This window comes from Haliotis asinina, chromosome 8, assembly GCF_037392515.1.
Source record: "Haliotis asinina isolate JCU_RB_2024 chromosome 8, JCU_Hal_asi_v2, whole genome shotgun sequence".
Lineage (NCBI taxonomy): Eukaryota > Metazoa > Mollusca > Gastropoda > Lepetellida > Haliotidae > Haliotis > Haliotis asinina.
The window spans coordinates 54,807,856-54,868,803 of record NC_090287.1 but is presented as its reverse complement, the minus strand read 5'-3'; the positions used below and the strand labels follow the sequence as shown (position 1 = coordinate 54,868,803).

At 39.4% G+C, this 60,948-nt stretch overlaps 1 protein-coding gene and 1 long non-coding RNA gene across 2 annotated transcripts; one reads left to right on the top strand and one right to left on the bottom strand.

Annotated features, from left to right (window-relative positions):
• Positions 1-775: 775 nt before the first annotated feature.
• LOC137294619 (phospholipase DDHD1-like) lies at positions 776-21,680 on the bottom strand. Its single transcript, XM_067825677.1, has 14 exons — positions 21,088-21,680; positions 19,635-19,796; positions 18,509-18,637; positions 16,394-16,532; positions 15,743-15,858; positions 14,537-14,643; positions 13,681-13,792; positions 12,477-12,553; positions 10,523-10,590; positions 9,942-10,017; positions 8,359-8,508; positions 7,489-7,750; positions 6,363-6,506; positions 776-2,841 (listed from the first exon to the last, which is right to left on the bottom strand). The coding sequence occupies exons 1-14, from the start codon at positions 21,542-21,544 to the stop codon at positions 2,690-2,692; spliced, it is 2,151 nt and encodes a 716-aa protein (XP_067681778.1). The 5' UTR covers positions 21,545-21,680; the 3' UTR covers positions 776-2,689.
• A 252-nt stretch (positions 21,681-21,932) lies between these two features.
• On the top strand, positions 21,933-27,147 carry LOC137294288 (uncharacterized). The gene is made up of 2 exons (XR_010957514.1): positions 21,933-22,069; positions 26,423-27,147. It is a non-coding gene; the product is annotated as an uncharacterized lncRNA (long non-coding RNA).
• Positions 27,148-60,948: the final 33,801 nt, after the last annotated feature.

Below are 60,948 nucleotides of genomic sequence, written 5' to 3'. Positions count from 1 at the left end.
GAATCAAACCAGACCACATTCACACAGATAAATACATACATTCTATCAGGTACCAGATTTGATCAAATAGGACGCGTCATAGGTTTTGTTGAAAACATGTTGTAACAAAATAAGGAATCACAACACATTTACACATATATTTGAATGTAAAATATATGGAATGTCAAACTAAAATGGAAAAACAGCATTTAAAAAAGTAGGGGATACTGGATTTCCAAGAATGATAAAATGCAAATGATGAAGCCTAGGAAGAAGCAGACGAGGAGGAGAAATTGATGGAAAATGTGAAAATTTATTCCATTCCTTTGAAAATGTTCCATCTGTATGGATATATATACTTTTCCTCATATCCATTGGCACTGGCTAGTGGTATGCTTGCAAAATCGAATATCCCCTACTTTTTTTCAGTGGTATACTTTTTTGCACAAAGTCTTTGAAACAGTATTTCCTCATGGATTTCTGACAATGGATCACAGACAAAGAAGCATATCTGTGCCTGTCTGATGTAGTGATCGCTGAGCATGTCAAGGCCTCAGGGTGCTCTCGGAGCTTTCATCAACAAAAGTCCCTATCACAGTGGTGCAGTGTGGAAACAGCTTATAAATAGCATATGCCAGGAAAACTGAAATAACGTATTGATGGGCCATGATGTTAAACTCATATTATTTTTGAATCAATGTCAAAAGAATTGTCCACAAACTGACATTAATAAACACGTTGGTTTTAAATTTGATAAGGCATTATTCTGTGTAATTCTGTGTGATAATTGATTTCATTTGTTGATGTTGAGTAGATTACTGTTGGGATGATTTGGATGGGATTTGATGGGATACTGTGTTGGGACCAGCATGAGAAAATGTAAATTAATGGACATTGTACAGGTTTACCACATTACATAAACCCATGAAAATTGTGATATTGCAGCTCATGACTAGGGTAATTCCTGGGATGTCAAGTCACTTCAAGAAGATCCTGACAGACAAAGGGACACAACTCTGTATTTTGAGAACTTTAGGCCAATAGTTTACCAATTCCTGATCCTGAACTGGTTCTAAACTGACATTTGGCTGGGCTGGTCCATAGAGATTTAAGATGTTCACATACCATTTCAACTAAGTATGACTATGAGGTCGAGAACTACAGCTACCAAGTCTGGCTATAATCAGCCAGGTTAATTACAAGATTGACTAAGGACCAACTTCACATTTCACACACAGGAAGAAACTGTCCCTGCGCTGAACATCACTGTGAACATCAAGAGCACCGTTTTTCTTCAATCGTTTCCCTCATAACTCTCATTCTGTCAACATGCTAACATTTTGCACAGTAATGTAGATCAGCAGCATAACGAATCTGAAACTGAGACAAATGCAATCACAATAGCACCATCATTAGGCATAATACACCATGTAGTCATGAAAGGATAATGACAAACTGTACTTCGTATGACTCTGGTTATGGCAGCAGTTATTTTGTAGGCCAAGGACCTGTACGGATGGCAGTTGTCTCCCCTGAGCGTGATTACCCTAGACTATGACAGAATACTGACCTGTCCAAGGTTTAACAGTTCCCCAATTTCTTCACTCAGCTTTCTAAGTACAAAAGCAGAATGGATGATATGAAGGGATAGAAGGGACAGTAATTCTGTTATATAGTTCCATTGAAGACTGTCATGTTTCAGTTCTGCTGGATGCTGTAAATGATCAATTTTGTTTTGACAAAGAGGTTTGGATGTGAATGTGAGAATAACATTTTCTTTGTTATCTATTACCTTTTCCATTCATAGTATTCAACAACCATTGATCATCTCTGTGTTATGGGATTTCACACAGCATTAGATGAGGATTTTTGACAGAGGTTCGCGTATGATTTACAAATAGAACTAGTGAAACATGCCAACAATTTCACTGTAGAGACAGAGGAAAATAATTGTAGTACTTATACCTGATGTTACAAAGTGTTATTAGCATAGAATTTGTTGGAGATATTAAAGAACACGCCTGTTCTACATAATTTTGGACATGATGTCTTCTATTCATGTAATACTACAACTCTTGGTGTGGAGTCTTGCTTGATGACTGGCGTCAGTGTCGGGTTTCTAAGTGGAGGTATTTGCTGTGCAGACTTCAGCACATCAAGATAAAAAGATCCTGTGATTCTTGCAGGTATGGGTGTATATGTTCATAGATGAAGCTGTTGAACACTTCCTGAGATGTGAAAGAAGATGCTGCCAAATATACCCAAGTTCTGGATGCAGAAGCAGGGTGAGTTAGCCAGCTTACAAGTTCAGTTTTTCATCACTGAAAGGTTCAAAGAAAATGCTGTTACATGGCTCTCGTAGTTCTTGGTGTTGTCCTTGGGTCAAGTATCCTGTGTTTAGATAGTCCTGAAAGAAGTGTCATATGCCCACAGGAGCTGTGTTCAGTAGATGTTCCAGAAAGAAATGCCCCATGCCTCAAGAAGCTGAGTTCAGTAGATGTTCCAGAAAGAAGTGTCCTATGATTCCAAGAGCTGAGTTAGTCAATGTGCCAGAAATAAGTGTCTCATGCCCCCAGGAGCTGAGTTCAGTAGATGTTCCAGAGAGAAGTGTCCTATGCCTCCTGAGTTCAGTGGATATTCCTGGCTTCCTGGAACTTAGTAAGCTTGTGTCTAATTCCTTTCGAGGTTGTGTTTAGATTTGCCAGGAAGCCTATGGCTCCTGTAGCTCTGGATGTAGATGGGTGAGTATGAAGAATGCAGTGTCTTTGTTTGTCCAGTAACAGAAGTGTGAAGTGAGCACTGACATATAGCTGTTCTCTAGACTTCTTTCCCTCAGCTGGTAGTCAAGGCGATACTCAAGTTCTGGGGATAACAACCAGGTACACATAAAAAAGGTGAAACAAGTATATCACAACAGCTTACCATCATACAAACCTTGAGGCCAAAATGTGATTTGAACATTAACACATAAGCTAAACCAAGTGTTATTACAACATGAGCATATATGGCTGACAATAGTCATGATAAAGTAAATCTGTCATTTTAATATTTGATGTACTCTTTAAAAAACAAAAGGGAAATCCTGTGTAAAAGAAGAAATATTATAGACTGTCTTTCAAGGATCAAAGTTTACCATTAGAACCAATAGAAGTGTCTAAGAAAAGAAGTATCAAAAGTAAATACCCCATACTTTGGTCGTTATTTGGAAGTTGCATGAAGTACCCAGTCCCCTTTTTTGGTTGAAAAAGTGGAAAAAGTAGCCACTCCCTCTTTTTGCCCAGAGTATAGCCAAGAAACTATTGCCCAGAATAGGTAACTAATGGACAAAAAAAAAAATCTCCATAAAATTAAAAACATACTGTCACAAAGAAATTCTGACATAACTTTACACGACCCAATGGAATGAATGAGTATGGTTTTACACTACAGCAATATCACAGCAGGGACACTGAAAATGGGCTTCACACATTGTATCCATATGAGGAATCAATTGACATGATGAACAAATGCTTAGGCTACTAGACTAAACCACCTTCCCATCCTTGATATCTCTAGCATACTCGTTCCTATAAATCTTCACTATACCCTGGATGCACTTCGGCTTGATAATTTTATTGCCTCCTTTCACTGGCTCCACATTCTCAATGTAGCCACTCAGCTAAGCATCCATTACAACCGAGCTTGCCAGTGTCAACAAAGATAGGAGTTGTAGCTGTGAAGGTTTGTTCACAGTGCGACTCAGATTTTGGGAAATCTTACAGACAAGTTGAAAGGTCTGAAACTTTAAAAAAATATATGTACAAACTCCTTCTTCCTCTTTCAGAATACCTCTGTATGGTTTGTGTTAAATTGGTTAGATAATTTAAGAAGCAAATGTAAGTTGTGATTGGTTTCCTAAAACTTCCCAGCATAGACACCTGACTGGATAAAAAGCCAGCCAAGGGAGGTAATAAACTCATTGGGCCAAGACGTAGATGCATCAAGGATATAGTATATAGTTTTATCCATAGTGGAAACAGGCCGAGGTGATTCCCAAACATTGCTACACTAACCAATGAGTATTATGAGAAATTAACAGAGAATAATATGACAAGTGATCCATGTTTGCAGACAGCAACACTATTCTTATAAATCTCTCCATGCAAAGCTGCCTGTCTGCTGACACCTATTTTTCAGAAGCATCCACTATGGATCAAATATTGAATAGTTTAAACTCATGGCCAGCATAAATTATAATTAGATAGATAAACGAATTAGATAACCACTAATTTTTCCCCATTAGTCAATAAGAAGGTATATCATAATCTTTTCTTCTAAATTCACTGAAACAGAGATGATGAAAGAAAAGGTTTATGAAGTACCAAACATGTACTAGAGACACAATATAATGTTGTGGATGAGTTCTGGTTTGAGTTCATCAGGAACACATCTAATAAACAATTATACTGGCCTGTGAGTATTTTGAACTATCAGAAATGCTGATTATACATAGTTCCAAACATGTTAAAAATGCCAAATCAGGCATTCTTTAACTTCTTATGAGTGGAATACCGTAACAATGATTCACAAAACCTGGATAAAACCCTCAATACAATTTAATACAGAGAAATAAAACAATTTGATGAAGCGAAGGGATGGGGTATAATGTAAAGAAAATTGAACTGAAAAGCATGTTAGAGTTGTAGTCCAGAGGGCTGCATATCATAGAGACAGAAAATGGGGTTCAATAGTTTATTGTGAAGTAAAGCACCAAATATTTTACCCTCAGCTGATAAACTCACCAAGCTGGTACATTCTAAGCCATCTTTTGAACCCGGCTATAATGTCGTGCAAAGAGTAAACAAGACAGTCAACAGTGAAACCTTGAGCTTATTGTTCAAATCATTCTGATGATTGCCATGTTCATGTTCTTCCTGTCTTGATCATGATGACAAACTAGGAATTCACTGGCCATTCTCAAAGTTCATTTCAAGCAAGCAAACCTGTCATCACTTCAAGCCATAATGTAAAGTATAGAGAAATTATGTAGCAACAACAACATGGTTTGAGTGATGAACTATTGCATAAAAAATTTTGCAGCTATTTGCAGAGGGAAACACATATTTACCCATGGAAACCAATAAAGAATGAAAGTGATGACCAGGATCTTAAAAAGTTTAGTCCATTATCACAGTGAAGTATAAAAACTGACATTCAGAATTTAACATCCGACAAATATTGATCTGATGATCCTGTTAGGAGCACCAACTTCCATCATTGGGGATTCTCGATTCTAATTCCAAAAACAGATTCATATTATTTCTCCATTAGAGAATCTCAGATATGATGTTTAGTAAAATAACAATCTGAAGATCCTATCACTCTTATATCATAAACTCAATGAACTCAGATCAACTCAAATTCTCAGACAATTACAGGCTGTCTTCAAAGATATCCAGAATACTCTAATGCAAAAAGTTGATGATATGGACGAATGTATTTTCAAAAACATATGCTTTGATGGTCTTCTTTGGGAAGCTGTTTCAAGAACAGTTAGCTCTTTAAGTCTTAGCATGGTAACATTTTCACAAGGGACATAACTCGTATGAGACATCTGATCTATGACATTCAAATGTGTCTGTGAATGTAAATAAAAGATAATACAGCATAATATAGAGTAATTTAACCTTAGCTGACAAAATTAGCTGACTGATGTATCAATAACCTATTTGTATGCTTAGTAGCCTTGATTTCCAGCATTGTGAAAACACTTGGAACCTGCTGAGGAAAAACCTGAACCAATACAGTATTACTGATTGATTCCACCTGTCAGGTATTTTTCTGTGTCCATTGTCCACTCCTGACATGTGATAGAAGTCATTGTCCCGTTAATATGGCCAATATCAGTGTTCGAAATAAATGCATGCCCGACTGCCTGGGACGGGTTACTTTCAACAGGAACAGCCAGATTCTCAAATTCACCTGCCTGAGGGTCAGGCTAAAATTTAGACATGTATGTGAAGATATTTTGAGGGTGGGTAAGTTTTGGTCAGGGCTGGCAAGTTTGTCTGAAATGTTTGAAAGTTTCATACCCTGCCATGTACCCTGTATGAGGTGGCGTGGGTGATTTTCCAGAGGTAACTACTGATATGTTTGTGAAATTATTCAAAGCTGACATTCCATAGTTAAGGATGCAAATCATTCTCTCCAAAGTATGAATGGTTCCTTCCTTAGAAGACACTGCACTTTTATCTGCTTCATCAGTGGAAAGGAACTGCATGGCAAAAGTTTGGAGGAGCATCTGTGAACTATTTTCTCCACTTACTTAAAAGTAAGCTCATTAATATGAAGAAATGAAGATGATTTCTAACATTTTTGTAAACTGCTGGAGTTACAATACTCACCAGTTTTGTCAATGTCCTTTGGGTCTAAGTACACTTTGACCTGAAACTTCTCAGCATCATTGTCCATCTTCTGCAGCATTTTCAGTTCTGCTGCCAAAGAGTCCTCACCCTTCTTGTTGGCTCGGAAGTCTGTCAGCCATTTGGCTAAGATACAACATCGAATGTGATAACTGCAGAGATGCCAACAGTAAGGACAACCTACACAAACATGGTATGTGATAACTGCAGAGATCATAGCAGTAAAGACAGCCTACACTGACATGGCATGTGATAACTGTAGAGATGGTAACAGTAAAGACAGCCTACACTGACATGGTATGTGATAACTGCAGAGATGATAACAGTAAGGACAGCCTACTCTAACAAAAGTGTGATAACTGCAGAGAAGACCATAGTAAAGACAGCCTAATCTAACACAAAGGTAGACAACTAAAGAGATGACGACAGTGAAGACAGCCTACTCTGACATGGTATGTGATAACTGCAGAGGTGGTAACAGTAAAGACAGTCTACTCTGTTATGGTATGTGATAACTGCAGAGATGACAACAGTAAAGACAGCCTACTCTAACATGGAGTGTAACAGCTGCAGATATGATAACACTACAAACATCTTACAGTGACTATAGGGAAGGATAAGTACCTTGTCATAATCTTTGAGCCGGTGCTTCTCTTCAAAATGTCTACAATGATGTCACCATAATCTGCGCTAGATATCATTCACTTTTAACCCATCAAACTTATGGTACTTTCATCAATGAGGATACTTCTTAAAATACTGCCTTGACCAATCGTCTTTATTTTCACAATTGTGACCATGTGTAAATATAGCTTTTCATACCCTTTTTACTTGAAAATATAGAAGTTGATCATCCATAAAGGTCTGTCATCTCTATACCACCAACTTCTAAAATGCCACTCTAACAAATCATCCATCATCTTGTGTTGTCTTACTTCCTAGTGGTCTTCACAAGCACCATCTGCCGGACTTATCTCCCTTATGTGAACGAGAACTTGATATGTTTTTCTGTGTCAGATAGGAGCAGATGTGCTTCATCTGTCTCTGTTAAATCTGTTGTCTAAGAATCAGTGATAATAAACTCAGAATTCTGATTTCTTGTGCTTACACAGTGAGAACTTCTGTCCTTTCCCAGTCCCAGACTTCCTGGTGTGTGAGGGACTGTCCTGTTCATCAGGTCCACTCCCCTCTGTGCTTTCATCCAACTTGCTACTCTTGTGATCCGACTCTTCAGATGAGCTCTTGAATGCAGCATAAGCTTTCCTCTTCATCTTCACATAGGGTGTTTTCTTGGAGTTGTCGTAGAAGTGGATAGAGAGGGGTGTGATGGTAGCATAATGTTTAAGACACAAAGGCTCAAGTCTGTAGGCCTGAAATACATAACACAGGTTCTGACACACCATTTACACACCACATGGTCGGACACAGTATACATAACACAGGGTCTGAGACAGAGTTTACACACCACAGGGTCTGACACACTGTATACATATCACAAGGTCTGACACTCAGAATACATAACGCATGATCTGACACACAGTATACATAACCCAGGGTCCAGTATATGCACCACAGGGTCTGACACACAGTGTACACATCACAGGGTCTGACACACAGCATAGATAACACAGGGTTTGACACAGTATACACACTACAGGGTCTGACACACACTATACACACCACAGGATCTGACACAGTTTACACAACACAGGGTCTGACTCACAGTTTACTTCACACAGGTTCTGACACACTGTTTACACAACACAGGGTCTGACTCACAGTTTACTTCACACAGGTTCTGACACACAGTATACACACCACAGGGTCTGACACACAGTTTACATAACAGGGTCTGACAAACTATATACATAGCAGGGTCTGACACACAGTTTACATAACAGGGTCAGACACACAGTATATATAACAGGATCCGACACACCAAATATATAACAAAGGGCCTGATACATATTATACATACCACAGGGTCTGATGGATGGTAGACATTGAAGAGCCTTTTACAGATTGACGTTGGGAGGATGTGGTCATGTGAGCCCTTCCCCTGGGGTCGAACCCCTCTGAGGGCAAGGAAGACAGCTAGTGGAGACCCCAGACAAAACAGGTTTTCCAGCTGCAGTAACATAATGGAGGATGTAAAACACAAAGAAGAATATATTGCGGAATTTGGAGGACCTAAACATATAGCCTGTTGGAAGGGGAGGCTTATCCATTCAAAAGCATGTTGAATATGAGAGTTTGGCTGACACCATGTTACATTTCAGTGTCAGCTTCAGTTGAAGGTAAGCCCAAAGCAACACAGATATTGGAAGGACACCACTTGAAATCCAAAAGCATGAAACATGATCAGTTCTTGTTCTGCTCATGAAGTACTTAATACACAGTTGTCCAAGCCGTTTCACATTTCGTCTGTGACATGATCAATAAACGCTTGGGTTTTGAGTGCATATCCAAGTTTATTCTGTCATAAAATCAGTTAAAGATATTTTGAAGCTGTTTGTGCATGTGTTGTTTCATACCACACTCTGCAATACTTCAACCTTAGCAATCTACCTTAACCCGAATATCCAGTGATAGACACAATGATCATATATCTAAGCGATAAGATATAGACACACATTAATGAATTCACCAACCATGACCACCCAATCCTTGTTGTTACTACAACTTGTATGCCACAAGCTACAAGTCGCATTATGAGAATGCACCTTTAGTCAACAAACAATAAACCTTGTAGCTTTCCACACCATTGCAAAAAATCTTAAGCTTTCAACAGACTGACACAATATACAAGATAATCTCCCAGTTCTTCTTTGACGGGTACATTTCCTGGGATTCCAGTCGGTGATCATGTCATACATCATCACATCATAGGTCTTGCACACAATGACACAGTATACAAGAATAATTTCCTTGGTTACAAATGGAGGTCATACACAGTGGGCAAGTTGGCTAAAGCATCAGGCTAGTGATCCAGTGAGGTTAAGGTGTCAGGATTGAGCCCACCAGTGACAGGGTGTAAAAACCTTGGAGTCAACTTTGAGGGAAGACTCTTTCCGTGTTGTCACAAGCCCAAGTGTGCAGTAAACAACCCTGTGCACTTAAAAGAACCCATCAATTTGGTGGTACATGACAAGATAGTGGCCACATGAATGCGTGCAAACACCTAGTTGTGGGTAAAGCAATATGTAGTAAAGTTGGACAAGGTACTGTGACTGTGCATCCCAGTCCACCTAGCTGTGATGTGGGTATCTCGAGACAATAAACTCGGTACACCTAGTGACTTGTATGCTCCCCAGGTAGCTGAGATTGATAATATGATGTGACACTGAGATTGACATCCAGTGATCGAGGGAAACAAATACCAGCACCTTGAGCAAGGACTACTTGCATGGATGTGTGCACTATATAAATATCCTATAATAATATGACTGACATAATACTTCCTTCCACTGTGATGCATGGGACTTCTGCTTTATTAAGATGAACATTGGTACCAATAACCACAATTCCATATATCTTCGATATGAGAATATTATCACTTACTTTGAATTGGAGAGGCTGTTTTGCTTTTACTTGTCTTTCATGGACACTTTTGAGTGATGCTTCAAGTTCAGAAACCCTGAAAAACGAATGCATTATGGCTCTCAACACAGTGTGAAAACAGCATTGTTGCAGTAACAGATACAAGTCTAAGTAATTTAAGCTAAACACCTGACTCGGCAATATTCCAGCTAATAGAACATAGGATATGTAAAATTGGATGATCTGGTGATTGACGTTGTGAACAATCCATGCCATTGGGATATGTTGACATGCTACCAATGAAATCACCAGGCCTGACTATCCTCCAATGAAGAACCAGTAACATAATCTGGGAAATTCAGCCTTCAACCCACCATATGATCTTGATCAATCTAAGGGAAGCAACTCTACATCTATCTCAAATCTAAGCAAATTCCTGACCACTGACTCCAGTCTACACTTGGTAAGAGGAAGTAGAAACAAGGTTTCATTCAAAGCCATTCATAATACAATCCTAACTGATATGAATAATAAGCGCACATGAAGTACATGTGAAATACATTAGGCACTACTACTACAAAAATGTAGCAGGGGATTCAAACCTTTTCCTTGCCTGCTCCAGCTCCTCCTGCAACTTGTTGGAGCCCTCTGCATCCTCAACTTCTTCATCCTGAGAGGTAGAGCATAATCTGCTATAACAGTCTCACAGTCATGAGATCTGGGGACACTGACTAGGGTTTTGGCCATAAACTATGGCACTGTAAACACTGTTTGACTAATTGGTCCAAGATATCCTCAAAGAAGAATCATAGACATGAAATGAGTTCTGGGGCCTTGGTACCATAGTTTATTACAGTAACCAAACATTGCTCAGCCTCAAAATGTACCAGTTCCATGGTCATGTGAAAATCATAATTTTTCTCTGGCTTGATGTCTCTCTTCATCATAGAGCAGACAATTCTTTATGAGGTCACATGAGGATTGAGGATTGAGGATTGAGAGTATTGAACAGCAAAAGTAAACATCATCAACATGTTTTAAATATATTCAGAAAACCATTCTTTACCTGTCAGCTTCACCACAGAGGGCAATGGTTTTACTTAGATCAAGTGGTTTGGCCTTTGCCTTCTTCTATAAAGTAAATCATATTTATCCTGTTACATGAACCTACATACTGCTGGTGTTGCAGTAGCTCAACCAGTAGTAGTTCCTTCTTTGAGAGACATTTTAGAAGCTGTATATGTGAATTAAAACCAAATCCTGTGGACAGTCAACTTAATTGCAGCGATTGTGACATTTTGGTGTGGGTACTGACAAAGTTTATCAAGCAAGCAATACAATGAGTTGTAACAAGGTGAATATGTACAAAGCGTGAGTACATACAATTGACCCATTGTAACTGGGTTCCTAATTAGTGATTTGAGCACAGTAGGTTGATCTACATAAGTGATAGCCCTCAAACAATCTGCAGAAATGAGTGAGTGAGTTCAGTTTTATGCCACATTATTCCAGCTATATGGCAGAGGTCTGTAAATAATCAAGTCTGGACCAGACAATCCCCTGATCAACAACATGAGCATTGATCTGCGCAATTGGGAACCAATGACATGTGTCAAGCAAGTCAGTGACCACCTGATCCTGTTAGTCGCCTCTTATGACAAGAGGTTGCCTTTTGTGGCAAGCATGGGTTGCTGAAGGCCTATTCTACTGCGCACCTTCACGGGTCATATGCAGAAATGCGTCATGCAGAATGAGTATATACATCAGCTATATCATGAGTAATATACAGAACTGCCAATCAACAAACTGCACAAAGGTATTGCCTCCTTCCCCTCAACTGCGACCTAGCTTGCTTAGTCTGTGGAACGGGCTTGTCTCCCTTCAAATGAGCAAGAAATGGTGTGATCATCAGATTTTTATTGCAATAATACAGACAATTTTAAACATGATGATACACAAATTATTTTTTATTATTTAGAATACCCTAATTATAATCCCTATTCATTCAAGCACTTTCCATTCCTGAGATGACAGTGGCTTACCACCCGAATAGTAACACAGACACATGCCAGGACAGTTTCTTTGCTAAAACACTGCCCACTACCAGTGCTATAAAGCTTGGCACCCGATCTCACAGATATAAATAGTGGTTGTGTCTAGTTCGTCAGGGCATTGACTACTCTCAGACAAACTATGAAACGTTGTCTAAAAACACAAGCTAAAGTAGGTTTCTAAATACACAAACTCAGTTTGCTCAATCGATGGGATCGCACAGATTAACTAACTGCTCAATCCACAGGAATGAGCACTACTTATTGCGTTATGACAGGGTTTGGGCTGAGCGTTGCCCATTCTCGGGGATCATGCAAATGTCTTGTGTGATAAGCAGAGTGGGCAATTCCGTAAATCATGCACAACCTACATATTCTGCTTGTTTCAACTCTTTGTATCACTTGTTTAACAACGTGTTAGTACCTACACTGAAGCGATGGACTCAATGCAATAAAGAAGTTGACTATCCATAGGACTTGATTTTCCCAGTAGCTTGTTACTCACAATGACAGATGTGACAAATTCATCATACAACTTCATGGGGTTCCAGCCAGTGATGATGTCATACGTGATCACACACCCTGAAACACGAACATCGTGTGAAATTGTTGAAAACAACACTACTGTAACAATTACTCATAAGATGATGACAGAAAGTATGTGAAAATCCACAAATCTCATACCGTGCCTCAACTATTCAACTTTGCAGCTTTGTTTTTACAAGAATTCTTCACTGATAGCTTGGAGCCCTTTGTGAACATTACAAGCACTCATTGAAAGGTACAATCCCTCACAATAGCTACCAGCCACTACTGAAAGTTCTTTGACCCAACTGATAGCAACCAGATCAGCATTCATGAGTGTGTGAGCGAGTTTAGATTTACGCCGCAATCAGCAATATTCCAGCAATATGGCGGCGGTCTGTACATAATCGAGGCTGGACCAGACAATCCAGTGATCAACAACAAAAGCATTGATCTGCACAACTGGGAACAGATGACATGTGTCAACCAAGTCAGCAAGTCTGACTACCCGATTCCGTTAGTCGCCTCTTACGACAAGCGTAGTCACCTTTTGTGGCAAGTATGGGTTGCTGAGGCCTATTCTACCCCGGGACCTTCATGAGTCAGATCAGCATTAAAGTGTAAGAATATACATCAGTGTGTTGCTCTATACAAAAAACAAGAAGTTATCTATAAAATTGTTATCTACCAGCCCTTACTGATAAGTACTGGTCCTTAGTGAAAGATGTAAGGCAAAAGTGAAAGCAACAAGACCTTGCTGAAAGCTTCAATCTACTGGATAGTAACAGCTCTTAATGTAAACTACCATCTTTAATGAAAGCTACCAGCCCTTACTGAAAACAACCATTTATTACTAATAACAGCAAAAGCTACCTGCCTTTGGTAAATGCTACAAGCCTTTATTGAAAGCTACTAGTCCTACTGAAATCTATAAGACAAATACCGAAACCTTCCAGCCCCTACTGAAAGCTCAGATCTACTGAAAAGTAATAACTAAAGTCAGCTGCCATCCTTTATGATCCTCTTGCTACCAGTCCTTACTGAAAGCTATCATTTCATAGCCAACACTACTAGTCCTACTGAAAGCTACAAAGAAAATTGTGCAAGCTACCAACCCTTACTGGAAGCTACAAACTCTTACTTGCTTAAATATGTTCACAGTGCCTGGCCTGCTGTTTACTCACCAAGTGAGTGAGCCACGACAGATACCTTCCCTCCATTCACTTCAAAGTAAGGATGTCGTGAACAGAACAAGGCATACAGACGATTCATCTCATGCTGAAGGCTGTGGGTAATCTGAAACACACAATGCTATGGGTATACTGTAACTATGGGAACAACATAGGTTCTTGATACAACTTGGGACTGTTCATGAAAGATGGAATCACCACTTCAATCAAACCACAATCTGCATGTATTTAACCACTGTCTCCTTTAGTTTATCATGTTTCCAAAGGTCACAGATCACTGCATATTTTACAGCCAAACAATGTACCTAGTTAAGTTAAGACAATGTTCATATAGTTCTGTGACATCATCTACTACTACCAATTGTCAGAGTGATGGCTGAGTGGGTTAGATTGCTGACATTTTGTGTTGGTGATAAGGTGACTCTGAATGAGACAGTTTGTTCAAATCTTGGATGGGAATCAACTCAAGCTCCAGAATTTGTACTATACTGAAAAAGTGATATCCGAAATATAACATGTGTTACGACTGACCACTTTGTAAATGACATTGTGTATTCATAGCTTTCAGCTGTCGGAGGCATGTTAATATACAATGGGCAGATGGGTACGCAGTCTGTGGTCTAGACTACCAACTGTCAGACTTCCATTTGTGTTGAAGTCACAGTAGCTGAGTGGGTAAGATAGCTGACATAGTGAGCTTGTGATCAGGTGCCTGTCTATGTGTTAATGGTCTACAATGTGATGTATTAGAGGTAATGCTCTCCTCAAGACTGTACAGGGGGGCTTGCATAATCGTGAAGATCTTCCATCTGACTTGCCTAGGGGGCTTGTATAATATTGACAATCTTACCTCGGACCTGTATAGAGGGCTTGTATAATAAAGAATATCCATGGCACTACTGTTTAGTATGTTCCTCATTCCCCGCATCTTGTGTGGTGTAATTGACTCAACTGTGTCTGTAATATTAAAACATAATATCCCAGCAATCAGAAATAAGTATACTTACGCTATCTAGAAACGTGAGGTTTGTTGAGATAGACGATGGGCGAGCAGGTGTTGATTGACAGCTGAATGTGCAGGTGTTGACTGAAAGCGCCCGAGACACATATTCAGCTGTCAATCAACACCTGCTCGCCCATCGTCTCTCTGGACAAACCTCAAATGATTGAACAGCGTAACTGCTTTGCACCATACCCTCACTGCGTGTTTCCAAAATCTGTGCAGGAAGTTTTAATTTGAAATTATTCTGTTTCACACCGTCACAAAGTCACTAGCAGGATGACAACATAGACAAGATTACACTGTAACAAATAATGGACAAATAATTTCAAATAGGTTGAAGGTGATAGACTGGAATGGGATGAGACAATTGAAGACAGTTCTTTCACAAGCTGCTGAGGACATGGAAACTCAATTGGCTGGTTAGATTGGTTGACTCAGTTGTAAAACTAACATTTCCTGAACTTTCAAACTGTACACTAACTGAAGTCATGAAAAAATATAATGTGGAGATGAGCTGTCCAACTCATGTGAAGTTTCAACTTGATTCTGTTGTCTTTGACAACAAACACGAAGTAGTGGTAAACAAAAAACAAGACACAGATTAGCTAGTCCAAAACACCATGACGATATCAAGCATGTAATTAAACATTTAAGAATGTAATTTTGTTATAGTTTAATATTAAGGTTTTCATTTGATTGAGACAGGCATGCTAAAACTGTTTTATGTGTGTGGGAACAGTAGGCATGCCTTCCTAACATGTAGTGAACCAATCAGATAGCAGTGGTCAGAGGTTACTTCAAGCTCAGTAACTATTAGACAGACGATGGATAAGATCAAAGGGACTGCTGCCTAGACGTAGTACAAGAAGAAGAAGAAGAAGAAGAAGAAGAAGAAGAAGAAGAAGAAGAAGAAGAAGAAGAAGAAGAAGAAGTGTGCATATTTACAGTCTTCAGAAATGTCAGATCAAATACTTGTGAATTTAACATTTCTTTATAGCACTGTATAGTGATGACAAAAGTGTAATATGAATGAAGATTAGATCCTCAGTTTACCTCCATCCAACTTCAGTGAAGATCTCCATTCCACTGGAAGAAACTCGGACCTCTTGTTATGGTGATCAAAATCAGGGAAGAATTTTTGCTTCAGGTGAACCACTCTCTCCCTCAAACTGGTTATACAAAGCATCAAAAGAGTAGTAGATCAACCAATTGTTACATCAACAGGCACAGACTTCAACTAAAAATGTCTACCATCCACAGAAGCAATAACATACAACAATATACAAAAAAAGGTTCCATTATGAGAGGGGTGGTGGGGTAGCCTAGAGGTTAAAGAATTTGCTTGCCATGCTGAAGACCCAGGTTCAGTTCCCTTCATGGGTATAATGTCAGTTTCTGATGACCCACGCTGTGATATCGCTGGATAAAAATGGAATATACTAAACTTACTCCCTCACTCCATGAGTTTAAAGGTATAAACAATACCCCCAAGATATAAACAATAACATTCAAGTTACTGATTAAGCAAATATTTAAAAGATCAAATAAGTAAATTACTGCAACTAAAAATCTCACAATCAAAATTTGCATTGCTCCTCTAATTCAGACTAAGAAGGTGGTCAAGTAAATTTCTGAAACAATATAAACAATAGTGGGTTTCAAGATATTTGACTATCATTCTTGAGATTGCAACAATACTCTTACTCTTTGCAGCATTTGACGATAGCACCAGTTTCCATCTTCTGTCCAATGCCATGTACAACAAAGACCAGGTGGCCTATATCTGGCGGCTTATCCTCCATCATGGCTTCGTAACGGTAGCCTCTGTGCAACTGGTTTCCAGCTGAAAAAAACATCAACATACACATGTAAAGTGGCCTTCACACAGCAAACTAAAGTTTGACAACTCAGAAATTTTAAAAGTTGTCAAACTCGCATGTTCACACATCAAACACATGTCGTGTCTTTGAGCGCCATGTCTCTATCGTTGCGGTCACGTGACAATTTTGTTGACTGCAATTGGTTGTTTCTGAAAAAACACAAGTTTGATAACATTCAAGAGTCAAGCTTGAGTTTGACAACACCGAAAGTTTGATGGAAAAGTTGGTGAGAATAGAGACCAATCCTATTTGTCGACAACAGTTTGACAACTCTGAAATTGGTGTAGCCGGCAAGTTGTTGGAATGTTCACACACTCAAACTCAAACAACGTGTGGTCTCTCTGTTGTTAAACTTTAGTTTGTCATAGGAAGGCGGCTTAATAGTGAGTGAGTTAATATTCTGGCAACATCACGATAGGGGACACCAGAAATGGGCTTCACACATTGTACCCATGTGGGGAACTGAACCGAGGTCTTCAATGATACTTGCCGCCCTACATACGTAATACTCTTTAAATAGCTAAGCAGGTTATACAAATTAGAATGTGGGTTATGATAAGGCCATGACTCAAAATGTTCACAGCTAGAAAATATGGAATTTAACTTTGACAAGACATTGTAACTATACGTTACAACAGATAATCTATGGATAATGAAGCACAAGCACAACAGCATACACTGGTATGCTCACATTCTATCTATCATTTACCATGATTATTCATACGAATTGAATTATTCTTAACCAATTATTCATGGTTGGGATACACATATGGATTATAGTCATGATAATGATTCTCATATGATTCAGTGTTCTGAAGCAGTGCTTGACTTTATAAGTTATCACATCGTGTCGAGGGAAATACGGGGTTTTATCAGTCCCGAGTAAGGTTGTATTCCCCTACAACCTTACGAGGGACTGATAAAAGCCCGTATTTCCCTTGACATGATGTGATAACGCATTTATCTAGCTGAACGTTTTCAGTAGATCAAAACAAAACAACACGCAACACGTTTCATTGCTGCCATGTTGACACCAGCTGATCGTTTGACCTCCAGGCACTGCACATTACTAAAGGCTTGTCGATGCATGCTTTTCTCACTTCACATCGTCACTGAGGCGTAGCAGGGTGATATGACTTACATAGCGGGAGTACACGACTTTTACACTCATGCTCGCGGATCGTGATGATGTACACAGTATTTTATCATGTCACATGGACCAATCAAAACTTGACATTCTTACATGAGGCTAGATAAAGTGCTTTGTTACTTGCAATGGTGGAACCCAACATTACAAAGTGCAACCTAGTCATAAGTTCATAAGTCTAAACATTATAAGTATAAAGATGTCAGCTCATTTTTCTTCTAACCTTGAGTGAGTGAGTGAGTGAGTGAGTGAGTGAGTGAGTTTAGTTTTACGCCGCACTCAGCAATATTCCGGCTATATGGCGGCAGTCGAGTCTGGACCAGACAATCCAGTGATCAGCATCGATCTGTGCAATGGGGATCTGATGACATGTGTCAACCAAGTCAGCGAGCCTGACCACCGGATCCTGTTAGTCGCCTCTTACGACAAGCACAGTTGTCATTTATGGCAAGCATGGGTTGCTGAAGGCCTATTCGAACCCGGGACCTTCACAGGTATTCTAACCTTGGACAGTTTTGACACTGAAACACTGCTATTCATAGACAGCTCATGTAAACAACAACTGGCTGTGTCTCTGTTTTGCCATGGTTTCATGGGTACTTCATCACCGATATATATCAATCTGCACCAAAACCTCTTATGTTTTTCAACAATACTTTGCCAAAGGAATTTGTCAGGTGCAACATGGGTTTTACCTCAGGTTACATCTGGTACAAGTAGGTGAATCTCTTAAATCGAGCCCTACTGAAGGGAAAGGTTCTGCAATCTGAGAACTCTAAAATCACTGCTTACATTTTTGCCAGCCAAGAGACTTGGTCACTTGTCTCATGAGTTTGGAGGAAGCAGATTCACTGAACAGATAGATCTCGTTGGGAGCGTTCCAGTCCACGTGAAAGTCTTGGAACTTCAAATTGTGAATAACTGAAATAAATGAAAATGCTGTAGAGTTCTGACACAAAGTGAGGAATATTTTTAAGACAAGATTATCATCAAACACGTCAATTTACCATGGAATAAATTTAGGAAAAAATTATGAAATACTGAAACACAATGGTGATGTCAAAATGATTCATCTTTCCTGACAAAACCATTCGTATCATTTCGTATCTTTTCACTTACATTTGTCAAAATTATGCTAATGCCTACATCAAGGAAAAGGGAAAACCATTCACAAACTAGTGACTTGTACACTGTATTACCAGCATAAGAAATAAGCCCCAAATCAAGCCAGACATCAGGGCTGGTATCTTCAAAATGATACCACTCAATACCAACCTAAAATGGATGTAACCAGACTAAGCAATCCAAAGAAACGTTATGTTGAATCAATGTGCAAGGTGTCCTTGTTTTAGTGATAATACAAGTCATCTCTTTGAGCTTGCAATATGATAATTCAATGTTCAAATAGTACATGTCGAGTTTAAATGTAATGTTTCATTCACAAAATAGATTTTAAGATATGGTGAATTTCCTGAGATGCATGGAACAAGTTATCTCAAATTTTTATCAAACCATCGGACTGGGCAGCTATAATTTTAGACTACCCATCAGAAATCTATCACAATATTGTATTCTCATCTATTTGAAATCTTTTGCTTTGTTTTTATATTAAGTTTCAGGCTAGTGAGTTATTCTGTGAGCTAGTAACTTTCAGGCATAGCTAGTCCAACTGACTACCAAAATTTGGAAACAATTTCGCTCAGTGCTTGGCTCCACACTTAATTATGTCGGAATCAAATCTGGTTCAATGTTGTGGTCACCAGATACATTTTGAATGTTCATAATGAGATTTTGAGTATCTAAAGATAGCTTGGTAAGATTTGGCGTCAATGCAGAAGAATGTCCCACAAAAGTAAGAAAAGAAATTAACACGAAAGTGCCACTTTCCCCCACAACAAACTCTGCTGATCATAGTCACCTGGTCTTTGTCCCTTTGGTGGAGCAACAGGGACTTCGTCCAACCTTCGGTTGGCAAAGTTGGCCATGTGCTCCTTTTCTATCTGTAGTGCATACACCTCCTCCATCGGCTGCCAGGTACCATCGTAGAACCATGTTCCCCGCATGATTTCAGAAACATCACCTGACGATGAAGACAGCATGTTAGCAGGATATGTGCAAAAGTTTAAGGTCGTATTCAGCAATATTCCGGACATTGGATGACTTGCAAATAATCCAGCAACTGACATCAATGTGAGCATCAACCTATATAATTGGGCTACAATAACAAGCGTTATCAAACCTGTTAAGCCTTACCATCTGACTTTATAAGTGACTTAATTTCAGTTTAACCCAAAAATGTTAAAGTATGATGCCGTATATATGACCATTATTGTAAATGGTATAAACAAACACAAGTCTTCTTTCATTTCTGAGGTCCACAGGCCTGCGGACCAGTATTTAAATCATTTTTGTAATGGGTTTAAATAAGATACATTTGGTAAAAAAAAACAAAAACAAAAAACGATATTTGCGATATAGCGATATTTTCATGTATTATGAGCTCTACGCAGCATGAAAATATTGCTAAAAGTTTAGTGTTTTTTGTGCTAGAACTTTAAAAAAAAAAACCCCAAAAAAACAGCAAACTTCTAGTGATATTTCCATACAAGCTCTACACAGCATGAAAATATCACTAGAAGTTTAGTGGGTTTTTTTCTCGCTATAACTTTCTAACAAAACTAACAGTGAGTGAGTGAGTTTAGTTTTACGCCGCACTCAGCAATATTCCAGCTATATGGCAACGGTCTGTAAATAATCAAGTCTGGACCAGACAATCCAGTGATCAACAACATGAGCATCAATCTGCGAAATTGGGAACCGATGACGTGTCAACCAAGTCAGTGAACCTGACCACCCGATCCCGTTAGTCGCCTTTTATGGCAAGCATGGGTTGCTGAAGGCCTATTCTACCCCGGGACCTTCACAAAAAATAGCAAACTCCTAGTGATCATGGTGATGTTTTCATACTGAGTGTTGCTTGTAAACTGCAAAAACAGCTGTTTGAGATGAAACATAATTTATCTTTATGTAACCTATTTTTACTGCTTGTTTACTGAGCTGGACTATGCTACTGTTTGAGATGAAGCATGATTTATCCTTATGTCATCAAGTCCTACTGGATGACAAGTAAATGTTTTAACCACCAGACTACCCCTAGACATAAAAAAGTAATGAATGAAACTACTGGAAAGACAAGTTATGAGACAAGTGATAATTAATAGAGCAATACATGATGCCATTTTGTGAAAAAATGCAGTCTGAGCCAGGACTATTTTTCAGTCAAACAATATGGCTGTCTGATCATTCGGAACCTCTTTCTGCCATAAATAAGAATTACAGAATTTCGTTAAAATGTTTTGAAGCATGCATACCTGTCCAGTAAATCGGATGACATCTCTTGTTCTCAACTTCAACATCATACAACCCTCCTCTCACAAGGATTCTTTCATTAACATCAATATCACCATTCGAATCACAGGCAAGTGCTCTGTAGCGGCACTCGATTCTCAGGGAGTCATACCCAATAAAGGCCCTCCACCTTTTTTCTCCCTCATTCTTGTAGAACCACCTTATCTCTTCGGGACGGAGTTCATCTACGAATTCTTTTTGAGGAAATAAATATTTTTTATGACTGGGTGAATCGGTGAATGGGGACCGCGTTCCACTACTGTCTAGTTCAAATTCGTCATCGTCTGAGAGATTTGGGCGTTCTTGCAAAAATGAATCGAGCGAATACATCCTCTCCGTCATAGAGGAGGAAGCAGCGCTCGAGGAAGAACTTCCTCGTGGCGTCTTTATGGTAAAATCTGCAGGCGAGGGGAACTCCATTGATACTCATTTCACAGATAATACACCTGACTAAGCAATAACGCCTTTTACGTGAAACTACTAGAATACATCATCGTAAAAGGACACTAAAGCGATGTCATTAGCCATGGTTTCGCAGCTGTTCTTTGGACCAGGGAGGTGACAGCTGAAGGTAAAGCTATCAAAATTACCACATTTCGTAAATACGCCACCAGGTACACATATTGAATTCATTGACTTCTACTTATATTTTCGTTCTTTATTTATTACTGAAATTTATTTCATGAAAATGGCGTTTTATGCACGAAGGGCAATTGCTATAGTTCAAACGTATGTTTTACTAAAACGTGGCTGGTGTGGTGCACGTTTAGAGTTACCTCCCGTTCCATAGCTCCTTCTCAGCGTGTGACTAACTGTGTATAGTGATCCACAAGTGAACTATTGCTGTGAGGAGCTTGTTGTCTTCGGCAACATGTTATTGAGTTGTATCATGCTCACAGAGATGCACACATCGTAACCTGACAGTGGGATCCGACGTGACGGCATGTATGTTTTTCACCATGTCATTGATCATATCACATTAGGGACGATATAATAATTTATTTAAAAAGTCTCCGATCACATGAAGGGCGGGTCCACAGCCACAGGTGGGTTGGAAAAGGGAAGGTGTTTTTGCAATCCATGTCATTCATATAACCGGAAACTGTAAAGACTAAAGTTGTGGGAGCACTTTTTCCTGCTATTTTGATGGATATACTCGCACCAAAGGTAAGCCAACCCTAACCTTTACTCACTAACCCTAAGGATCTAGACTAGAAGCGGGGTGCCCAAGGGCCACAGGAACCCGATATCGCACTCTAGGTTAAACATAGACCATAGATATACACTCACGTCTGTATATATATATTGATATATATGACGTGAGTGTATATCTATGGTCTATGTTTAACCTACAGTGGGATATCGGGTTCCTGTGCCAAGGGCTAAGCATACAGCAGCGCGCTCAGTAGCTTGCGTTGATATCGTAGACGGTGATGTCGTAGACCTGTACTCTATAAATAATTGAATAATATTAATTTACAAGCATAAGAATTTGATAAATCTCTAGGCTTATGTGTTATATACCCAACAGGAAACTACAAAATACTCTATTCAGTGTTAATGCATGATTCCTGGATGATGTAGGAAAATCCTTTGTTATCTGGTAGTAGCCTGCGACCTCGTTGTATCGCGATACTTAGCATATCCGTAATCGTCAATAGAATTTGGAACTTATATGGCCTTTTTCATCATGAAATCCGATTACCATGACATTTAATTAGTAAATTTGTGTAGAAAATATTATTTTAACTTTGATAGTGTTTCAGCGAGAGCCATTAGACGAACGAAGCAGCTTAATATTTACTGAAGGAGATGACTCCATCGTATCGTGGTAAACACTAAAACTCGGATTGCCAAAGGAAATAGGGAAAGAAAATGAAATTTCTTTACTCCCCTCAATGTGAAAAAGGTTGAGATATTTTTTGGCTATCCAAATTGCACAAAACTGTGTCCGTAATGAAACATTATCCCGGGAAATCACCAGGCTTCCAAACACAGAATGCACAAATGTTCAATCAAATTAGTTTCACAGTCATTTAGAGAATTTATTCACAATGTGGACAGAGAAATTCACTGTGGCGCCTAAGACACAAGTGATGTCAGTGCAAAATGACAAATGGGTCCAGTGCTGACACTTGTCACACTGAGCCCACTTCACTATGACAAGATAGGGGTGGCAGCAAATGCTTGTCGCAAGCTAACAGGATCATACTGTCGCCTTGCCTTAGCAGAAAAATTGAGTTTTCTCTTAGCTTTGAGTAAATATGATTTTTTAAATTGAAATTATATTTTCAAAAATGATTTCTTTTTAAGAATATTTTAATAAAAAAGAGAAAAGAATATTTCAGAAAATGTAATATCTTAAAATATTTCATTTTCATTGTAATGTTCTATATTATTTCATATATTGTTTGATTTTATACTTTAGGCATGATTTCAACCATATTTCAATGCAAAATATGATGTTAAATCATGAGAGAATATGAATAAATAATTATGTGTACAGGAGTACAATAAAATTCTTTCTCAATTTCTATTTTGTTTGAGTGTGCAAATTCGCTTTCATTGATCAGGGATCATATTACATTTTCTTTCCTTATTTGTATTACAAATTTTGCCATCCACCGGTAGATTAATATAGCTCCTAATGTCACTTCCGTTACCTTATATGGCATCAATCAGATGCAGGCGACCTAGTTCAGATCAAGTGGGAAGTGTCATAAACGACACATAAATATTATTGCAATTATTTCATGGATCGGGTTGAAACAGATTCCAAAAGATTCCAGAATTTAATGTTAACATTTCTCCTGGATAATACTTATAAAGATTTGATGCATCGTGCTTGTTTTCCAAAATGTAAACAAGCGACTGACGTCTGACTGCCGATTTACATATGCAAATGATCTCTAGGAGGCGTGTCTCGATCGGAAAACCGGAAATACCGTTTGCCGCGATACCATGAATGCTGCGATACGAAGTCCGAGTATAATGGTTTGCCATGCTTTCTGCCAGTGGGAAGAACAGTCCATTCAGGTTGAGGCTGATGGTCATCGGGCAGTGGTTGGGGATCCGGGTCAGTGATAGAGCTGAAATAATTATTTTATTACTTGGACGCCGCTAATCATGTTTTTATTGCAACACCAATCATACTTACCTAGTATATTGTTTATTTCACAAAACTCAAACACTTTTTGTTTACACTAATGTCATAATACCAATTTTCATCTCCAATGATGTTGATGCTAACATCATTTACTAGCATCTATGAATTCACCACTCAATCCGTCTACGGGTGTCCATGTTTATGAACCAGTCTGGTCTACGAATTCACTGTAAGCCCTCCAAAACAATGCAGTTGCACTTCTGCCTAAAGACATTTTCCATGAATACAATCAGAATTCATAAACAAACCCGGTATCTTAAACTGCAAACGAATGGCAGTTTGCATTTGTCAGGAGTAATTATCGTACAGTTACTCATTTTCGCCCAATTGCCCCAAGCTCTCAATTTGAAACGCTCAGACGTTTTGAATCAAAATGCAAAGGATCAATCTGCAAAAGTTGATTTATCACAACAATTTGCAAAATATGAGGTAACCCCATGGCATGATATACTGAACAGCAAAAGAAACGCATCTGAAAAAGGTCTTTCCAGGAATACGACTAGGTGTTGCCTTCAGGCTGCTGGAATTGACTGCTGATATGGGGGCCAACATTGGTGACATATGCAGTGATGTATATTTGACTTTTCAGACATGTCCTGATGTCATCTTTCACATAAACATGGCTGTGCATGTGTTTAGCATTGGGGTAATGAGCATTCATGTCTTCCAGCACCGAGTATCTGCTGTTGTTCACAGGAATGTTGTTCCCATGTTTGCTGGACATCTTCCGTTACGGTTCTTTCAACAGAACTCAAGTCCTCACACAACAAGGGTGTTGATGGATTTTCAGAACAACATAAATTAGATCGAAGATCATGCTTGTGGTCATTGATCACTGGATTGCCTGATCCAGACTCCATTATATGTTTAGACTATTCCATTTTTGACTTAGGTATCATCTGACATGACCTGTCAGAAGTGGGGTAACTGGAAACTTACAGATCAGGCATATTACAGAAATTCTCAGGTCCAGCCATGACTATTCGCAGACCGCTGCGATATAACTGAATTATTGCTGAATGAGGCATAAAACTAAATTCACTCACTATCACAGAGGGCCAGTAACACTGAGTCTAGTACAAGTGGCTACACACACACACACATGACCATTAAGTATAAGTGCCGTAATGTTGAGGGCTGAATTAAACCCTGTTGCTATACACTGAGTAAGCTGTCAGGTTGTGGCATGGATGAAAGCTGTTGATGAGCAGCATTAGGCATTTTATCATGTTTATACATAGCCTCCTTATTTCTCCCTTTTGCTTGCCAGAAACCTGTGATCTTGTGTTTGAATTCATGATGATTATGTTCTCAGGTCTGTCAGCACCATACCTATGTTAACAGGTTTATTTCGTAAAATAAATGTCTGAGATTTATATCACTGTGGGCTTTCTCAACTTAAAGCTGATACGCAGTGATCCGACTGGAATACAGTTCAAATTGGCCTTAAATTCAACTCACCAGTGTGCAAAATTTGCACTGGTCTAGTGGGCGCTCTAAGTGATAAGTTTGCATAGTGGCCAGTGAATTTTGTATAGATATTTGTGTAAATTTACAAATGTAATTTTGAACATGTGAAGTATGGACAGCACCAATGATTATTGTCCACTCAACAGGTCCAGCGGTCTAATGGGAAACTTTGGAAGGTTTTAATATTACATAAAAACACACATACACATGCATACATCTTAAATTGTGTTGCATTATAGATATAAACTATAGCACTTAAACAAAGGCTCACGCTTCAGTGGCCAATGCTAATTGCCTGGCTCGCATCTCTCACATAGCCTTAGTGCAACATTGTTTTAACAAGACATTTTTGGTCCCTGGCTTAGTGAGAGTGAACCATTTCCTTCCCTGATTACTCATTGTGCATAGGTTTGATGATAAAATCAAGATGAGATATCAGGAATTATCTTCAGTTGTTCACAGATTTATGTTGTTAATATTTTGGTTGCAGCTAATCAGTGTGGTAGCTTAGTGGTTAAGCTTTTGTTTGTCACGCCAAAGACCCATGTTCGATTCCCTACAAGGCACAATATCTGAAGTTCATTTAGGCCTCAACTGCTGTGATGTAGCTTGAATATTGCTAAAAGAGGCATAAAACTGTACTAACTCACTTGCTGTTGCAGCTGAGGTTTGCTCGACACATCCCAAAAAAGAACAGCCAGTCTTGACTCATCATGTGGCCCCTTGTGATGGGATTTATGCGGACATATGCAGTGTACATTACTTGGCCCGTTGCTGCTGTCGTCGGTTATGTTGGGTACAAAACGGAACGTTATATGAGAGGTGACAAAGAGACCCCTTGGAAAGAAAAGGGGATTAAGGAAGAACGAATTGAACGAATCATCAGTGAAGATATTGGCAAGGATGCAGCCGACGTTGACTCACTAAAATCAAAGAAGGATATTCCTCAGACTGTGCTGAACAGAAACAATCGATTGTGAATAGCGTGTGATTTATGTGATTAAATGAATAATATGTGTGACTGTATATGATCATAGTGAGTAACTAGTGTATGAAACTCACAAACATTTTAGCCAGAGTACAGGGCTGGTTTGCAGGTTAAATGCAAACTTTCCAGCCCTGAAACCCAAACTTACTTGCAACAAAATATCTTCACATACATGTCTAATTTTTAACCTGACCGTCGGGCTAGTGAATTTGAGAATCTGGCAGTCCGTGTTGAAAATAGCCTGTCCTAGGCAGACGGGTTGGCAGGTACTTTGAGCGCTGATGTAACAGGTTTAGCACAGAGACTGATTAGTGCAGAGTGAATGTATTTGTGTATATAGTGAGAATTGCTAATGTGGTTTCTTATCATGCATAATGTAAATAAAACTTAATGCTGTTATATATTTTCAGTGGGAATTCTTGATCAGAACAGATCATCAGTACTGAATGCCAATTATTAAGAAGCTGATTAAAATGGATGACAGTGACCAGTGATTTCAGTGATTGTGTCATTCTTTGATGACATTGAAGAATGCTTGAGTCAAATTGGTTGCATCTGGGGATAGACACCAGATGATGATTGTAGAGTCAGTTATTATTTGTGGGTGGAATGAAATCATGTGACAGTATAGTTCTGTTTGTGTTAGAGGCAGATGATGTCTTGCTGACTCTTTTCATCCATGTTATTGTAACAATGCTTATGACAACAATCAGTGGATTGTGGGTAGGGGGATGGTGATGGGATAGCCAAGTGGTTAATGCATTCCCTCATCACACTGAAGACCAAGGTTTGATTCCCCACATGGGTACTATGGAGCCTATTTCTGGTGTTCCCCATCATGATATTGCTGGTATATTGCTACAAGCTGCATAAAACCATAGGCTTTCACTTACTCAATGGCTGGATTGACTTGCCAAGGTTTGCTGACTTTGTTAACACATGTCAGTTTTGTAGATCAATGCTCATGACTGGATTGTCTGGTCCAGACACAATTATTTACAGACTGCCAGCATATATGGCCAATTTTATGGATAAGTCTTCTTGTCATCTTTGACACACAACGTTTTTGGGTCAAATAACCCTAACCATGTAATCTTGTGGAATAACATAAGGGTACTTTCGTCTAGCAACAATGACTGGCCTCTGTGAAAAATACAAGAGGCGGTAGAAATTACAAGACACAAATTGGTCATAAATCGTGACCAAGATATCAATCAGCAAAGTGGGTGGGACCTCTCAATTAACTCAGGATGGACGTTTGATACATCATAAGGCACTTATCTATTTATTCTGAGATGCATGTAGCAATCATTGTGTAATTAACAACCACTAATAACTGTGGTTTAACTTTTTGGGGTTCAAATCTAGCATAAATTCATCATCAGCGTTTATTAACTTTCAACTTTGAACTTTCAACTCTAGCATAATTTCATCATCATTACGTAAGGGGTCGAGTTTTTAACTACACTTTTACTACGTCGCTGACGTCATTAGTATTTACTTGATATAAGCGCATCCGTACTAGCCTCATTCAGGCTGCATGCCCGAGAGTGTAGGATGTCGGTCAACCTAGCAGTCCTTTTTAGCCTTTAAAATCAAGAAGACATACTTGCGAAAGTTTGTCATATTTTCCTTCACTGTTGACTGTTTTTACCGTGGTTTTGTATACAACGTGAACACGTTATGCAAGAAAGTGGCGGGACCCTCGACCAAGTGTGTCTATTTGGACATTGAACTTTAGCCGGAGGTGTGCGCTACCACCGATGAGGATTTCTTGTTGAAAGATGACTCAATGGCTTCAAAATTCTCTGAAATTAAAGCCATTATGGGTTTCCTGGGACAAATGAGCGAGAATATGTCGAAGATGGCAGCATCAGTGGCACACATGAATGATGCCTGGCAGTCGACCACCGCTCTTAGTCACAACCCGGGTAAACGCGCGAGGATGGATACCAATACTGCTTCCAACAAGCTGCAGAAAACTGACTCCGTTGGTTTGCCCCATGATGACGATGTCACGGAATTATTAGGAATAAGCCTTCCAGGTCGTCGTCTCCGGTTCCCGACGCGGGCGATGGAGACGCAATGTCATGTGACTCTTTTTTTGGAGGTCTGCGTCAAAGTTATGGCGTTGAAGATGTTACTGTACCTCGTACCCCGTGTCTGCTGAACTGTCGAGAATACTTGAGAAACGTTTCTCTGGGAAATTGTCAACAGATAAAACATCTCAATGAGAAATACCATCGACACCCCCCCCAAAAAAAAAAACAACAACAACAAAAAAACAAACAAAACAAAAACAAACAAAAACAAACAAAAACAAACAAAACAAAACAAAAAAACAGCTGTGAGAAATTGACTGTGCTTAAATTCTGCATTTTGCTGAAGGATGTCAAGAACATGAGCAAGATTGATGGCGTGATGAAAATTGATCACAGAAACAATCCCCAGAGAAAACATTTTTAAGCCAATCGACAGCGTCAAGGCAGTTGCACAGGAACCCGATATCGCACTGTAGGTTAAACATACATCATACATGTACACGCACGTCGTGTATTTTAATACTCTATATATACGACGTACGTGTAGCTCCATGGTCTAATACTCTATATATACGACGTACGTGTAGATCCATGGTCTAATACTCTATATATACGACGTACGTGTAGATCCATGGTCTATGTTTAACCTACAGTGCGATATCGGGTTCCTGTCGGCAGTTGTTACCAAAACAGGCAAGAATTCTCCAGGAAGAAAAGAGGGGTGGGGGTGGGGGTGGGGGTGGTGAACAGTAGACTCCTCTACCAGCTTACAGGTGAGTAATAACACAAATCTTATCAGTTATTGGAAACAAAACAAGTCTTTCAAGCAGGTAGACTGTGATTATATAGAAAACTGACAACGACTGACCTGTAACCCAGAAGTTTTAGACACAGTAAAACGCACCAGTATTGATTACCAGTAGTGGTAATACCAGTAAGATTACCAAGCGTTATATTTTAGTGAATGCGAAAAGGAACTTGTAACCTCGAAAATAGAAAAGTTATTGAGTAAAAAGGTTATTGAGTTGACTGAACATGAATCTGGAGAATGCATTTCAAATATGTTTCTTTCACCTAAGAAAGACAATACATTCCGAATGATTCTGAATTTGAAAAAAAATTATTAATGACAAACATGTCCGATACCACCACTTTAAAATGGATTCCTTGTTTCCAGCTATCACGCTTATGCGACAGAACTGGTACATGGCATCAGTTGACCTGAAATATGATCATTATTGTGTTCCTGTATTAGAAAAAGATAGGAAATATCTTCAGATTTGAATGGGAAGGAACGCTCTATCCATACTCATGCTTTGCTAATGGGCAATGCTCAGTCCTAGGAAACTTACGAAACTCGAAAACCTTGCATCTGAGAAAAAAGGTCATGTTTCTGGTACCTGTGGGCAGTGGACTCCTCAGGAAGCATGTCTGCATATCAGTTACGTGGAGTTACATGCATTCTTAATGGCATCAAAATTCTTTTCAGAGGGAAGTTAGAGATCAGAGTATCAAAATCCTTAGTGAAAACACAACTCCTATCTATTGCATCTCTCATATATGGGAATTAGGCATTTTCAGTTGTGAAATCAGGTTTCAGAACAGATATGAGAATAATGTATGTCTGAAAATGTTTAGCTGACTGCTGCTCGTATGCCGGGGATTCATAACGTTGGGCGGACTTTGAGCCTCGACGCATAGACATAGGATGGAAACTGAATGGTGAAATATTCTCCAGATTGTGTAAACGACCTGATCAGTCTCCAAATGTTCACTTATTTGACTCATGGTTAAACAATCAAGTGAAACTCACATCTCTCATTTTTGCCAGACCCAGAATCACTTCTCGTTGACTGTTTCAATATTTTCTTGAAAGAATATAACGTCTATTTTCCCACCTTTCAGCATATGCATAATACTATGATGACTAGATGGGGAATGGGAACATCCTCAAGTGTGTCGCTTGATGGAAGGACTATGAAGTTAAACTTACTATGCCTCGTTATTCAATATGGGATGCTGAAAGTGTTTTAAATTTCATTGAAAGTCAGAAAACTTCAGAGTTTATTGATCTATCCTTAAACTTGTGATGTTGCTAGGGTTAATCAGTGGACAGGGATGTCAGACTTTGAAGCTGCTCAGTTTTGATAACATGAGAAAATTAACTGAGAAGGTTGTGTTCGTAATTACTGAACCTGTTAAGCAATCTAAACCTGGCACCCATGTTTTGCCAGTAGAACTTGTGGCTTATCAGGACTGTGATCTTTGTGTGGTTGAAAACGTATTTACAAAAAGCTGACTTTACAAAGAACTGACAAACAACTCCTTGGGAACTACCAGAGACCACAAGGCCGTGTGTTGTGTGACACCCTTGTGTGTTTACTGAAAGAAAAATCTTTCTCAAGTCGTAATCGGCGAAGCAATGGTTGTGTTAAATCCTTCCTTGGTGGGACCGAATGGATGTCGTCCGGGAACCAAGTTGTTTACCCCGATGACCTTTACATATGCAGCAGCATTGCTTTCCCATTTCAATAACATCATGTCTCGGAGGCGCTATCTTCATAGTTGGAGAGCTATATGCAGGAGCAATAACTCTAAATGACAACGACTTTTGGGGAAGTGGAATAGGAAAGTGGTTTAAAGCTGGTTGAAGGGTTGCAGAAAGCAGGTGTTGATACCGGTGTGTTTAAGGCACACAGACCGGCGTAAGGAGTTGATGAAAACGGCTGTCGACTGACATTAAAATGTATTCATGATGGAAATTTTTTTGTTCAACTGTTTTCAAATTTCGCGTGGATACGAGAGACGTCATAGAATTGTAAACGAAACCTACCCGTAGGTTGAAGTTTGATTATAATTCTACATAGTCTCTGAAAGGAATGGAGTATGCACGTGCCCTCCCAAAGTACTCGTTTTACCCCACCCAAATATGAATACTCATAAATGTGTCCATTCAGTTTTTAAAGAATGAGGCAAGCACGCATGCGCTTATCTCACGTAAATAGTCCATTCCTTTCTGAATTGTAACCAAACTTCAACCTACAGGTTGATTTCGTTTAATTTTGCAACTGTACCCTTGCCTGTGATTGTGATGTCACATCCAGTGAGATGTCATAGCACAGTTACGACATCACAGGATCGATGTCATAGCATCAGCTGTCAGTTCACCAAATGAAGGGATCTGAAATGACCCCGAAACATTATGTGTCAAACATTAAAAAAAGAGATTTATTCATGAAAGATCTTGGTTATCTATAACAACTTATATAAACCTCAAGTGTGCTACTCACTATATATTAATCATTTCTTGTTTTCCCAGAATAACCGCATTTGAGTTTGGAGGGACGGGTTTTACTTTTCGCTAGAAAGACCTGTTCCCAGGTTTTACTTTTCGTTAGTAATACCGCTTCCCAGGTTTTACTTTTCCTAACTTTGTATGAACATCAACATTCAAATGATACATGAGTGTTTGAAAACATTTGAAAAATATAGTTCAACACTAAGCTCCCAATACAAATGTGAATTCCAAGCGGGATTAGTACCGCAAACCTCAGATTCGTGTGCAGACGCTCAACCGCACTGCCACCGCGCCGACGGAGGTGGAGGTGTTAAATGATCTACTTATAATAACGGTCATTAAATTGATTTTACATGCGCTTCAGTTAGTGTTGTGTAGCTTCATGAAATCTACATTGACGGTATATATAATAGAGAAAACACTTCTCCTCGGTTTTGTTAGACAATGTAATACCACCAGGGTCGGGAAATCCCCCTCCCCCCTCCGGTTTTACATTGTCTACCAAAACCTCGGAGGCGTGTTCTCTCATATACGTAAATGCCCCTAAAAGATGCCACCATACAATTGGAATAGTACTAAGCCAGGCGATTTAGCTGCCATATGACTAACTTGGGATTCCACGGAGGACATGTTCTCTTTTCAGAAGTTCGATTGAAGTGACAACATGACATAGGAATGAGGTGATAAGTTTATTTTTAACATGACAAAAAGGATAATCAAAACAATTGATTAAAGGTGCATTGAAAGAAATGTATTAAAGGACTATTTCAGGACAGTGAATTAAATACAATGATGGGAAATATGAGCATTAACTGTTTGGTGAATGAATAAATGAAAGGGACACACTTGGACTGTTGAAAGAGTTGTGATCATTTAAGGTAATCATACTACTGAAAAGGTTAAGAAGGTTTGGGTTAGATTTATCAAGGTTAAGAAGGTTTGGGTTAGATTTATCAAGGTTAAGAAGGTTTGGGTTAGATTTATCAAGATTAAGAAGGTTTGGGTTAGATTTATCAAGGTTAAGAAGGTTTGGGTTAGATTTATCAAGCTTAAGAAGGTTTGGGTTAGATTTATCAAGCTTAAGAAGGTTTGGGTTAGATTTATCAAGGTTAAGAAGGTTTGGGTTAGATTTATCAAGGTTAAGAAGGTTTGGGTTAGATTTATCAAGGTTAAGAAGGTTTGGGTTAGATTTATCAAGATTAAGAAGGTTTGGGTTAGATTTATCAAGGTTAAGAAGGTTTGGGTTAGATTTATCAAGGTTAAGAAGGTTTGGGTTAGATTTATCAAGGTTAAGAAGGTTTGGGTTAGATTTATCAAGGTTAAGAAGGTTTGGGTTAGATTTATCAGCGAGCTTGATCACCCGAGATCCTGTCAGTTACCTCTCGCGACAAGCATCCTCACTACCCGCACGGAAACCACTCCAGAATCAGTATACATAATTTTATGTCAACTTTGGTGAACAAGTCTAGAGCCACGATGTGTAGAAGAAACACCAAAACACACACAATCGTAAAATAACAGGTGAGTACCGTATTTCCTGTTATAAGCGTCAGATCTCTAAATGGTGAGTGAGTTCAGTTTTATGCCGCACTCGGCAATATTCCAGCTATGTGGCGGCGGTCTGTAAATAATCGAGTCTAGACCAGACAACCCAATGATCAACAACATGAGCATTGATCTGCGCAACTGGGAACCGATGACGTGTCATCCGCTGAAATGGTTCATATATGTTCTATAGATAACGCTCAGTGGCTTAAACGATGCATTTGCAACATAAAACGTCAGCTTAACTCAAGTACCACATACCACATATACTGAACGTGAAAGAAACGCAATTTTCGAAAAAAAATGTCATAAATGTAAGCGTACGTGTTTATGTCTTCTATTTAAAAACTAGACAAAAAGCTTTTCTCTTACTGTTCAGTGTCAGCTGGCACTTTGGGATCTTTGTATAATGCATATTATGATTGTGTTGTTTATTCTGCAGCACCTTGGGATCACGTCTGTGCATGAGCATCGATCTGCGCAATTGGGAATCGATGACGTGTCAACCAAGTCCGCGAGCCTGACTACCCTATCCTGTTAGTCGATTCTTACAAACATAGTCGCCTGTTGTGGGAAGCACGGGTTGCTGAAGACGGGTCTTCACGGTTCGAATCTCTAATAAGCGCGGGTGGTGGTGTTTAATAAATGTATTCCCCACTTGATCCCCATATACTGGACAAAAATAATTAGGGATATATGTAAATGTTGAAATTATGAATAATGATCTATTTATGCACTCACAATCTGATTAAATATTAATCATAAAAATACCAATATCAATATCCCTAAATTATTTGCTTATAGCTAAATTAGGAAATGTTCTCTATCTTGACGTAACGTTCACTAACAATTAATGAGGCTGAACCTAACAATCGAGTGCTTGATTTGTCAACGATGCGCCACAATGTCGGATGACACGTTTCCAAGAAATTCTCACCACCCAACCATTTTCTGCTTTGTATCCAAAAGGGTGTATCTCTTATCAGTATAACAATGCGTGAGTCATATCATTGTAGAGAGCTGGTACAACTGAGATTCCGTTCATTTCTCACTCAAGAAAGAAAGAGAAAAGAAATATTTCAACACTGAAAGAGCGTACAGTACAGCGTCAAGACTGCTTGACAGTGTTCGGCATGGGGCGTATTTCACGAAGACCGTATTCTTGTGGCACTGGTTTACGCAACACGTACATGTTTGCATAGCTACTGTGCTGGGGTCTCACACAAAGAGGCCAAATTGTAGTTGCAGTCAGAGTTCCTCATCACTAAATTATTGTTAAGCGTCACGAACCCACATTCTTTGTGTGATATAGGGTAGTCTGTTGCCCAGTTGGTGGCGGTGCCAACGATGTTGCCGTTATTCCAGTAGAGGACGTTGTCGGAGGAACTTCGCTTCATGCCCACCCAGACAGACTTGGAAACACGCTGCGTCCTGTTTAGAACTAAAATTAAAACAATTACTTTTGGAAAAGAGAGAGAAAGCGCTGAAATGGTTCACTTACCTGTTCCACACATATCGCTCTGTGGCTGAAAGGATACCATTGCAACGTAAAACCTCAGCTCAACCCAAGTACCACATAACACATAAACTGAACGTGAAAGAAACGCAATTTTCGAAAAAATAAAATGTCATAAATGTAAGCGTACGTGTTTATGTCTTCTATTTAAAAACTAGACAAAAAGCTTTTCTTTTACTGTCCAGTATGTATCACCTGGCAGTTTTAACACCGGTAAGCTGTTTCAGCCAACCTATTTCAACTGATATATTTTTGTAAGACACAGGTACTTTGTACTCTTACACAGAAAGAACAAAAAATTGTTTTTAAAAGATATAGCAATAGCTGTTCTCGAAACAAACGGAAGTTTGTCATGAGGGAGACACAATTGCGTCCGTAAATTTACCTACAGTCGCAATATCACCCGGCGTACAGAACTTTGTCTACAGGGAACATTCCCCAGAGGAACATTGCTTGCAACAATTTATACAGGGTAGCAACTTTGCCCACAATGGTAATACAACATGATGACGTCTCCTGTTATGATATAATTTTATCAGACTAGTATATAATTTTTTTATAGCACATTGATAGTTAAAAATAAATGACACTTCATAGTTCATTCGAATAGATTTAGAAATTGCTTTCTTCGTTGCTGATAGATGTTTCGAAAATAGTGGCACCAGCAGGCTTAAGAAATTCATCCATTGTTTTTCCGTTGTTGATATAATGAACACATAGTTGTTTCAGTCTTTTTTGAAAGTGTCACAGTCACCATCCTCATCCTCTTTCATGGTCGCAAGCCTTAGGTCATCTGGAGTAGAGCTGTTGGTACCAAAGCTTGATCCTTTAGAAGTGAATTAATTGCAACCCAAACACAGAGGCTTTGCTGAAATGTAGTTGATGTTTGATCTCTTTTAAAACAACATATACCTGAGCAGGGTATTAAGGTGGTTGAGTATCAAAATTTGTATTGTTGGCAAAGTTCCTCTCCAGTAAAAAATGTTGTAGGCAAGGTTCCTTTGGGGAAGTTCCTTGTGGGGTAAATTCCTGTGGGGTAAGTTGTTTGTGGGGTAAGTTTCTTGTGGAGTAAGTTTCTGTGTGGTATGTTCCTTGTAGGCAAAGTTCCTATGGGGTCCGTTTTCTTGTGGGCAAGGTTCCTGTGGGGTACGTTTCGTGTGGGCAAAGTTCCTGGATTCACATCACACCCACGAGAACATTCCAACCATTCCAACCAGCAAAGGTGCTAGCACAGAAGCTAAGTCGGTAAAATTATTTTGTTCAACACCTTCTACGTGAAACGTCTGAAAACGCTATTTGATCCAGGAGACCCTACCGAATATTTCTAGGTACTGTATAATCCCAAATTATTTCATTTACCTATCGGAGTAATTACTTACACAAAAAATATCTTGTTGCATCTTGCACTCTCGCCGTAGTGTCCAGAGTAGCCAGATCTCCGCCATTGCTTATACATGTTATACGGGCTTCAGCCCACGTCATTCCTGCGTTGTGGTAGGTGTACTGAAGAGAAACTGGAACAGCAACGTGCGACACAAACACTGACAGGGTGAAGTATTCTACCATAATAAAAATTTAACTTGCTGGTTACAACATATCACGGTTATAAATCCACCGTTTATCCAGGAGAAAATATGGCATTATATTCAGGATGGCAATATAACCCGGTAGGGCAGTTAGAGGCCCTATGTAATCAACAAGGTGACTGAGCTGATGTCTCCTGTAATGAGCCTTGACTGACTGTATAATTCCAGAGAGCAGGGACTACAGTTGACTTCTTGTTGTAGGTAGCTGGAAGTGTATTGTCACACATGGTACCCTCTCAGGGATTACAAGATTACTTACAGCATTAATGAGTTAAGAGTGAATTAATTTGAGTGATGTCAGTTAACCAATTAAGGTAGGTACAGTACATGCAACCTGTGTAATTGACATTATTGCCAGGGGAAAATAGCTTTTTGTTCCGAAACACATTGGCATGCAGGGTATTATGAGCAGCAAATCCGTTCTGTATAAACATGCCATTTTATCCAGGATGACATTATAACCAGCGTGCATTGCATACTACTGGAATGAAGTAGCTGTGCATTATTTGATGTTATGCTATTTTTTTTAAAAGGATGTAAAAAGACAGCATGATTTGTCACGTTTTCCTTAATCATTGTTTGTTGTGCGTTTCCTGTAAATTGTGATATTGATCAAGTGATAATTATTATTGGGTCACAATGTTTATTGTTTTGAGTGATAGTTAATATGGGTCACATTTCTATCATAAATGTTCAGTGCTGTTAGTATTTTAGCTGCAGGACTTTAACGGAGTGCTCTAGTATTGCCTCCCTTGACTAGTTGTGTTTACTTCCGAGGGACTACATGAAAATTCTACGCTAATGGCGATGGTGGCACATGTGCTTGAATATTCAAGAATCAGTGCCTGTGTATATAACGGCTGGTTGTGTTGACGACACGAACACACGCATGGATTGACTGGAGTACATCATTCGGCTAACATCAACCCGCCTTCGTCAACGTCGACCTACATGGCCGCTCGCCGTGTTACTTTCAGTATAACTGTTTCTCTCTCTCTCTCTCTCAAACCAAGACTTTGGTGAGTTGACATTATATTTGTGATCATTGCATTATAAAACCTTTTTTTGCACATGCTCAAGGCGCTGGAGTCTTCCCTTTATCAACGTATTCGTTTTTTTTGTTTTTTTTCTGGCATTCTTTAACCTACTAAACTCCCTGGGGGATTATTCAACACATCTTGCCTGTTAGGTGCAGCGAGTTATCATACAGCCTCAACCTCAGAATATTATGTTGTACAAAGGTACAGTTCCTCGGAAACTAGATAACACGCATACCCAGATTTCTTGGAATATTGTTTTGTAACAAAATGCAAAATCAATTTGTTCTAGGTTCACTTTACACCAGTTCACCACCCACTAATGCAAATACAGTGAATAAATTGTATTGTAATAATAACGTTAATGTAAGGGAATCGAAGTGATCGAGAGATGAGTTCGACATTACCGAGCCTGAGACATTGGGTTTCGACTGTAGTAAATGCCTGTGGATGGATTTGAAGGATTTGATGAATTTCAATTCATGTTAGATGCACTGACATGTCGAAATGTGATGTGTGATTTCGTGTACTGGTTCATGCGTTTGAATCCTTTTCACAATATTTTGGACCAGATAGATGGCCCGTTGTTGGCAGTCTGGAACTAACCAAGGTGGCTGTCCTGATATGCCCTTATACGCCGGGCTACCTTTCACACGTATTCAGTGACGCATGTCTTGATTTGTATGCCACTTGTTATGGTTTGTCAACATATCGTTAGATGTAACCATATCTAACAGCACAGAAATCATAACGGCTGACTATAGTGAATGTCGTTTGTTGTATAACAATATTACGTTATTAACGAAACAATGTGGCGTGTATTCTTATTTGGTTAAAAGTCACATGCAACGTAAAACACATCTTTGCAGATTCTGTTACCTTTCGGTATGCACTTACCGAAACAAATCATCGAAAATGCCAATAAAGTTGAAAAAACCGCTTTTGCGCTGCAGTTTGCCTGTGCTCCACGATGCAAACCAGAGGGGTACAGTAGTGCACAGGCAAATTGTAGCGCAATTTGGGTTGCGCAGCGTAGAGAATATGACCAGTCTTCTTATATGCGTGCGTACGAGCAAAGGTTGGCAACGCAAAATGAAATATCACTATCATCAAAGGTACACTCCCATTTCCTCACTGGGTTGTGCTCTTAGATTTCCCGCCCCATATTTATCAATCACTCACGTGAAATATGTTTTATTCACCATTTTAAGCGCAGCTCATGGTACATCAGCTCATTCGTCTCCACCATTACCCCTGCCAGTTTCCGGTTCAACGCAGTCAAACCGTGGGCATTAAAAGTTGTGTACCTCAGCCTACGTTTTCCACCCCCCCCCCCCCCCTTCCTCCCCGAATCATGTTAGAAAATTGACTTGAACATTTCTCAAATAAACCAATCTTTATGTAATGCACATAAACCTCATAGTTACCAGCTTCTTCAACATTTCCGATTCTTTTGTAGTAAATGGACCCCAACGCTGGTGTAGCTGTTGCCGTGGACGTGAAGACGTTGCTGTGACCAAGGCACCTCCCAGTGACACTGCTGTAGAAGAAGGACTTACAATAAACGTCCTCGATACACATCACTGTGCAAAGAAGTTTACTCCAGGCGTTTTGACGTACCCATAACGCAGAATCCACAACAGCATAGTTTTTCAGGGCTGACATTACCCGAAAATGTCCTTGTCGAAAGCTGCTTCCACGTGTAACCGATAACAGGAACACGTGAAATATAATGAAAACTCCGGGCCAAGGAACTCTTGGAAGTGCCAACGTCATGTTCTGTGCATTCATCAGTTATGGCAGTTTCAAATGAAGGTATGACAGATATATAGAGCAATATATAGAGCAATGCTCCACTGAAAACTATCGATCGCTGTTTCAGCGTAGGTAGATGAGTTCAAGTACATAGTACTTAGTGAATGTTAACTTTTGTATGGCACTTCCACGGGTCTTAAATACTTTCTGTGAATACACATAAACGCCATTTCCTGATTGTGTGAAGGTACGGGCTGATTCCAAGTATTCTTTAAATGGGATTCTTCTCTCGATATCATAAGGGGCATAAACTCAAAGGACACACCTGTATAATCTAAAGAAAGGTGTTACCATGTGGTATGTTTACAAAAGCGCTATATATGCGCCTCGTCATAAATATCGCACAATCCACTTTTTTCACTAAAACTGGATCTTCAGCCTCATAACAAGGGTGCTTAGAAAACGACATTAAACTTGATTTGGCTCATATGAGCATTTATTCAGAAACATGACAACACAAGATCGAATTTGAATTGAATTTGAACATTAACTGAGAGTTTAATTAAGTTCACTAAAATCACCGTAAAATAAGGTGAAATAAGTATGGTTGTCGGAATCACACTACACACAACATTTTGTTAATGTCGACCACTTAAAGAAGGTCCATAATGACTCAGTATCGGGTGTAATCGCCTCCCATTTGGATAACATTTTCTACGCGCCGTATCATGCTGGTCACCAGACGTATGATCCTTTGTTGGGGAATCTGCTGCCACTCATCATGCATCTTGCTCTCACTCTACGTCCCAAAATAACCCACAAATGCTTAAGTGGATTCATATCTAGACTTCTGGCTGGCCATGTTAGTGTATCAATGGCATTGTGTTGAAGATGGTGAACAACAGCTCGAATATCATCTGGTCTGGCATTATCGTCCATGAAGACTGGACGTGTGGCGAGAGCAACTTTACACCGTTCAGGATCTAGTTCTCGTACCTCTGTCCATTCAGTGTCCCAGGAACTGCGATGAGGTCAGTTTTGCAGTCATAGGAACAACACCCCATACCATGACGGGTATGCAGAATTCAATCCTGGAGGATTTGGGCGTTGTCAGATGGTGCTGATGGACACTATGTTGTATGGATGTCATCCATGTCGCGTGTACCATAACATTTTGGGCTTCGTCTGGCTTGGAATACGAGAGTGAGTGAGTGACTGAGTTTAGTTTTACGCCGCACTCAGCAATATTCCAGCTATATGGCGGCGGTCTGTAAATAATCGAGTCTGGACCAGACACTCCAGTGATCAACAACATGAGCATCAATCTGCGCAATTGGGAACCGATGACATGTGTCAGCGAGCCTGACCACCCGATCCCGTTAGTCGCCTCTTACGACAAGCATTGTCTCCTTTTATGGGAAGCATGGGTTGCTGAAGGCCTATTCTACCCCGGGACCTTCACGGGTTGGCATACGAGAGCACAACCTTCGCTGTCAATGTTTTTTTTTTCTGGGACGTCAGTATATCTCAGTGTTTCCTTTACTTCAACTGAAGAAGCATGCTTACGTATGAACCTACTGATGAGTAATGTGGGATTAATGCTCAGTTGTGCTTCAATAGTACGACATGACTTACCAGTCTGGTGCATAGCAATAATTTGCCATTTTCTGTTCAGAGGAAATGGACGCATTTCACTTGTTGGTCAACAAAGAGCTTAATTTGTCTAAAACCTAATTTTAGCTGTGTATGTGCATACAGCATTTTCAGTGTACGGTACCACTGGACCAAGCATGCGCAAGTATGCACGTGCAGCTCGGAACAGGGTGTGTTTATGACATTATGTTCACAGATCGTTTTGTATATCCAATGTATACTTGTAGTTTAAACATCAAAAACTTATATATTCTAATATAACGTTAAAGTGTGTGGTGCGGTACTTTTGATGAGGTGTATACACGTACATCTGTCTGACATGTAATACAGACAGTCTCGACACAGCTTTCCTTTGTTATTTGTCTCGGATCACTGTTGCGGTAGCAGAATTTTTTTATGTGCTGTGGGAAACAAACCTGGAAGAGTTCTCAAGCAGCAGTATCTTGTGTTCCAGCAATTATGCACTTTTTTGAACGCCATCAATAATATATTTGTGAGTCTTTTCTTCCTTGACATCGGGGAAAAGCAACTTCTCGTTGATTCGGTCTGTAATTCAACACCTTGCCAGGGAAGCCTTCCTTCTGAGTCATCTTCAGTGCCTCCTGAAAGGCTGTAAATAAGTTAAAACATCCGCAGATATTATTCTCCTGTTCTGTTTCCCTTACTGTGTTCGAAAACTGTGGACGTGTTTTTACTCTATACGTTTTGGATCTTTGAAGAGGAAATGCGGAAACTAACTGTTTCCGTATACTGAAACCTTGCGGAAACCTACATTACCCAATGTCCATTAGGTTTCCGCAAAAAAGGAAACTAAGTTATTTGTCTGTGTTCATGTTGTCTTTCACTGCATTCACATTGTGTGGTGCCTTATTTCATATGACGCATTTATTGTGATTTGTTAGACATTTCGTAAGAGGCGTCTAAATGTGTTAGACTTGATCGTATCTTGCGTGACGTTGGTCGATGGACTCGATTGTGTGTCCCAGTCAGAATTTACAGAATGTTTCATTTTTGTCATTCAACAATAACTCCAGAGTGATACCGAATACGTAAGCCAGAGGCAATATATTGACTAATATGTAAGGCACTGTCTGGAAGGGTGAACGTAACGCATCCCCTTGATCACCCAAATGGAAAGCGTTTACCATGCGTAAGCCGCCTCAGTCCAGTGCAAGGAATGAACATTTTTAGTCAGTTCCAAGAGAGTAAGGAAGCGGAACTATGAGACAATAGCTGCTTTATCATTTATTAACCATGTATCCACATATGGCACAGTAGACGCGTTATTTGAGTTCAACGTGATCTTGAAACGAACAAAAGTGAGAGTGGATGCCACTAGGAAGAAGCTTAAAGATGACTATTGTCACCAGCAGTAAACTGCTTTCTTCGTACATGATGAACCAGATGACACATCGTTTGAATATCTACTTTGGAACTTCTATTGATAGCAGGTTAACGTGGAATATCAGTACACAGACGCCTCCATCTAATGATCAGACTGCGATCTTTTAATGTCTACAAATCTGTTATGATGTTATTTTATACCACTTCTATTCTGTACTCACTTTTTCTTCTCGGTGCTGGTTTGAATCTCTTTCAGCCAAAAACCAGCCAACCAAATACAAAAAAAACAAAAAACAAAAACAAAACAAAAAAAACAAAAAACAAACACCTCTACGCAGTACCAATCACCAATACTATAGGAGCTCGAACGTCTTTTGTACCTCAACGTATTGCAGTTATCATCTTATTCATTTAATAGTTTTATCGCTTTTTATGTTTTTAGTAATTTCATATTTTTATGTTATTCATTTGTAGTTTTCTCAAGTTCTGTGATCAAAAACGAATTCCTTTGAATGTACTGAAGTATTGTTTATGTCTATGAATTCTAAAGTCGGTTGCAGAAACCAAAAACCAACCACAACACGTAATCTCGTATTCTGAATCGATTCATGTGGAGCTCTGAATTCTTATCGCTTTTGTAAAGTGTTCTCTCGTCACGCCGAAGACCCGACTTTGATTCCTCACATGGCTACAATGTGTGAAACCCAATCCTGGTGTCTCCCATTGTGATATTGCTAGAATATTCCTAAAAACTGCGTAAAACCACACTCACTCACTCTTGTCGCGTTTGACAGTATGTAATTTTACATTTTAACACACACAAATCTGGAAACACATCGTACTTGTGACCAGTTAGCGATTTCCTGAAACAATCACAATCCAGTGGAATATGTTGAGATGTACGACAATATAATGTCATGAAGTCATTCCATGATCTGTTTATGATAATTTTGTAAAAATGGGAAAATACATTTTAAATTTTTAATAAAATTACACACAACGCCTTTTAGGAAGTGGTCAAATGCAACATAATTTTAATCTTGGATTTTCAGTAAAATACATGTAACAGGACCAAACCTTTAGCTGTATATTGAAAGTTTTTATAGTATTGTTTTGAACTGAAGTAGATGATTAGTTTAGTATTATATATGCTAAACATTATATACTTTAATGTTCATCTTTCAGTTCTCTGTCTCAGCTTTCTGCCGCCCACAATCACCTAGAGCACTATTACGGTACAGTTTATGGCATTTCTTCTGTCAGCTGGCACTTTTGGATCTTGTATATAAGGATTTTATTCTGAAGCATCTTGGGATCACGTCTGAGCACGAGCATCGATCTATTGGGAACCGGTGACATGTGTCAACTAAGCCATCGATTCTGTGTGAGTGAGTGAGTGAGTGAGTGAGAAAGAGAGTCTGAATAGATTATGTACTGTTTATGTCTAGGATGTCTTTCAACATATTTAAGAGCCGTTAATAAAGCGTTTGCTTCCGCTATAGAACTGTTATCCAGTAGTCTGAAAGATATTGTTCTGGATCCAAAGACAATGGCACAAGCATCTGTGCCACCATCCTTGGGCTCATCTGTAAAAAAGGATTTGTATGTACTATAGTTATTTTTAATTGATTTTCTTCATGTTTATATTGTAATTAATTTGTTTCCGATTTTTAAACCTCGTCAGTGTCAGGTCAACTTCGGGTCTAACTAACTGCCAAGGAAGAGACAAAAGAAAACGGGAGGGAGATATATTGGCCAATCTCAATGAGAAAAGAAGAAAAGGTTTCACTCTTAGTCCCAGAGGCGGAACAAGAGAAGACTTTTTATTGTATAGATCCTAATAAAAAGATAAAAATGCAGTTAAGTGCAGGACTGACCTCATTAGAATATAGTTTTGTTACATACTGTAAGGAGAGTTTTATACGTCGTTGACTAAGAGATTGCTCATCGGCCTCGACGTAAAGGCTGTTAATAGGAGAAGTTCTAAATGACCCAAGACAAAGTCTTAGATCTTGATGGTGGATAGAATCAAGTATTTTGAGGTTGCTTTTACAGCCTCCACCATAAACGATGGAGCCGTAATCAAGTTTCGAACGGATGAGAGATCTGTATAGGTGGAGTAGGGTAGTTTGGTCTCCTCCCCACTTAGAATTTGAAACAACTTTTAACAGATCAAGTGTATTTCAGGCATTTAGTTTTAATTGATTCAATGAGAAAATAAGACCCACGAACTTGGACTCCTTCACTACTTTGATGGGAGTGCCATTTAAAATACTTCTGGATCCTTATGCGGTTTATACTTTCTGCAGAAATGCAAACTATTTGTTTTTGCAATAGAAAAATTTAAACACGCTTTCAAGTGCCCATTTTTCAGTTTTACTGAGACAAATTTGTGATTGCCTCTTTATTGAATACATATTTCTACCTGTACAAGAAACATTAAAATCATCCACAAATAGTGATCCATCTACTGAACCACTTAAAACCTTAGAAAACTATTGATTTAATACTAAATAACGTCACAGACAAACTACTGCCTTGTGAAACGCCTTGATTTTGATGAAAGTAGCCTGAGAGGAATGATCCCACACGTACTTGAAATCTGTCTGTCAGTTAAAAAAATAGATATAAATTGAGGCAAGCGACCTCTGAACCTAAAAGAATGTAAAATACCATGCTTCCAAGTACTATAATATGCTTTTTCAAGATAAAAAGATTGATACTGCATGTTGCTGTTTGATGAAAGAATTTTTAACAAATGATTCCAAACGAACCAAATGGTCAATTGTGATTTGGTTTTTATGGAAATCACATTGTATATCAGTGATCAGATTGTTGGTTTCCAATAAAGATATTCGATCCATGGTTTTGCAAACGCAGCTAGTTTAGGAAATAGGTCGACAATTTGATGGATCGGTATGATCCCTTTGTAATAGGATCAATTATAGCTTTTCGCCATGAAGGGGGAAAATGTTGCGTTATCCAAACATAGTAAAAAATACCAAGTAACGTTTCGCGACATGATTCAGGCAAGTGTTTTAAGAGTTGGTAACGGCTAACATCAGGTCCTGTTGCAGTATCGTGAGCCTGTGATATCGCAGTATGAAGTTCATGTAATGAAAATACCTCATTATAATCTTCACCATTAACAGATATAAAATTCACTGTTTTCTTTTCTTGGTGTGTTTGATAAGTCTGATATGTTGTCATTTTTTTAGATGCTGAATACTACTGGATTTGGAACCCTTGCCTTTAATTTTTTGGATTATATTCCATACCCTTGACTTAGGAGTACTTGAATTTATTTTGGAAACATTATTTTTCCAACTATGACGTTTCATGTGTTTACACGTTTGTCGAGCTTTAGCGTAACTGATTTTTACATTTTTTGAAGTTACGTACAGTGGGATGAAAGCGAAGATATTTCTCTGCTTTCTTTCTCTTTTTCCTAACCTGCTTGCATTCATCATTAAATCATGGTTTACGGATGTGCGGGTTTACAGAGGACTTAGGAATAGTTTCAACAGCCATATGTTTTAGTTTGTCCGAGAACATTTTATTTTAATTGGATCAGGTACATCCATGAAAAGGTCTGACTTAAGTTCTTCAAGGCTGGTGGCCATCTTGTTACAGGCAGATCATCGGAAGGGTTATTACTGTAAGTACTGTTGGACAATGGTCACTACCACAAAGATCATTATGGACTGACCATTCAAATTCATTATAAACGTTGAATCAGTGATTGACAGGTCTAAGGAAGAATATGTTCCCGTTGCAGGATGCAAATACGTGTCAGAGCCATCACTGGATATACACAAAGTATTATCAGAACTTCAAGAACTTTCCCTTTACTGTTGGTATAAGGACTTCCCCATAATGGGTTATGTCCATTGACTTCACCCATTATGATACAGGGTTTTGGTAATTGGTCAAATAAATCTTGAAGATCAGTTTGGTGAAGAATGGAGGAAGGAGAGATATACAAGGAACAAAAGAGTAAGGGTTATATGTAAAGTAAGACGAACAGCAACAGCGTTAAGATTGGTTTTAAGAGGAACAGGGCTATGAATAATACCATGTCTCACCAATATGGAAGATTCACCAGTGGCTTTGTCACCAGGGGGTGAAAAAGAATGATAAGAATGGTATTTACGCAATTCGAACTCATCATTTTGTTTCAAGTACGTTTCTTTAAAACTAAATGCTGATGGTTTAAAGTCCTGTGCCAATAATTGTACTTCATTAAACATGGTCCAAAGTCCTCTACGATTCCATTGGGTTAAGGAGTTATTGTTCACTTAAAAGCAGGTGGTAGTACTGATGACCGAACTGCTTCTATTTTGCGCACGGGGATGAGGAGAGACGTCCGTGTCTTCTAAAAGTTGAAACTTGTTATAGATTTGTGCTGGATAACATGATCCCTTTTGTACTCGATTTTTCACAACATGAGATATTGTTTGTGATTCAGTTTGACAAGCTGATGCTGCATGGTGTTTATCAACAACAAAATCTGATGTAATTAAAGTGTGTTTGTCAGCTTTAATCCAGGTGATATCTGCCTGACATGCAACTTACAGAACAGATTTAGTATGTGGCGAGCAACAACTGCAGAATATGGCACACCTGATGACTAAGGGGATGCTACATTTACTAAACGTTTTGCCTCATGAGACGTGACATTGTTTTGGATTTTCATTTTGACAAATTCATATTCACGTTTCCAGATATGACATGACTTTGACGAAGACATATGATCTCAAAGACAATTGACACCTTTTGGAGACGTCAAACAGTCAGAACCGTCATGATCATCTTTACCACATCTATAGCATCTATGCACGATTCCTGCAGGATTGGGCACTGTGACCAAACGTTTGACACTTGTAACAGTGGGTTTGGAATATACTGTTCCACTTCGACGTTACAATATCCAGCTTTTATGTACTTTGGGTGTTGGGGTTGTGAAAAAGAAATTAAGTATGTGTTTGTATTTAAAGTTTCTCAATTTTTCTTAAACGTGAATCGTTTAACATGGGTGACTCCTTTGTTTTGCAGTTCAGTAAAGATTTCAGAACTCCGATCTATTTTTACTAACAGCTTGGACATCACCAACAAGTCCATAAATGTTTTGATGTGGCAAATGGTTTTAGCTTTTGTGGTTCACTGTCACTTACAACCAAGATACAACCAAAAATCTACTTCATGTATCTGGATATCTCTTTGTGGTACTGTCCTCATCAGAGGACAAACACTTTCCTAGTGCTCGTTCCTAGTGCTCTGGGCATAAGGCTCTAGGCAAAGTTCAAAACATCAGTTTTCAAATCTAAAAGCCTCATGTGAGTAAAAAGCCAAGACCAAAATTGAAACAATACAAAATCAAATTTGTGCAATTACATGAATAATCCACGCACATGAATAATGACCAGCCAATTGGTCCAACCGGACCCATTCGACCACCCGTTTAGGCAAGTCAGGGCCAAAGTGATGTATTGAGCATCAGGAACACCCATATGCCCGCAACCAAAAGGATCCCTTCCTCCGCCGACACAGGGCCGTAATCCACGGCAAACGGGTTGGTGGACCAATATCCCTCCGGGTCCACAACGGGGGTGAACGACTCTTAGCGTTACCCAGCACTCACCTCGAGGAGGTGGCCGTTCACAGGTGCCCAGCCATTCTGACTACCCTTTAGTCGCCTCTCACAAGCATGGGCGACTGAAGATCAGTTCTAATCCGGATATTGGCTCCATTTACAGAGAAACGCCACTAAAGTAAACATTTATCGAACATTAAGACACAACATCATTTCCATCGTGATGGATGAAGGGAGCCTGCATTCCCCCAAAGGATACACGCACTGGTCCATACTAAGGTGAACGAGTGTGATTTTACGCCGCTTTTAGCATTATTCCAGCAATATCAAGGCAATTGATACAAGGTATGGACTTCACATATTGTGCCCGTGTGGGAAATCGAACCGTGTCTTCGGTATGATGAGCGAACGTTTGACCACCCAACATCCACTCCAGACAAAGACCGTCCCAATAATTGATTCGTCTAATCGTAGTGCTTGGGCATTCACACCTGATCAGGAATGGATGTGATTTGTTAACACATGCTTAGAACATACCTGGACTCACACACACAGATATTTGCTTTCAGTCACTGTTCTAATTATCTTAGCAACTGTGTTTAAAAATCCCAATCCCGGTCAAACGTGGAAGACCCTGTTTCAACATATACACCGTACTTTTCATCTGTATGGTATTCGGGGTCCTCATTTGGAATTGAGGTTACATGGTCTTTGGATAATGATGTAATCAGAAGGTTCAACACTTGGTCCAACTGCGACACAATGGCAATGACCTGGATCTTGGAAGCATTCTCCAGCATCTATAAATCGAAACCGGAATCAGCATTGATAAATGATACGAACGAATGGCCCGTCACCCCTCCATCAACTTCTGCGTGGCACTTGGGTACGTAATGATCGTAATTTATTAACACAGTTTTGCATGAACATGTCATAAAGTTGGATGATTCACCTTTTCATACAAGTTTTTGTGAACCTGAGCCATTGTCAGTGGTTGGCCAATTACAGATGTGCCTTGTAGTCCAAACTATGTAACACGTTGAACATCGAACCACCTTCTGCATTTAACATGAAATGAGTTTATCTCCCTTGGTTCAGTTTCGAGCATGCTCTCAGCTAATGCGCGATCAAGCCCCCAAGTCATAAAATGGTCTAAGACAATGGCAAACCGGTTTAACAATTTCACATACAACCAAAAGCAAATGTTATGAATGAAATGTTACTGTACAGTAATTCGGTGTGCTAAACCAATTTCCTCTTATCAAGAAGAGATTATTGTTTCTTTATGGGCCTTACTTAACCTGTGTTAGCTCACCTAACCATATTTACAAATCAGGTTAAATGTCTGAGGTATTATGATTTCTTTAAGTTACATCGAAGGCTCTTTAACTTTATGCCTTAGGCACTGAAAGGCCGTGTTTGAAAAGTCTATGGAAAAGCAATAAGAACGAATTAAAGAGACGAGAATAAAGAATTAAGATTATCAGCTTCTTGGTTATGTCAGAAACCCATATAAGAGGTGGGGTCACGTGACGTACCTGTGCATGTGGACGTCGTTACTGCATGGCATATAAATTTGCAGTTTATGGTCAAATATCAACATGCAACAGCAATTTAAAGGTACGGAATGTTGCATGAAAGTGGGAAGGTTCAGGGAAGTCGACCTGGGCGTATGTACTGAAACTTGGAGGAGAACTACAGGATTTTTTATTCAGACCAGGATGAGACGTGTGTTTTTCTACCCGTTTTGAGGCAACCCCAGCGTACCCGTTTGACACTCAGACTCGCAGACTCTGTCATCTGTTAGGGGACGTTGAGTCCTACCAAGGACCTCGCCAGCCCCAGAGCAGGACTAACAACTATGTGGACAGGATGCAGAGCAGATTATCTACCACCAGTGTAGCCGGAATTGTGTCATCCTCGTTATTGTCAGATGGGTCGGACCTGGCTGTAGCACTAAAGTCGATACAGGCTGATCTTACCTCTCTAAACGATAAGTTTAATCCCTTTGCAGGTGATTTCAACGAACATATACGTGCGCTTCAGTCTTAGAACGACTCACTCCGGGACCGAGTGCCGTTCCTAGAGCGGAAGACAGACAAAGTAGAGGCCCAGTCCAGGCGTAATAACGTCATTATACATGCATGGCATTGCTGAAGAGCAGTGAGACGCGGGACACAGTTGAAAGTGACGTTAGAGACTTTCTCTCAAATAAACTGAACATGGTAAGTGCAAGATCAGTTCCCGTTGACCGGGCCCATCGTTTGCACAGTAATTCTGGCACCAGACCAGTCATTACCCGTTTCACTTTTCATAAAGATAAGGAATCCGTTATGGAAGTGGGGAGACGTCAACTGAAGGGGGATGTCGTTTATAAAGTGTCTGATTTTACCGAAAACATTCGCTGGATTAGGCAGCAGTTATTTCCCTTTATGAAACAGGGAAGGAACGGCAGCACGGTGGCTTTTTAAAGCTATGACAAACTTGTCATTGGCGGTAATGTGTTTGTCTGCGATGATGATACCAAAGACATCCGTCAGATTGACCAGCGTCGGAATTGGTCGAGCAGAAGTCAACCTGCCCTTCTGACTCAGCGTCCGTTGTATCCCCACACAACACGCAGTCTGCTCGCCACCAGGCTGACTCCTGATGTGTCGTCTGCTCCAGGGTCTAGATAGGAAATCGGGGGTGGCCCTCGGATGAATCTTCTCTTTATATTGCAGATTATGAGATAAGTATTCCAAATTATCTAAGTTTCTGTTCATGGAATATTTGTGGTATAAATACCAAAATATCAAATCCTGACCTTGTATCATTTTGTGAAGCTCATGATGTATTTAGTTCTATTGAGACAATGAGTCCTGATGCACAGCATCTCTTGGAGGCTACATTCAATAATTTCGACAATTTTGTATATAATGTCGGTCGATATTCTGGTTGTATTTCAGTTTCTCTCCGGATGAATATTTCTTCTCTTTTTCAGAGAGTGTATAAGAACTGGGGGAACTGTTTATTTTTCAAATTGGCTGTACGCCACGACATATTTGTTGGATTTGTGTACATCCACCCAGAGAGATCGCCGGAGTATACAGCCGCAGAAGACAACGGCATAGGCATGTTAGGAAATACTGTATGATTATGGGGAAGCGAGTAAGTTCGTTGTGTTTGGTGATTTCAATGCCAGAACAGCTTAAGAGCCAGATTTTAAGGTAATTATTTAGCCAAAGCTGTAGATGATATTAAAATAGCAGCTAGAAATTCAGACTGTAAAGTATTCTGGAGCACGTTAAAACGCTATCTTGAGGAAAAATACAAGACTTAATGATAATATTTCTCCGTACCTATGGTATCATTACTCTAAAGATCTCCTTTCCTGTAGAGATAAAAGCCTGCTTTCAGATTTTGATAAATCAGTGTATGATTTTGTCTCCACTCACAACTGTGACGATTGTGAAGAGTTTTTATTTTCACATGATATATTGTCAACTCAAATTACAGAGGAAAAAGTAATAAAATATGTATAAATGAAATAAACTGGGCATGACGGTATCCCTCTCTACATTTAATAAATCTACTTTTACTTCTTTAGTGTCTTATCTGAAAGATTTTTTCAATGTAGTTCTTGACAGTGGTGAATTCCCGTCGGTATAGAATATAGGTATGATTGTCCCTCTGTTCACGTCTGAGAGTGCATCAGAACCATACAATTATCGTGGAATATCTCTTCTAAATACTTAGGGAAAGTTATTTGCTAATATTTTAGAAAGGCGTTTACGTGCCTGGGTTGATTGCACGAGCTACGTGACGAGGCTCAAGCTGAATCTAGACCCGATTATAGCACAACTGATAATTTATTTAAATTACAATCATTACGTACAAAATGTTTATGCAGGCCTAAAGGGAGATTTTATTGCGCTTTCATCGGCTTTAAAAAAGCCTTTGATTTTGTTGATCGTAAGAAATTGCTATTTATGTTACACACCAAAAGATGTCATGGCAAAATGTACAATATTTTAAGAAACATGTATGACTCTGTTGTTAGAAATAATTGTGGTGGTGTGCGACAAGGCTGTGTACTAAGCCCCTTACTCTATATCTTTTTTATAAATGAACTTGTAGAAAATATAATGAGTCATGTAATAATAGAATATTTCTTAACCCCCCAATCAAGGGTTTACCTTTACTTCTCTTTGCAGACGATATTATGTTTCATTTATGGTGAATGGTTTGCAGAGACAGCTGAATATTCTTCAAACATTTTGTGACACATGGGGACTAGAGTTGAATATGGAAAAATCTAGTAAAGTTGTTTTCAGAAATGGGTGTTTAGTGGCACATGCTGAAAAATGGTCTGTCCGTGGCAAAAAAATATGAATGTTGTCAAATTTTATAAATATCTGGGTCATTTGTTTTCCAGCCAATTAAATTGGTCCATGGCATGTAAAGCCCTCACAGCGCATGCTAAGAAGGCATTATTGTCCATTTTTTAGGCTAATAAGTTTATTTCATTTGACTCTTGCTTGCTTACTTTTTGACACTAAAATAGCACCAATTTTGTTATATGGATCTGAAATATGGGGAGCAAACTATTTTGAAACCACTGAAAACGTGCATGCATCATACTTTAAAAGATTTCTTACTGTAGGTACTAACTTCCAAAAAAACCGCGCTTGGACGCTATAACATGCATATTGAGAGCCAAATGAGAGTTATTAGGTACCGAATTAAACTTATAAGAATGCCTCATTATCGCTACCCTCATCAAAGCTATCAATTATTGTTATCACTAGATAAACGTGGAAAGTATTTTTCAGACACATGCTATTTGCAACCAGGTTATTTATGTTTGGCTTAAGTAAGATGTTGGTGATATAAAAATGTTTTTGTCAGCATTTAAACAACGAACAGAAGATATACAAAATGTCATATTAAAAATTGGTACGCATCAGTGAAGTCTTCCAGTTTTCTTAGTCATTATTCACATTGTAAATCGATGTCAGGACCTATAAAATATATTAGGGTCCTTAATTATAGGTCTCTTTTAAGAATGATTTTGTAAATATAGAATCCATCTACATGCCTTAAAAATACAACGTTTTAGAAAAGATAATAATACATTGGAAGAGTTACCATGTTCGTATGTTCTTCTGGTAAAATTGAAGACGAAGGTCACTTATTGTTAGATTGTGAGGCTTTCTCTGTCTGCCGAAAGAAGTCCTGAAATTTTGTGAAAAGGCCATTGAAACTCGGGTAAAAATAAAGTGTGCAGCCCCTGTATCGCAGGCGTAGTTTGAAGGGCTGTTCAATAAATTGAGGTTCCCAGACCGAGCACAAGTCATCGACGGTTGACGCAACCCCTTTCGATGATGAAATAAGTGATGATGAAAGACGAACCGATGGCACTTTCCTGATTTGGCTACCATGATAGAAATAACCCGGAGAAGTTAAACCGGTAATCACAGTATCTGACTGTTTAAACAACGTGAAAAGTGTATATCGGCATTGTGAAATTACAAAAACATGGTTATCGGAAACCAACAGAATTGCGTTACCCAGTAAAAACAAAGTAAACGGTCGCGAACACCCACACCCACGCTGGCCTGATTGACGCGTGGCATCGGTTCCCAGTTGTTTGATCCATCTGAGAACGTTGACCACTGGATTTTCTGGTCTCCTCACTGGATTATTTACAAACTGTCGCCATATAGCTGGAATATTAAGAAGCTGGTGAGTTAATATTATATATTTGTGACTCATTACCTTAGACTTGTGACTCAATTGCAATGTACTAGAAATCTGTATTGTGATTCATTGTAACATTCTCATTGTTTGCTAAATATATTATTGCATATTTTAGACTTGTCAGTGTTATATTTGCTGGTTCAAAGGGGATTTCTGATTCCTTTTGTCACGGCAAATTTATTAACCGTAACAACTATTGCATAATGGACCACCGTGGTTAGAATGCTAGCCTCTCACGCCAAAGCCCCGCGTTCGTGCATTAATTAGCATTATATACCTGTGGATTTAGTAAGGGGAAGTGGTGTTCTATGTTCAGACTTGTGCTATGTTTAAATTAAGTAGGTATCTAGAGGCTTCCGATGGGTCTTATTTCGATTTTTTTGTTACACTGAGAACAGATCAAGATGATGGTCAACGGATCGAGGTGAAAGAATTCTAAATATTTTGCCTTTACAGACAACATGAGTTTCAGACCAATGACTTAAAAAACGCTAATTGTCTAAATGTCCAACGTCCTACCATAATATCAGCACTCACCAGCTTTACTGGGAAGCTCATGCTTAAATATCTCTTGCCAATTACATTTATGAAACAGTCCAATACTGTAATACTTGTAAGATACTAAGCTGGTTCCCGCCTCCTTATGAAAGCGCCAACTTTACGAGACGGGGTCCAGCTTACTTCCGGTACCAGATTTCCGGCGACAAGCGTATGTTGAAGAACCAGTCCTTGTTATATTGCGCGAGCGCCAAATATGACTTGACTAGACAGGACCACGTCTATAACCATGTTTGACTTTCACAGCTTTTGTCAGTCGTAATAGTTGATTAATTTGGTGAAGGTCAGATCGTACGTATGTTATTCCTGATTATTGGTCCCTTACTGTCAACTGAAAACCATGATACGATTTGAAAAGGTAAAACGTTGTTTGACACCGGAAGTACTAAGGTCTCACGAAGTGCCGTGACCTGTTGTACGGGCGGACATTTTGCGTACAACATGGTTTCGTGCACATTATTTATGGGACCCGTAGTGCCTGAGAAAATGCACAGTTATTGTAGGATTCTGAAGCGTTTTTAACACCATGAAAAAAGTGTATTGTGACACAAAAATGTTGGAACTGGCAGCTATAAATTCAAACGTTTCATGATTTTAACTTTGACTAGGAAAAATCGCAAACTCGACCCAGTGTCGTGTTATATTACTGTGTAGTTTATTTTTTATCAATGTCGTTATTGTATCACATTGTTTCAGTTTATATTCAGTCCAAATCATTGCGGTTGTAGATAGATGCTATAGAACGACTGCGTAGAACTTTCTGGAAGGTGTAAAGACTATATACGTGTGCAAGTGCTTGTATTCAGATGTCTAGGCTTGTCTTAGAAGCTTGAGTACGGTTAGTGCTTTATGATATGTGATAATCACTGACTTTATTCTGTAATTACTGCTGTGTATTTTATTCTTTCCTATTTTAATATATGGCCCTTGGTGTTAACATTGTTATAGATTTGTTGTGTACAGCCATTGTGATTCATTTATGCTAATTTGTATTGGTATGTAACCTATTTATATAATTATATTATATATTTCATGCTGATATATACGAGAGAGAGAGAGAGAGAGAGGGAGGAATAAAATTGGTTACTTTATCTCAAGCTTTGTGATCCCATAAATCATTGAATCACTGATGTATGTGATCTTCATGGGAATAGATGTTTACATAAGGCTTAGTCAGCATCTTTAGGATTGGCCGGCAGATATAAATATGTTCTGGCTACTCGGAATCAGCTATGTTTGTGATGCAGATACACGGAAATTGCGAGTACATGTGACTTTGATGTGAGAGTACATCGGTCTGTGTTGTGCGAGTACATGTATATGTGTACCATATACATAAGGCCATCCACGATATTCACCTTATCTTCTTTGAATGGCATTCCATGAATTTTGTTCTGTATTGAACCGTTTTATCCCCTACGATGACGGCTGATGCGAACTAGTATGTGCTTTCTAGGGGTAGAGGTTGTACTATAGTATTGAGATAAAAATGAATAAAATCTTTTACAAAATTTCCTGCAGCATCCTAATAGTTCAAGATCTGACGGTGTCATGACCACAAGTTCATTACCCGCGCACTTGTATGCTTCTTAGAAGTACTGGGTTGATCTTTTAATTGTGTCCTCAGTACGCCAGCTGCCATCCCGTGAGGATCCGGGTTAAAATTGGTCATAATGCTCCCATGGTTGGCGTAAGAAGCGACTGACCGAAAATGGTGACCGGTATTCAGGCTTGCTGAATTGGTAGACACATATGATTGTGTCCCAGTTGTGTTGATCCATTCTCATGCTGTTCATCACCGGATTGTCTGGTCCAGTATCGATCATTATTAACAGGTCGCCACCACTAGCTGGAATATTGCTGACTGCGGGTTCAGAAATTAACAAACAAACAATGAATTGTCTGGACAGTTGAAACGGTGATGTCTTCCACTACTATTTCAGGAAACCAATCCAGCATTGCTACTCCAAAACGCCACAGTTGCAAAGAAACACAACAATAAAGAAACTGCTTGTTTTGTTGATTATATACAATGCACAATCCTCGTTTAAATGTTACATGTTTACAAACGGCTGTCGAATGTATCCATTTAAACAGGGAAGCAAAACAGATTACTTGTCCAAACATATCAGGCGTTGAGAAATCACTTCTGTTTCGAAGCAGTGGTGGATGTGCGTCATTAAGTATTCATTTCACCAAAGACAGTGCTAAGTGCACAAATTCTATATTCCAAGATTTGTGGTGTCTCCCTCTGCGACGGTTCCGCAGTATTGGCAGGGACTCATTACATACCCCCTAAGCAATTGCATATGGATAAATGCCTGTGCATAAACCGTAGGATGTAACATCGATTGGTTTTGAAACAAAGTAAGCTCTGTAACACAGAAAGATATTGCCAGTAAGATGTACCATCATGGTGACAGAAGGTAACTGTTCTGAACTATTTTTTGTGGATCTCTGAGTCAAAACCACAAGTAATATTATTAATGTCTAACTGTTATTTTTCTTGTGTTGGCACCCGTGACGGTCCGGGTTAGAACTGATTTTCAGCAACCCATGCTTGTCGTGAGGGGGCGATTAAAGGGATCGAGTGGTCAGACTCGATGACTTAGTTGATACGTCATCGGTTCCAAATTGCGCAGATCGGTGCTCATGGTGCTGATTACTGGATTGTAGCAAGAGTATTGCTGAGTGCCTCGTAATACCAAACTCACTCGCTCACTCACTCTTATGAAGGCTATATGCTGATGTGTGACCTGTGTGAGTGATGAGACCCTAATGCTTTCCTCTGGTATTAAATGTTTATTCGCATACTGGACATGTTTTTCAGTAGCAGGATATGCAACAGCAAGGATAAGTGAGTGAATGAGTGTGGTTTTACGCCGCTCGTAGCTGTATTTCAGCAACATCACGACGGGAGAGAATTCTGCTCCACACACTGTGCCTATATGGGGAATCGAACTTGGGTCTTAGGCGTGACGAGCGGACACTTTTGTTATAAGGTAACCATGCCGTCCCCGGATAGCTGTATAAACATTGTTGCGAAAAACAAGACACATTGATTTCAGAAAGATTTTGCTTGCTTTCTGTTTCCATCTTTACACAAGAGATTCAACAAAGAATATGCTTGATGGCATCTTTTGAAGTTGTACAGGTTCTGAAGATCGCAGCCATTGTTTGACATACACAGCGAGCTGTATGAAAATTTAGTGTGTAGTACTGATACGAGTAGGGCCTTTTATATTTCATCTACAGTCCGTCTGAGTCAAAACCGGACCGATGAATTGCAAATGTTATCATTGCACAACCTTTGCACATAAATGTACATAGTACACGTTTTTATCATTTACTAATATTCAACAGCTTTCTTATATTTGAACATTTTCCGGATTCCACCCAAAACAATTGTTTAAGAAAGTATCATCACTGAAAACGCAAAAGTTGTTATCTGTCGCGGCGGGTTGAAACCGCAGAAACGGAACAGCCAGTCTCAAAATCTATTCCTGGAGACCTGTCGGTTCCTCGTCTGTCGTAGTGTCATAGTCACGACAAGTGGTGCCACAGTTGCCTGTTGTAAGCAATCCCGACATCAATTACCTTGTTCAATGACGTTAGCTACCTTGTTGAGACAGTTTTGCCAAGTTTCAGTGTGATTTTGTTAAGGGATTCCTTAACCAAAACCTCTATGTCACGTACTCTAAACGTTTTGTTTGATCTGGCAACATCTCCTTTGACAATTCCCCATATAATTTCAATGGGGTTTGGGTCACAGTAATAGGATGGAAGTCGCAGGATATCGTGACACTTACTTTTTATGTAACTGTCAGCTTTGTAGAAAGGTTCATCTTTGTGGGTTTTATGATCTTATATATCTGAGGCTTCGCTGCCCTTGAAGGCCGTGCGATCTGAAATTTGTCGAGCCTTGATATCGTATCACCTTTGCGACTGTTCGATGTCGGGACTTTACTGTTGGGGTCCTGCACGCTGTTATGGGGCATTGTCCGTTACGATAAAAGACTTCTCTGGAAGAGCTGGTACCAACTTGTTTTTAACCCAATCGAGGAAAACCGCACCTTTCATCTCGGAATGGTTGTCTCTGTTATCTGTGGGCTTTGCCCTGAATGCCAAGTCGCAGCCTGGGGGAAAGCCTTTGCTGGAGCAACCAGCATGGAGAATGATTAGTCTCTCTTTTTTCCCTAGAGGCAGCTTTCCACGTGACCCCTTATCACCCCCATCGGGTATCCACTGACTGCTGACAGTGTGCGAGGCAATGGCCCAGGTCTCGTCCAAGTACACTGGCTCGAACCCTTAATCGCGCTTCTTCTTCATTACCCTGAGAAACTTATTTCTTAAACGAACGATATCAGGGCGTCCAGAGAGTACTGACCCATTCTCTCCCGAAGTTTTTTTTAACGATATCCGAAAGACTGTAAACGTCGCCAGAGTGTGTACTTTGATACTCTGAGGTTGTGATCTTGGTCCAAATGCTTTTTTGAAAACGTTTCAGCCACAAGTACTTGTTTTCAGAATAGAGCTTGTTGATAGACTGCCTTACAAGGTTCTTTTGAAACCTGTCCAAATGTTGGGTTTTTTTTGGTGTGATTTTGACACGACCCCTACCTGCTTCGCATCACCCTCACAATGTTTGTGTTCCAGAACATTTGTCAGAACCCTTGTTGATACCCCTAAAGCTTTTGATGTCCGCTTGCGGAATTTATTAATGGCATAAAATGGTTTGCCACTATCGGCTTCAGCACTTGAAAAGTCGCACACTTCAATCATCAACTGTTTCACGTCAGCATTCAACTTAATTTTTTATCAGGCATGTGTATTCCGTGCACGACGAGAAGTGGCTATTCCGTTTCTGCGGTTTCACCCCGCTGCGACAGATAACAACTTTTGCGTTTTCAATGATGATAGTTTCTTAAACAAACTTTTCGGTGGAGTCCGGAAAAGTTTCAAATATCAGAAAGCTGTTGGGTATTAGTGACAAACATGTGTACTATTTATGTTTATGTGACAATTTTGCAAAATGATAAAGTTTACAATTCATCAGTCCGCTTCTGACTCAAACGGACTGTACTATGTCACTGGTGAAGATAACCTATGTTTCACACAGAAAGGCCAAAGGATGGGTGCAATCCACGGTTCGCATCTGGAAAGTTTCAAACGGAGAAGTGTATCCACAGTCTTGCGATGAAACTGGGTATCCCGGTGCCCAGACGGTGATGTTGCCAACGGTGTTGCCATTGTTCCAGTAGAGTACATTGTCGGAGGGGCTTCGTTTCATACCAGCATGCACAGAATTGTAGACGGAATTCATCTTCGATCGATAATCTGAAATTACAGATCAGTAAGTGCCCTGCTCAATGTGAAGTTGGTTCATTGGTTATTTTGCTTGACACTCAGCAATATTCCTGCTTTTAGTGGCTGTCAGTAAATAATCGAGAACAGAAAAGCCAGTAATCAACACCATGAGCTTCGATCTTGGGGTACAATGGTGAGGTCAGCCAAGTCAGGTGGCGTGACCCCGATCATGTTAGTCGCCTCTTACGACAAGCATGACATGCTAAAGCAGTTCGAGCCCGGCTCTTCACAGACCTAACTTTGTTCAAACAGTGATTGTCGTGACACAGTAATGGTGGGAAAAGACAACTGCCATACGCTACAGAGAAACAAACATCGTGTTTGGAATGCTAGTCTGATTTAAGGTTTATATCCTTGTATTCTCTGTTTCTTCAAGTGTTCTCCTCCCAATATGTCCTCGTTTTTCTGAGAAACAAAGTTATTGTAGGGCTGGTGAGTACGGTCGGGATGATATGGTCAGATAAAAAATAAACAATCATTGTATTTCCAAGCATTTGTGAAGGAAAATGATAGGCTATATTTTGATTTGGCGTTACATTCCCTTCTTTCTGGGTGAAAAAGGTGAGTCCGAATACGATTACCTCAGTCAGCCTGAAAACCTTTCAGCGAACGCCTCGTATAATCTGTATTTGGCAATAATTAATAAGCAAAAGCACACGCTGAAATCGAACAGTCAGCTCTGCTTGTTGTGGCGATATCTTCCGCTAAAAGAAGTTATTTTGTTGTTATCTATTTTGACATCATATATATAAGAAGAAATTACATTCTGGCTCTAGTGTTTTTTTACGTTACATAGAGATAGATTGAAGTGTTGCTACCAGAAATGGGGTTCATGCCTTGTGCCCATGTTGGAAATCGAACATGGATTTTCAGCGTGACCAGCGAACTCTTTAATCACTAGGTTACCCTACCGCACTCGTAACGTCGAGTACTCACATCAACACGTCAATTTATCTGTATGGCGCGCCTACTATTCAACTGTATCGGCTATAATATTTGTCACCGAAGCTCCAAATTTCTATATTTCTACCTTAGTGTTTGAAAGAATTACTGAATAATGTAATTTCTGTCATCCAGGATGCATTGATAATCTTAAGTCTTTTGGAAAACGTACACTTATGCTTTACGTAAGATTCAACATACCATCGAAAAAGTCCGTGACGT

What these genes read in the sequence shown, in the direction of transcription:
- LOC137294619 (XM_067825677.1), bottom strand. Translation starts at nt 21,544, where the DNA reads ATGGAGTTCCCCTCGCCTGCAGATTTTACCATAAAGACGCCACGAGGA. An exon ending in AATTTGTCACATCTGTCATT is followed by an intron (nt 10,591 to 12,476) that starts GTGAGTAACAAG and finishes TCTACCTCTCAG; the next exon opens with GATGAAGAAGTTGAGGATGC. An exon ending in CTGGAGCAGGCAAGGAAAAG is followed by an intron (nt 10,018 to 10,522) that starts GTTTGAATCCCC and finishes TTCGTTTTTCAG; the next exon opens with GGTTTCTGAACTTGAAGCAT.